This window comes from Rutilus rutilus, assembly GCF_951802725.1.
Source record: "Rutilus rutilus genome assembly, chromosome: 17".
NCBI lineage: Eukaryota > Metazoa > Chordata > Actinopteri > Cypriniformes > Leuciscidae > Rutilus > Rutilus rutilus.
In genome coordinates, this window is record NC_140230.1 from 1,085,199 (window position 1) to 1,156,855 (window position 71,657).

General features: G+C 43.8%; 1 protein-coding gene across 1 annotated transcript; it reads left to right on the forward strand.

Annotated features, from left to right (window-relative positions):
• Positions 1-1,946: 1,946 nt before the first annotated feature.
• On the forward strand, positions 1,947-33,834 carry bmper (BMP binding endothelial regulator). Its single transcript, XM_084435672.1, has 14 exons — positions 1,947-2,476; positions 3,428-3,513; positions 5,155-5,254; positions 16,692-16,774; positions 17,067-17,157; positions 17,642-17,724; positions 17,962-18,061; positions 19,418-19,662; positions 20,584-20,688; positions 23,329-23,374; positions 24,332-24,658; positions 28,039-28,375; positions 30,475-30,605; positions 32,386-33,834. Exons 1-14 carry the CDS (start codon positions 2,386-2,388, stop codon positions 32,565-32,567), a joined length of 2,007 nt encoding a protein of 668 aa, XP_084291798.1. The 5' UTR covers positions 1,947-2,385; the 3' UTR covers positions 32,568-33,834.
• The last annotated feature ends 37,823 nt before the right edge of the window (positions 33,835-71,657 follow it).

Genomic DNA, 71,657 nt, shown 5'->3' on the forward strand with positions numbered 1-71,657 from the left:
TTTTTTTTATAACTCATCCGTTTAAATTATATTAAGCCTTAAATTTCTGCATAATTAAGGGTGTCCACTTTTGAGTGACAGGTGGATTCCCACTGCTGTGGTCATTAGTCATCATTAGCCGTTTGTCTGCTGTCTGTTAGCCGTCAGGTTATCTCAGCTCATTGTCTGACTGTATAAATAAATAAATTCGGGAGTGACGCGCTGCCAAGATGGCGACGGTCGGCCACGCCCACTTTAGGCTTCAAAAACGGTCTTCAGAAACCTACGGGTGACTACGTCCATATGTTTTTTACAGTCTATGATTCTAACCCATGTAAGAATCCACTCTGAGACTGCGCACTGAAACTGCAGAGTGGTGGGCTGACACTGGTAAGACTGGTTTCCCAGTTGAGTGAACAATTATATTGAATTAAAGCCGGTTCACATCAACATGAATGTTCAACATGAAAATTTGGTTCAATTTCATGCGATTTGTCTCTTAATTAAGTGCAAAATGCAGATTTACGCTCTGACAGTAGGTGGCGCTTATCCACCTTATTTTTCAGTGAATGTGCGAGACTTCATTAGCAATATAAATAACTAGAAGAATTACGAAGAGCAGTAAATGGTAAAACTATTTACATTACAAACCAGTGTGTTTATAATTATGATAATCCATTGAACCGATGCATGTTTCTAGCACTGAACATTGCATTGGTGTGAACAGGCCTTTACTCGCAAATGATCATTTCATTGAGTTTGGACTCATTTTGCCATTGCAATGGACAGTGTTGTGGGTAACGCATTACAAGTGCTGAGAGGTTCGTAATCAGATTACTTTTCACAAGTAACTAGTAAAGTAACTTTAAATTTACAACAAAATATCTGAGTTTCTTTTTCAGATAAGTAACTGAAGTGACTGTGTTTTGAATGTGAGCATTTACTCTCACTGGCACAAAAACAGATTCAGTATTCCTCAGCAAACTCAGAATATTACGAAAACCTGCAATTATTAAATGTGTTAAATTACACAAATATACTTTATGTATTTAATCTCACTTTATTAACCAGAATGATTTTAGATAAACATCATATTTGTATTTCATTGTGTTGTGTTTATTGGTAAAGTAAGATTGTTGAGCTTTCTTCTTCTGTGGTCCAGAACAGCAGCAGCTGAAAGGTTAGTCTGAGCAGTGCCCTCTACAGTACAGACGTAAATATGCACTTCCTTCAGCCTGAGGATTATTCAGTTCACTTTTGGTGTGAGAGGGCCTTAACATTTGCCAAAAATGTCTTTTTTGTTGTTATTTCCCTGTTATTTATATGTCATTTTACATAAAAAAACAAACAAGCAAGCCAGCCCAGGTGAGAAAAAGTAACGCAAAAGTAATGTAACAATACTTTTCATAACAAGTAACTAAGTAACACAATTAGTTACTTTTTTTGTAAGTAATGCAATATTGTAATGCATTACTTTTAAAAGTAACTTTCCCCAACTCTGCTTACAACTGTTGATATTTAAACCAATTACAGGTGACTATTAAAAGTGGATCTACATAAGAAGATTGGTCAAACCCGCTGTAATTATTCGGGCTTGGCAAAAGGTCTGATGCCGGTAAAGTGCTCTCTGGCGCTCTCTAGTGCCTAATATTACAGGAACACGGTCCTTCTCGGAGAGCTTGGGCTTCTCAGGACATGTCATTCCCTAAATGTGTGTGTTTAAGCCTCACATCTGCAGATTAATCTGCTCTTTGATGCGCATGTAGATGTAGACGATTAGCACCTACTCTGGGTAATTGTCAGTGAATGAAGTCATTGTTATTCTGCGATTAGGAATTACATGCGAAAGGCTTGTTCCTATCCAGACTCTGTCTTTATGATAGGCTGACATTCTTGTTTGGTGAGAAAGTCAGGAGTGTGTGTGAGAGCCCAGCTGAGATAGGGGCGGATCTCACTACACCTCACACACACACACACACACTGATCTGCGCGATCAGGAGCTCTGTGTGTGTGTGTGTCACACGTGCGTTTAAATAGCGAGGGCGGATAATCTGTGCGCGCGCCGGAGGACTGGTGTTTAACCGCGGAGCGCGTCCGCGGGGACCCGCACACACACACGCACACACACACGCACACAGCTCGGACCACTCGGACCATGGCACTGACATCTCTACACACACTTCTGGATCTTACCTGCGTTTGGAGCTCTCTGTGGAGTGTGTGAGCTGGTTTCGTCCTGATAATGTCGAGCTGATGTGTGTGTGTGAAGGTTTCGCGTCGGGATCGAGTCCCTCAGGACACTCATGTCTGTCTCTCTCTGGATTTTAACGACAGGCTCTGGATACTCTCTTTATCCTCGTGTTTTCTCTCTTTATTCTCGTGTTTTCTCTCTGGAGCGGATTTAGGATGCTGTGTGTGTCTTCTCCAGTAACACACAACCTGCTGCTCTGGTTCTTCATTCTCCAAACGCCTCATTCAACTGCGCCTTTAATCACCGGTGAGAATCACACATACACTCACACACACACTCGGAACGAGGAATATCAGCAGAACACATCAAATATTAGACACAACATTAGTTTCATTAAGAGTTATATGGGAAATCTGATGGTTTTTGATCAGAATTTGATTTTGAGTAAGTGTTTGTAGTGTTTAAAAATCAAAGGTTGCTGAAAAGAATTAGCTCATAGATTAGCGACATTATGCAATTATTAATAAGTATACAGTAGTAAGTAGCTCCACTACTTGTTGGAAAATGCTGGGTTTTTCAACCCACGTTTGCGTTAAATATGGACAACCCCGACTGTTGGGTTATATTAAACCGTTTAAACCTAGGTTAGTTTAAACCAATGGTCGGGGTTGTTGTTGAGCAGGATTTTTGAGTTTTAAATCTGAAGTGTTAGTAGTGTTTAGTTTAGGTGGTGAAAAGAATTCAATTCAATTCACATTTATTTGTAAAGCTCTTTTCACAATACACATCGTTTCAAAGCAGCTTTACAGAAAATGCCACTTTAGTCCACTTTACAATTTACAGTGATCTGATATCAGAGGAAACTGTCTAAGTTATGTATTTCAGAAATGTACATATACAAATCACAGTTAGATAAACGTATTAATTTAAGCAATGCAATAATTGAATGCAGAAACAATGAGCCGATTGAAGTAATGAATACTTGTTTGATAACAAATGATTATGATATATTGAAAATTGTAGCATTAGTGGTGCAATTTAGCTCTTACATATCACATTATTCAATTATTAATGATCATACACCAGATAACTGCATTTAATGTACTGTTGCTATTTAGATTAATTTTATTTATTTTTATTTCTATGCCTCAATAATCCCTTAAATACAGAGAAACACTGTAAGATAAAGTGTGATGTTCATGGTGAGATCTGGAGTTTGGTTGTGTTGAATGGACGGCTCTTGTGTTGTTCTTGCAGGAACGGAGGCTAGCTGTGAGAACGAGGGAGAAGTCTTACACATCCCCAACATCACGGACAACCCCTGCATCTCCTGCGTGTGTCTGGTCAGAACATCTCATGCTTTCACACGGAGATTCAGAATCAGAGATGTTGATTAGTCAAATGCTCTGTTGAGGCAAATACACGCAGAGATTACTGTTGTTCACTTAAAAAAGCAAGTAACCGCTCAATGAAACTAATATTTCGAGTTAATACAGTGAAAGAGATTGCTTCAGTCAACAGAAACTTCAAATATTATGTTATCGGAACAACATTAGTGAACCTAAGCTGTTTTACATTGGGTCAACACTAGGGTTATACAGAAGAGTACAAGAGACTGATGTTCAAGAAGTATTATACAACAAATACGATTCTGACAGAATATACACATATTTAAGGGTTGTGTAGAATTAATCATTATTCAGTCATCTGTAGTCATTCTGTTTATGAAACAGTCTTTGATATAATAATGACAATGATGATAGTAATAATAGTAAAACTGTAAGTAGTACTGGCATCATAATTTACATATTGTTTAAGGGGGAATGTAAGGTAACACTGTGGTTTACCGTGTCCTTGTTACACTTGTGTCATGTGCTAATTAACCAACTATGTAATCACATGCAACTAACTCTAAACCAGAGGCAAGGGTTTTATCGCTCCATAAATCAGAAAATATTGTCAACATACAGAATTTTATTTATTTTTGTGCAAAAAAAGGCTCATTATATATGAACAAACCGCTCTGTAAAACCCCTGTGAATATAGATAGGAATAAAAGTGTAAAGTTTGGTGTGTGTAAAGCTGCTGAACTGGAGATTTCTGGAGAGAAAAAGGCCTTTAAATATATGAACTGTAGTGGAAATATACAGACACAAGTAGATCAAGTGCAGTAAAAGATGCACTTAAACGCGTCTCTTGGAGGTTTTCTTTTCGCCAGTCAGAAAAAACACTTTATGAAAGTCCAAACAGATGCATGAAGCCAGTGTCTGGGCCTGTGGTGTCTTGCTTTAACTGTATATTACACTGTAACTGTATCAAGGACACCGTAAAATAAAGTATATCTGAATTTATATGTGGTTAAATACGCAGCGCTGCTTTTGTACGCTGTAAAAATGATATGATCAATAAGTTGTGACACTACATTACTTTTTATACGTTAAACAAGATTCAACTAAATTTTTTAAGTTAATTTAATATAAAAAGTTGAGAGGACAGCAGCTGAGCTGGAGAAGTTGAAATAAGTGCTAACTGTAGATGTGTTATGCATAACTGTGTCCAGTGTTAATAATAACATGAGTGATGAAGTGGAATAACTGTAATTAAGCAAATTTATCCATGTCTATATCTCTGTCCTGATCACAGACCTCCACATGTAGATGCTCACACACACACATATAGGCAGTGAGTGTGTGTTCTTGAGTATAAAGAGGAGGACCTGAGAGTCTTTCTCGGGGCTAGAGAGTGAGAACTGATACGACGGCTTGATGAATGTCTCATATTGATTCTGCTGATGAATCCCGGAAGTTTGATCTCTGAGAGATGATGATGATGCTCTTCATGTTCCTGCATTAGTCTGCTGTTGATTGAGTTAAGCTGATCTGTCACATCCCGTACTCACTGTCTGCTTGTGTTTGTACTGTGAAATGATTGCGTCCGGCTGTGATGATAAGGGATTGCTCTGTGTGTGTTCTCTGTGTGGACAGAATCAGAAAGCGGACTGTAAGCAGGAGAAGTGTCCGGCGCTGGATGAAGACTGTGCGCTGGTGGTCAAGCAGACGGGAGCCTGCTGTGAACGATGCAAAGGTCTGAAATATGATGAATATCTTATTATTATTTATGGCACCTGGGCTAACAGACTTGAGCTCTGCACTTCTGCACACAGTCTGAATCATGTTTGGTCTGACTGTAGTGTTGCTGTTTAACTCGTGAGTTCAGCATCACTGCCACCGTGTGGTCGACAGACGCCAGTACAGCTGAGGACTTCTGCTCTCTTTCTGTCCTGGATGTTTTATTTGAGCTGCTGGGACTTGATGTTGTCTGTGGGGAATAGAGGTTATGCACTGAGTCACTTTCCCGTGGGAACACACAGTGACTGGATTTAATAGGAGAAACTGAGGAAACGCCAGTAAAACACACAATTATCAGTTTAAACTAAAGCTTGAACTCGATATAGTGTTCCTTATAACTTACCAGAGATCCGGTGATCATGGATAGGGTCATGCAGCAGGAATTGTGTTTCCTGACGTTTATATGAGCCTGATTTCCACGCCGGGGAAATACATAAAGCAAATATACCTGTGAACGCTTTATAGAAATACAATATAGGTCTAAATCTGGATGATCACTTATACCAATGTTATATATCATCATATCATCCCGCCTTAAAACATATCGTTTTTTTGTCAGTGTTTATTTAAAAACGTCCAATTATCCAGAATATGTGATGATAAATATTCAATTGATGAGTTGTCAATACAATATATAACAATAAAATATAATAACTGTGAATCCACCGTTCTCCGCCTGGATCCAGATGTTTCTGTGAATCGCAGCGATTCATTTGCTTCTCTGTTCTGTAGCTTTCAGCACTCTGTGAAAATATACCTCTATATTCTTGTCAAATCTAGTTGTACAGTCGATCTCAAAGCTCTTTCCCGTTAGAGATGTGTTTCAGTCTCTCAGTGTTTCAGTCTCTCAGTGTTTCAGTCTCTCAGTGTTTCTGTCTCTCAGTGTTTCAGTCTCTCAGTGTCTCTGTCTCTCAGTGTTTCAGTCTCTCAGTGTTTCTGTCTCTCAGTGTTTCTGTCTCTCAGTGTTTCAGTCTCTCAGTGTCTCTCAGTGTTTCTGTCTCTCAGTGTTTCAGTCTCTCAGTGTCTCTGTCTCTCAGTGTTTCTGTCTCTCAGTGTTTCAGTCTCTCAGTGTTTCAGTCTCTCAGTGTTTCTGTCTCTCAGTGTTTCTGTCTCTCAGTGTTTCAGTCTCTCAGTGTTTCTGTCTCTCAGTGTTTCAGTCTCTCAGTGTTTCTGTCTCTCAGTGTTTCTGTCTCTCAGTGTTTCAGTCTCTCAGTGTCTCAGTCTCTCAGTGTTTCAGTCTCTCAGTGTTTCAGTCTCTCAGTGTTTCAGTCTCTCAGTGTTTCAGTCTCTCAGTGTTTCTGTCTCTCAGTGTTTCAGTCTCTCAGTGTTTCAGTCTCTCAGTGTTTCTGTCTCTCAGTGTTTCAGTCTCTCTGTGTTTCTGTCTCTCAGTGTTTCTGTCTCTCAGTGTTTCAGTCTCTCAGTGTTTCTGTCTCTCAGTGTTTCAGTCTCTCAGTGTTTCAGTCTCTCAGTGTTTCAGTCTCTCAGTGTTTCTGTCTCTCAGTGTTTCAGTCTCTCAGTGTTTCAGTCTCTCAGTGTTTCAGTCTCTCAGTGTTTCAGTCTCTCAGTGTTTCAGTCTCTCAGTGTTTCAGTCTCTCAGTGTTTCAGTCTCTCAGTGTTTCAGTCTCTCAGTGTTTCAGTCTCTCAGTGTTTCAGTCTCTCAGTGTTTCAGTCTCTCAGTGTCTCTGTCTCTCAGTGTTTCAGTCTCTCAGTGTTTCAGTCTCTCAGTGTTTCAGTCTCTCAGTGTTTCTGTCTCTCAGTGTTTCAGTCTCTCAGTGTTTCAGTCTCTCAGTGTTTCTGTCTCTCAGTGTTTCAGTCTCTCAGTGTTTCAGTCTCTCAGTGTTTCAGTCTCTCAGTGTTTCTGTCTCTCAGTGTTTCTGTCTCTCAGTGTTTCAGTCTCTCAGTGTTTCTGTCTCTCAGTGTTTCAGTCTCTCAGTGTTTCTGTCTCTCAGTGTTTCTGTCTCTCAGTGTTTCTGTCTCTCAGTGTTTCTGTCTCTCAGTGTTTCTGTCTCTCAGTGTCTCTGTCTCTCAGTGTTTCTGTCTCTCAGTGTTTCTGTCTCTCAGTGTCTCTGTCTCTCAGTGTTTCAGTCTCTCAGTGTTTCTGTCTCTCAGTGTTTCAGTCTCTCAGTGTTTCAGTCTCTGTGTTTCTGTCTCTCTGTGTTTCTGTCTCTCAGTGTTTCTGTCTCTCAGTGTTTCTGTCTCTCAGTGTTTCAGTCTCTCAGTGTTTCAGTCTCTCAGTGTTTCAGTCTCTCAGTGTTTCAGTCTCTCAGTGTTTCTGTCTCTCAGTGTTTCTGTCTCTCAGTGTTTCTGTCTCTCAGTGTTTCTGTCTCTCAGTGTTTCTGTCTCTCAGTGTTTCTGTCTCTCAGTGTCTCAGTCTCTCAGTGTTTCTGTCTCTCAGTGTTTCAGTCTCTCAGTGTCTCTGTCTCTCAGTGTTTCTGTCTCTCAGTGTTTCTGTCTCTCAGTGTCTCTGTCTCTCAGTGTTTCAGTCTCTCAGTGTTTCTGTCTCTCAGTGTTTCTGTCTCTCAGTGTCTCAGTCTCTCAGTGTTTCTGTCTCTCAGTGTTTCTGTCTCTCAGTGTTTCAGTCTCTCAGTGTTTCTGTCTCTCAGTGTTTCTGTCTCTCAGTGTTTCTGTCTCTCAGTGTTTCTGTCTCTCAGTGTTTCAGTCTCTCAGTGTCTCAGTCTCTCAGTGTTTCAGTCTTTCAGTGTTTCTGTCTCTCAGTGTTTCTGTCTCTCAGTGTTTCAGTCTCTCAGTGTTTCTGTCTCTCAGTGTTTCTGTCTCTCAGTGTTTCTGTCTCTCAGTGTTTCAGTCTCTCAGTGTCTCAGTCTCTCAGTGTTTCAGTCTCTCAGTGTTTCAGTCTCTCAGTGTTTCTGTCTCTCAGTGTTTCAGTCTCTCAGTGTTTCAGTCTCTCAGTGTTTCAGTCTCTCAGTGTTTCAGTCTCTCAGTGTTTCTGTCTCTCAGTGTTTCTGTCTCTCAGTGTTTCTGTCTCTCAGTGTTTCTGTCTCTCAGTGTTTCAGTCTCTCAGTGTTTCAGTCTCTCAGTGTTTCAGTCTCTCAGTGTTTCTGTCTCTCAGTGTTTCAGTCTCTCAGTGTTTCAGTCTCTCAGTGTTTCAGTCTCTCAGTGTTTCAGTCTCTCAGTGTTTCAGTCTCTCAGTGTTTCTGTCTCTCAGTGTTTCAGTCTCTCAGTGTTTCTGTCTCTCAGTGTTTCTGTCTCTCAGTGTTTCAGTCTCTCAGTGTTTCTGTCTCTCAGTGTTTCTGTCTCTCAGTGTTTCTGTCTCTCAGTGTTTCTGTCTCTCAGTGTTTCAGTCTCTCAGTGTTTCAGTCTCTCAGTGTTTCTGTCTCTCAGTGTTTCTGTCTCTCAGTGTTTCTGTCTCTCAGTGTTTCTGTCTCTCAGTGTTTCTGTCTCTCAGTGTTTCAGTCTCTCAGTGTCTCTAAGTGTTTCTGTCTCTCAGTGTTTCAGTCTCTCAGTGTTTCAGTCTCTCAGTGTTTCAGTCTCTCAGTGTTTCTGTCTCTCAGTGTTTCAGTCTCTCAGTGTCTCTGTCTCTCAGTGTTTCAGTCTCTCAGTGTTTCTGTCTCTCAGTGTTTCTGTCTCTCAGTGTTTCTGTCTCTCAGTGTTTCTGTCTCTCAGTGTTTCTGTCTCTCAGTGTTTCAGTCTCTCAGTGTTTCAGTCTCTCAGTGTTTCAGTCTCTCAGTGTTTCTGTCTCTCAGTGTTTCTGTCTCTCAGTGTTTCAGTCTCTCAGTGTTTCAGTCTCTCAGTGTTTCTGTCTCTCAGTGTTTCTGTCTCTCAGTGTTTCTGTCTCTCAGTGTTTCAGTCTCTCAGTGTTTCAGTCTCTCAGTGTTTCAGTCTCTCAGTGTTTCTGTCTCTCAGTGTTTCAGTCTCTCAGTGTTTCAGTCTCTCAGTGTTTCAGTCTCTCAGTGTTTCAGTCTCTCAGTGTTTCTGTCTCTCAGTGTTTCAGTCTCTCAGTGTTTCAGTCTCTCAGTGTTTCAGTCTCTCAGTGTTTCAGTCTCTCAGTGTTTCTGTCTCTCAGTGTTTCAGTCTCTCAGTGTTTCAGTCTCTGTGTTTCTGTCTCTCTGTGTTTCTGTCTCTCAGTGTTTCTGTCTCTCAGTGTTTCTGTCTCTCAGTGTTTCAGTCTCTCAGTGTTTCAGTCTCTCAGTGTTTCAGTCTCTCAGTGTTTCAGTCTCTCAGTGTTTCTGTCTCTCAGTGTTTCAGTCTCTCAGTGTTTCTGTCTCTCAGTGTTTCTGTCTCTCAGTGTTTCTGTCTCTCAGTGTTTCTGTCTCTCAGTGTTTCAGTCTCTCAGTGTCTCTAAGTGTTTCTGTCTCTCAGTGTTTCAGTCTCTCAGTGTTTCAGTCTCTCAGTGTCTCTAAGTGTTTCTGTCTCTCAGTGTTTCAGTCTCTCAGTGTTTCTGTCTCTCAGTGTTTCAGTCTCTCAGTGTTTCAGTCTCTGTGTTTCTGTCTCTCTGTGTTTCTGTCTCTCAGTGTTTCTGTCTCTCAGTGTTTCTGTCTCTCAGTGTTTCAGTCTCTCAGTGTTTCAGTCTCTCAGTGTTTCAGTCTCTCAGTGTTTCAGTCTCTCAGTGTTTCAGTCTCTCAGTGTTTCTGTCTCTCAGTGTTTCAGTCTCTCAGTGTTTCTGTCTCTCAGTGTTTCTGTCTCTCAGTGTTTCTGTCTCTCAGTGTTTCAGTCTCTCAGTGTTTCTGTCTCTCAGTGTTTCTGTCTCTCAGTGTTTCTGTCTCTCAGTGTTTCTGTCTCTCAGTGTTTCAGTCTCTCAGTGTCTCTAAGTGTTTCTGTCTCTCAGTGTTTCAGTCTCTCAGTGTTTCAGTCTCTCAGTGTCTCTAAGTGTTTCTGTCTCTCAGTGTTTCAGTCTCTCAGTGTTTCTGTCTCTCAGTGTTTCAGTCTCTCAGTGTTTCAGTCTCTGTGTTTCTGTCTCTCTGTGTTTCTGTCTCTCAGTGTTTCTGTCTCTCAGTGTTTCAGTCTCTCAGTGTTTCAGTCTCTCAGTGTTTCAGTCTCTCAGTGTTTCAGTCTCTCAGTGTTTCTGTCTCTCAGTGTTTCAGTCTCTCAGTGTTTCTGTCTCTCAGTGTTTCTGTCTCTCAGTGTTTCTGTCTCTCAGTGTTTCTGTCTCTCAGTGTTTCAGTCTCTCAGTGTTTCAGTCTCTCAGTGTTTCAGTCTCTCAGTGTTTCTGTCTCTCAGTGTTTCAGTCTCTCAGTGTTTCAGTCTCTCAGTGTTTCAGTCTCTCAGTGTTTCAGTCTCTCAGTGTTTCAGTCTCTCAGTGTTTCAGTCTCTCAGTGTTTCAGTCTCTCAGTGTTTCAGTCTCTCAGTGTTTCTGTCTCTCAGTGTTTCTGTCTCTCAGTGTTTCTGTCTCTCAGTGTTTCTGTCTCTCAGTGTTTCAGTCTCTCAGTGTTTCAGTCTCTCAGTGTTTCAGTCTCTCAGTGTTTCAGTCTCTCAGTGTTTCAGTCTCTCAGTGTTTCTGTCTCTCAGTGTTTCTGTCTCTCAGTGTTTCAGTCTCTCAGTGTTTCAGTCTCTCAGTGTTTCAGTCTCTCAGTGTTTCAGTCTCTCAGTGTTTCAGTCTCTCAGTGTTTCTGTCTCTCAGTGTTTCTCAGTGTTTCTGTCTCTCAGTGTTTCTGTCTCTCAGTGTTTCTGTCTCTCAGTGTTTCAGTCTCTCAGTGTTTCAGTCTCTCAGTGTTTCTGTCTCTCAGTGTTTCAGTCTCTCAGTGTTTCAGTCTCTCAGTGTTTCAGTCTCTCAGTGTTTCAGTCTCTCAGTGTTTCAGTCTCTCAGTGTTTCAGTCTCTCAGTGTTTCAGTCTCTCAGTGTTTCAGTCTCTCAGTGTTTCTGTCTCTCAGTGTTTCTGTCTCTCAGTGTTTCAGTCTCTCAGTGTTTCAGTCTCTCAGTGTTTCAGTCTCTCAGTGTTTCTGTCTCTCAGTGTCTCTGTCTCTCAGTGTTTCAGTCTCTGTGTTTCTGTCTCTCAGTGTTTCTGTCTCTCAGTGTTTCAGTCTCTCAGTGTTTCAGTCTCTCAGTGTTTCAGTCTCTCAGTGTTTCTGTCTCTCAGTGTTTCAGTCTCTCAGTGTTTCAGTCTCTCAGTGTTTCTGTCTCTCAGTGTTTCTCAGTGTTTCTGTCTCTCAGTGTTTCTGTCTCTCAGTGTTTCTGTCTCTCAGTGTTTCAGTCTCTCAGTGTTTCAGTCTCTCAGTGTTTCAGTCTCTCAGTGTTTCAGTCTCTCAGTGTTTCAGTCTCTCAGTGTTTCAGTCTCTCAGTGTTTCAGTCTCTCAGTGTTTCTCTCTCAGTGTTTCTGTCTCTCAGTGTTTCTGTCTCTCAGTGTTTCAGTCTCTCAGTGTCTCTAAGTGTTTCTGTCTCTCTGTGTTTCTGTCTCTCAGTGTTTCTGTCTCTCAGTGTTTCTGTCTCTCAGTGTTTCAGTCTCTCAGTGTTTCAGTCTCTCAGTGTTTCAGTCTCTCAGTGTTTCAGTCTCTCAGTGTTTCTGTCTCTCAGTGTTTCAGTCTCTCAGTGTTTCTGTCTCTCAGTGTTTCTGTCTCTCAGTGTTTCTGTCTCTCAGTGTTTCTGTCTCTCAGTGTTTCAGTCTCTCAGTGTCTCTAAGTGTTTCTGTCTCTCAGTGTTTCAGTCTCTCAGTGTTTCAGTCTCTCAGTGTCTCTAAGTGTTTCTGTCTCTCAGTGTTTCAGTCTCTCAGTGTTTCTGTCTCTCAGTGTTTCAGTCTCTCAGTGTTTCAGTCTCTGTGTTTCTGTCTCTCTGTGTTTCTGTCTCTCAGTGTTTCTGTCTCTCAGTGTTTCTGTCTCTCAGTGTTTCAGTCTCTCAGTGTTTCAGTCTCTCAGTGTTTCAGTCTCTCAGTGTTTCAGTCTCTCAGTGTTTCAGTCTCTCAGTGTTTCTGTCTCTCAGTGTTTCAGTCTCTCAGTGTCTCTGTCTCTCAGTGTTTCTGTCTCTCAGTGTTTCTGTCTCTCAGTGTTTCAGTCTCTCAGTGTTTCAGTCTCTCAGTGTTTCAGTCTCTCAGTGTTTCTGTCTCTCAGTGTTTCAGTCTCTCAGTGTTTCAGTCTCTCAGTGTTTCAGTCTCTCAGTGTTTCAGTCTCTCAGTGTTTCAGTCTCTCAGTGTTTCAGTCTCTCAGTGTTTCAGTCTCTCAGTGTTTCAGTCTCTCAGTGTTTCTGTCTCTCAGTGTTTCTGTCTCTCAGTGTTTCTGTCTCTCAGTGTTTCTGTCTCTCAGTGTTTCAGTCTCTCAGTGTTTCAGTCTCTCAGTGTTTCAGTCTCTCAGTGTTTCAGTCTCTCAGTGTTTCAGTCTCTCAGTGTTTCTGTCTCTCAGTGTTTCTGTCTCTCAGTGTTTCAGTCTCTCAGTGTTTCAGTCTCTCAGTGTTTCAGTCTCTCAGTGTTTCAGTCTCTCAGTGTTTCAGTCTCTCAGTGTTTCAGTCTCTCAGTGTTTCTGTCTCTCAGTGTTTCTCAGTGTTTCTGTCTCTCAGTGTTTCTGTCTCTCAGTGTTTCTGTCTCTCAGTGTTTCAGTCTCTCAGTGTTTCAGTCTCTCAGTGTTTCTGTCTCTCAGTGTTTCAGTCTCTCAGTGTTTCAGTCTCTCAGTGTTTCAGTCTCTCAGTGTTTCAGTCTCTCAGTGTTTCAGTCTCTCAGTGTTTCAGTCTCTCAGTGTTTCAGTCTCTCAGTGTTTCAGTCTCTCAGTGTTTCTGTCTCTCAGTGTTTCTGTCTCTCAGTGTTTCAGTCTCTCAGTGTTTCAGTCTCTCAGTGTTTCAGTCTCTCAGTGTTTCTGTCTCTCAGTGTCTCTGTCTCTCAGTGTTTCAGTCTCTGTGTTTCTGTCTCTCAGTGTTTCTGTCTCTCAGTGTTTCAGTCTCTCAGTGTTTCAGTCTCTCAGTGTTTCAGTCTCTCAGTGTTTCAGTCTCTCAGTGTTTCTGTCTCTCAGTGTTTCTCAGTGTTTCTGTCTCTCAGTGTTTCTGTCTCTCAGTGTTTCTGTCTCTCAGTGTTTCAGTCTCTCAGTGTTTCAGTCTCTCAGTGTTTCAGTCTCTCAGTGTTTCAGTCTCTCAGTGTTTCAGTCTCTCAGTGTTTCAGTCTCTCAGTGTTTCAGTCTCTGTCTCTCAGTGTTTCTCAGTGTTTCAGTCTCTCAGTGTTTCTGTCTCTCAGTGTTTCAGTCTCTCAGTGTTTCAGTCTCTCAGTGTTTCAGTCTCTCAGTGTTTCAGTCTCTCAGTGTTTCAGTCTCTCAGTGTTTCAGTCTCTCAGTGTTTCAGTCTCTCAGTGTTTCAGTCTCTCAGTGTTTCAGTCTCTCAGTGTTTCTGTCTCTCAGTGTCTCTGTCTCTCAGTGTTTCAGTCTCTGTGTTTCTGTCTCTCAGTGTTTCTGTCTCTCAGTGTTTCAGTCTCTCAGTGTTTCAGTCTCTCAGTGTTTCAGTCTCTCAGTGTTTCAGTCTCTCAGTGTTTCTGTCTCTCAGTGTTTCTCAGTGTTTCTGTCTCTCAGTGTTTCTGTCTCTCAGTGTTTCTGTCTCTCAGTGTTTCAGTCTCTCAGTGTTTCAGTCTCTCAGTGTTTCAGTCTCTCAGTGTTTCTGTCTCTCAGTGTCTCTGTCTCTCAGTGTTTCTGTCTCTGTGTTTCTGTCTCTCAGTGTTTCTGTCTCTCAGTGTTTCAGTCTCTCAGTGTTTCAGTCTCTCAGTGTTTCAGTCTCTCAGTGTTTCTGTCTCTCAGTGTTTCTGTCTCTCAGTGTTTCTGTCTCTCAGTGTTTCTGTCTCTCAGTGTTTCTGTCTCTCAGTGTTTCTGTCTCTCAGTGTTTCTGTCTCTCAGTGTTTCTGTCTCTCAGTGTTTCTGCCTCTCAGTGTTTCAGTCTCTCAGTGTTTCAGTCTCTCAGTGTTTCAGTCTCTCAGTGTTTCAGTCTCTCAGTGTTTCAGTCTCTCAGTGTTTCAGTCTCTCAGTGTTTCTGTCTCTCAGTGTTTCAGTCTCTCAGTGTTTCAGTCTCTGTCTCTCAGTGTTTCAGTCTCTCAGTGTTTCAGTCTCTCAGTGTTTCTGTCTCTCAGTGTTTCAGTCTCTCAGTGTTTCAGTCTCTGTCTCTCAGTGTTTCAGTCTCTCAGTGTTTCAGTCTCTCAGTGTTTCTGTCTCTCAGTGTTTCAGTCTCTCAGTGTTTCAGTCTCTCAGTGTTTCTGTCTCTCAGTGTTTCAGTCTCTCAGTGTTTCTGTCTCTCTGTGTTTCAGTCTCTCAGTGTTTCAGTCTCTCAGTGTTTCTGTCTCTCAGTGTTTCAGTCTCTCAGTGTTTCTGTCTCTCTGTGTTTCAGTCTCTCAGTGTCTCTGTCTCTCAGTGTTTCTGTCTCTCAGTGTTTCTGTCTCTCAGTGTTTCAGTCTCTCTGTGTTTCAGTCTCTCAGTGTCTCTGTCTCTCTGTGTTTCAGTCTCTCAGTGTTTCTGTCTCTCAGTGTTTCTGTCTCTCAGTGTTTCTGTCTCTCAGTGTTTCAGTCTCTCAGTGTTTCAGTCTCTCAGTGTTTCAGTCTCTCAGTGTTTCTGTCTCTGTGTTTCAGTCTCTCAGTGTTTCTGTCTCTCAGTGTTTCAGTCTCTCAGTGTTTCAGTCTCTCAGTGTTTCAGTCTCTCAGTGTTTCAGTCTCTCAGTGTTTCAGTCTCTCAGTGTTTCAGTCTCTCAGTGTTTCAGTCTCTCAGTGTTTCAGTCTCTCAGTGTTTCAGTCTCTCAGTGTCTCTCAGTGTTTCTGTCTCTCAGTGTTTCAGTCTCTCAGTGTTTCAGTCTCTCAGTGTTTCAGTCTCTCAGTGTTTCAGTCTCTCAGTGTTTCTGTCTCTCAGTGTTTCAGTCTCTCAGTGTTTCAGTCTCTCAGTGTTTCTGTCTCTCAGTGTTTCAGTCTCTCAGTGTTTCAGTCTATCAGTGTTTCAGTCTCTCAGTGTTTCAGTCTCTCAGTGTTTCAGTCTCTCAGTTTTTCTGTCTCTCAGTGTTTGTGTCTCTCAGTGTTTGTGTCTCTCAGTGTTTGTGTCTCTCAGTGTTTGTGTCTCTCAGTGTTTGTGTCTCTCAGTGTTTCAGTCTCTCAGTGTTTCAGTCTCTCAGTGTTTCTGTCTCTCAGTGTTTCAGTCTCTCAGTGTTTCAGTCTCTCAGTGTTTCAGTCTCTCAGTGTTTCAGTCTCTCAGTGTTTCAGTCTCTCAGTGTTTGTGTCTCTCAGTGTTTCTGTCTCTCAGTGTTTGTGTCTCTCAGTGTTTGTGTCTCTCAGTGTTTCAGTCTCTCAGTGTTTGTGTCTCTCAGTGTTTCAGTCTCTCAGTGTTTCAGTCTCTCAGTGTTTCTGTCTCTCAGTGTTTGTGTCTCTCAGTGTTTGTGTCTCTCAGTGTTTCAGTCTCTCAGTGTTTCAGTCTCTCAGTGTTTCTGTCTCTCAGTGTTTCTGTCTCTCAGTGTTTCAGTCTCTCAGTGTTTGTGTCTCTCAGTGTTTCAGTCTCTCAGTGTTTCTGTCTCTCAGTGTTTGTGTCTCTCAGTGTTTGTGTCTCTCAGTGTTTCAGTCTCTCAGTGTTTCTGTCTCTCAGTGTTTGTGTCTCTCAGTGTTTGTGTCTCTGTGTTTCTGTCTCTCAGTGTTTCAGTCTCTCAGTGTTTCTGTCTCTCAGTGTTTCAGTCTCTCAGTGTTTGTGTCTCTCAGTGTTTCAGTCTCTGTGTTTCTGTCTCTCAGTGTTTCAGTCTCTCAGTGTTTCTGTCTCTCAGTGTTTCTGTCTCTCAGTGTTTGTGTCTCTCAGTGTTTCAGTCTCTCAGTGTCTCAGTCTCTCAGTGTCTCTGTCTCTCAGTGTTTGTGTCTCTCAGTGTTTCAGTCTCTCAGTGTTTCAGTCTCTCAGTGTTTCAGTCTCTCAGTGTTTCTGTCTCTCAGTGTTTCAGTCTCTCAGTGTTTCAGTCTCTCAGTGTTTCAGTCTCTCAGTGTTTCAGTCTCTCAGTGTTTCAGTCTCTCAGTGTTTCAGTCTCTCAGTGTTTCTGTCTCTCAGTGTTTCTGTCTCTCGGTGTTTCAGTCTCTCAGTGTTTCAGTCTCTCAGTGTTTCAGTCTCTCAGTGTTTCTGTCTCTCAGTGTTTCTGTCTCTCAGTGTTTGTGTCTCTCAGTGTTTCAGTCTCTCAGTGTTTCAGTCTCTCAGTGTTTCAGTCTCTCAGTGTTTCTGTCTCTCAGTGTTTCAGTCTCTCAGTGTTTCAGTCTCTCAGTGTTTCAGTCTCTCAGTGTTTCAGTCTCTCAGTGTTTCAGTCTCTCAGTGTTTCAGTCTCTCAGTGTTTCAGTCTCTCAGTGTTTCAGTCTCTCAGTGTTTCAGTCTCTCAGTGTTTCAGTCTCTCAGTGCTTCAGTCTCTCAGTGTTTCAGTCTCTCAGTGTTTCAGTCTCTCAGTGTTTCAGTCTCTCAGTTTTTCAGTCTCTCAGTGTCTCTCAGTCTCTCAGTGTCTCTCAGTGTCTCTGTCTCTCAGTGTTCAGTGCTCTCTGTCTCCCTCAGGCTGTCAGCTGAACGGGACGTCCTACAACAGTTCCCATCACTGGATCAGTCCTGTCAAACCCTGCGTCACATACAGCTGTCAGGTGCGTTGATGAATCATACAACACTGATATACTGTAGTCCAGAACTAGAATAAACAGAAGCAGATCACCAGGACCGGACAGAAGTATATCTGGAGTAATTCAGCAGACTGACTGCTTTAAACAACTAGACTTAAATTAGATGAAATAACATGTAGATGAACCTGCTACCTCACCACACAATATGTGCTTTTTCATATTTAAGTCACTGTAACAAGAAACAAACCAGCTACAAACATACACATCCTCTTCGATCTTTACTCGCACATTTAAGTTTTAGTTGTTGTTTGTACAGGAAGGAGTCGTCACTGAAGCAGAGATGAGGTGCGTCATTCACTGTAAAAACCCCAGAATACACCCGAAGATATGCTGCCCAACTTGCCCGGGTCAGTCAGTGTGTGTGTGTGTGTGTGTGTGTGTGTGTGTGTGTGTGTGTGTGTGTGTGTGTGTGTGTGTGATGGTAGGTTTAGAGGTTGGGTTAATGTAAGTGGACAGAATATACAGTTTGTACAGTATAAAAACCATTACGCCTATGGAATGTCCTCACAAGTATAGCATAACAAACCTGTGTGTGTGTGTGTTTGTGTGTGTGTGTGTGTGTGTGTGTATGTGTGTGTTTTCATATGCAGTGCATTTTTTCAGAAAAGAGAAAGGGAAACCTAAACAATTTAAAAACAAGACTATTTAACCTGAATGTTATAAACAGCATTCTAGATATTAATATGCACAATTATCCTCAATAATATTTCCTCAATAATGTCCCATGATTAAACTATCCACAAGGCTTTTTTGTCTAGAAGTGCGTTGAATATCTCTGCTAATCAGCCAGACTCTCATCACAGTGCTTGCTGATATTTTATACCTTCACAGGATGTATTTTCGAGGGGAATTTATATAAAGAAGACGAAGAATTTCATCCTGAAGGGAATCCCTGTATTAAATGCATCTGCACTGTGAGTTTATCTGCTAAACACTGTTCTCAGATCAGACAAAGCACTCTTTACACTGGCCAAACAATAGTTGCCCTTCTCAACTTCAAAATGATAATAATAATAATAGTAAATGTAATTCCATGTTGAATATAAGCATCTGTTGCTCTCTCTCTCTGACATTAGCAGCTGTAGTTCAGTGATGTGTGTGTGTGTGTGTGTGTGTGTGTGTGTGTGTGTGTGTGTGTGTGTGTGTTTCAGGGAGGTCACAGCATGTGTCAGAAGATGGTGTGTCCTGTCCTGTCCTGTCCGTCTCATCTCACACACACACCGGCGGGTCACTGCTGTCCCAGATGCCGTGGTGAGTTTCTCATCACTCACACACTTCCAGAACCTCAATACACACTAACTCACGCCGTCCTCAATGACAGATATCACACACACCCACTATACTAGATATTTCCCCACGCAATGTACATGCAACAAACCATCCAAATATTAAATTAAACTTCATATCAGATATTTAGTCATTCATCAATATGATGCATCCCGGACAGCAACATAGTGTCGGCCCAGATCCGGCCCACATCTGGTACACCTGGATTCCACACATGGGCCGGATCTGGGCCGACACTATGTTGCTGTCTGGGATTGCATTGAATTAGAGATCAGAAATTGGATAAATGATTGCTGAGCATCTCCCACACATCGAAACAAGCCATTAACTAATCATATCAGTAAAAGGAGCTCGGCCTCCCAAAAAAGAAATACCTTCTAACAAAGGGCTTCGCAAACTTTCTTTGTCAGCCGAACCCTTTAGATGTAAAATGTTTTGTCCACTGCTGTACATAATGTCAGAGATTAATTATATGCAGGAAGAAATTATCTATTAAAATTAGGGTTGGTTATCGTTTGAATTTTAACAATTCCGATTTCGATTCTGCTTATCGATTCCAATAAAGTAAATAACCTTAGATATTATTCACATTTATTCTTATTGCAAAACATTTAATTGTAGCTGAATATCATGAACAAATATTAGGCTAAAGAACACTTACACAAGGAACTTGTGTCAGTGATGAACGAGACAGATGCAGTAAGGTGTATTTATTAGACAGACACTAGTGTGAACAGCAGGCAAAGCCAGTTAGAGGTTACTGGTACAGAGAGTCATGGGTATCAGGCAACACCAAGAGCCGCAAACAGACAGTCCAGAAACAAGATCCGAATTTGTCAGAGTAGCAATCATCCTGTCACAAAAGAATAAGCAGAGGATGCAATTGCAAATAACCAGTAAGTTTATTAACCACAAAGTGAGATAAGCCGGTCAGAACAGTATTGTGCAGGCAACAGTCAATCTGGGTGGCGCAGGGACGTTCAATGGGCAACCCGATCCTTTGTGGAAGAAGCAACGGAGAACAGAATCCACACGAACCCAGGCGCCGGCCACAGATCTCCAGACGAGTAAGGAATCGAGATTTTACTTTTATAACAAGTATCCCGATTCCTGACACAGCGCAACCATCAACAATTACATCCCTCAAAAAAATTCTACAGCCCTTCAAACTGTTGTGTGGATGTAATCCCAGAGAGCAACATAGTGTCTGCCCAGACCTGGTGCGCGTGGAATCCAGATGTGGGCCGGATCTGGGCCGACACTATGTTGGTCTCTGTCTTCATGGCCTCTATAAGTGCAGGTGATGTGTGTCTCCTGCAGGCCAGAGGAAGGTGTTCGACTTGTCTCCGGGCAGCTGTCTCTTCCACAGCGAGGTCTACGAGAACGGCTCCTCCATCAGCTACGACGCCTGCACCGTCTGCACGTGTGTGGACTCTACGGTGGCCTGCAGGAGGACATGCTCCCCGCCCGGCACCTGTCGGGGCTCCGCCTGCTGTGAGGACTGCCAGACTCACCTTCAGATGGAAGATGTGAAGTACTGCAGGGTGAAGAGCAAAATATATAGGGTGAGGCGTCCACGAGCATGGACTAATCCCAGACTGCAACATAAGAGGCTTTCGCACCGGGTAGTTCTAGGAACTCTAGCCACCAGGGTGGTTCCCTGAGAACTAATAGTTCCCCTAGGAACGTTTTCCTGGTAGCATTCGCACTGCCAGTAGGAACTCTGAAGTGACGTAAGCAAAGCTTGTTGTTGTGACTTTGATTTTGACGGAGCGACAGACCTTTATTTTGATGGCGCTGAGAACGCCAGAGCTCGCATTCTCCGTGTTCATTAGTTTACGATCGGTCTAACAGTTGTGTCTAATACGGTATTAGATAGAACTGTTATACATAGAAAGTAGACAGTAATGAAAAGGTATTAGCGTATGCCGTGTGGTTGATGTCCAGTGTCGCTAGCATCTATCACTGTTTTACATGTCGGTAGAGTTAGTTTGTGAAGTAAATATATAGGCTATAGAGTATGTGTGTGTACACACTTTACAAACAAGAGTATGTTTACACATACTCTATAATATGTGTGACTATAAAGCATGTGTGTAAAGTCACGGATAGTTCCTATAGCGCTGGTTTAGACCGACTCTGAAGTAGGAGTAAATTAGTTCCTCCAAAAGGAGTTCCTAGAACTAAATCGTTCCTAGTTCCTGCGCCAAATCTAGAATGTAGAGTGTAGAATGTGCCAAAATCCGGGAACTTCCGCCAATAATTCTAGGAACTATGAAATGGTTCCTCTGGTGCGAAAGCCCTTATAGTGTCGGCCCAGATCCGGCCCACATCCGGTACGCGTTGAATCCACATGTCCCAGATGTGGGCCGGATCTGGGCCGACACTATGTTGCTGTCTGGGATGTGTGTGGACAATCTGATGAACTGGCTGATAAAGCCTGCATATATCAAGAGAATGAGTGTGTGTTTGTCTTCGTCTCTCAGGACGGGGACAGATGGTCGTCGGTGAACTGTTCTCTGTGCTCATGTGTTAAGGGGAACATTGAGTGCCAGCCCAAGATTTGTGTTCCTATTACCAGCTGTCCCTCGGTAAGTCCTGCTTTACGTGACGCACAAAGACACCTACCAGCAGTCCTACCTTTACTCATACTGTACTTTATATATCACCGCTGTCGGGCAGAAACCTTGTATGTACAAAACTGCTGCTTTTCAGGAAATGGAAAAAAACACTATATATTTTTAAATTATTATAGTTGTCAAAGTTGATATAGTGGCTTTATATATGATCAGACACACACGTATCATTATATTATTCATATTTTACCTAGATCAAGCTCAAATGGAGTTATGAGAAAGTCATTAGAACGACCGTGTCTGAGGCAGTGAGTGCATCGAGTTCATTTTCATCAACTTACATCTTATAAAGTTTACTGTAGCTCCACTGTTAAAGACACACTGGCTGTGACTCGACGACCAATGCTAGATTAAGATAATCTTCTCCGCTCCTCAAATACATAAAACATTAACCTTTAGATATTGATAGTGTTTCTTGAGTGAAGAAAACGCTGTAGTTGTTCAAAGAAGCAGTTCTTTATTATCACTGCATTGCAAACAAGCAGAGACGCTTCAACTGTGTGCAGCACTTCATGCATTATAGAGGTGGGCGGAGTTATGAGGCTTGACTGACAGTCTGAGGAGCCAATGGAGTTACGAGACAAGCTTTTAAATACTTTTCATTGGCTAGATACAGTGAGGAAAATAAGTATTTGAACACCCTGCTATTTTGCAAGTTCTCCCACTTGGAAATCATGGAGGGGTCTGAAATTGTCATCATAGGTGCATGTCCACTGTGTGAGAGACATAATCTAAAAAAAAAAATCCAGAAATCACAATATATGATTTTTTAACTATTTATTTGTATGATACAGCTGCAAATAAGTATTTGAACACCTGTCTATCAGCTAGAATTCTGACCCTCAAAGACCTGTTAGTCTGCCTTTAAAATGTCCACCTCCACTCCATTTATTATCCTAAATTAGATGCACCTGTTTGAGGTCGTTAGCTGCATAAAGACACCTGTCCACCCCATACAATCAGTAAGAATCCAACTACTAACATGGCCAAGACCAAAGAGCTGTCCAAAGACACTAGAGACAAAATTGTACACCTCCACTAGGCTGGAAAGGGCTACGGGGAAATTGCCAAGCAGCTTGGTGAAAAAAGGTCCACTGTTGGAGCAATCATTAGAAAATGGAAGAAGTTAAACATGACTGTCAGTCTCCCTCGGACTGGGGCTCCATGCAAGATCTCACCTCGTGGGGTCTCAATGATCCTAAGAAAGGTGAGAAATCAGCCCAGAACTACACGGGAGGAGCTGGTCAATGACCTGAAAAGAGCTGGGACCACCGTTTCCAAGGTTACTGTTGGTAATACACTAAGACGTCATGGTTTGAAATCATGCATGGCACGGAAGGTTCACCTGCTTAAACCAGCACATGTCAAGGCCCGTCTTAAGTTTGCCAATGACCATTTGGATGATCCAGAGGAGTCATGGGAGAAAGTCATGTGGTCAGATGAGACCAAAATAGAACTTTTTGGTCATAATTCCACTAAACGTGTTTGGAGGAAGAAGAATGATGAGTACCATCCCAAGAACACCATCCCTACTGTGAAGCATGGGGGTGGTAGCATCATGCTTTGGGGGTGTTTTTCTGCACATGGGACAGGGCGACTGCACTGTATTAGGGAGAGGATGACCGGGGCCATGTATTGCGAGATTTTGGGGAACAACCTCCTTCCCTCAGTTAGAGCATTGAAGATGGGTCGAGGCTGGGTCTTCCAACATGACAATGACCCGAAGCACACAGCCAGGATAACCAAGGAGTGGCTCTGTAAGAAGCATATCAAGGTTCTGGCGTGGCCTAGCCAGTCTCCAGACCTAAACCCAATAGAGAATCTTTGGAGGGAGCTCAAACTCCGTGTTTCTCAGCGACAGCCCAGAAACCTGACTGATCTAGAGAAGATCTGTGTGGAGGAGTGGGCCAAAATCCCTCCTGCAGTGTGTGCAAACCTGGTGAAAAACTACAGGAAACGTTTGACCTCTGTAATTGCAAACAAAGGCTACTGTACCAAATATTAACACTGATTTTCTCAGGTGTTCAAATACTTATTTGCAGCTGTATCATACAAATAAATAGTTAAAAAATCATATATTGTGATTTCTGGATTTTTTTTTTTAGATCATGTCTCTCTCACAGTGGACATGCACCTACGATGACAATTTCAGACCCCTCCATGATTTCCAAGTGGGAGAACTTGCAAAATAGCAGGGTGTTCAAATACTTATTTTCCTCACTGTATATGTAAAACTCACAGACAGACTTGAAGGGGGACCAATAGTAATGAACCTCTTTCAAAAACATTAAAAAATCTAAACAGTAGTGTACTGTTATATAATAAATCATAATTCATTTACAATTCAGACAGAGGCCTAACTCATTATTTTGTGACTAGTTACTCTCAACATTTCCTGTGGATTTGTTCTGGATATTATAACCAAAGACTCCCACCTTCTAAGTAAAAGAGCCAATCGATGATTGGTAAAGTCATCGCAAATATGGCCGCCGAGTGAACAGACCTTCCTTGACAGGGACAATGTTATACGCAACCTGTTTGATTTTCTCTGTCTCTCTATGCACGTCTGTCTCTTTACAATGTTTTGTCTTTCAGAATAAGATCCTGAATCGCACTGGCTGCTGTCCTGTCTGCACTGACAGTAAGTGGACTTCTTTACACAATCATCCTGCTGTGCAGAAGAAGACTTAAAAATCACTTTTGAACAATCAAATGCAGTTTTTATAAAAGGACAAATTTTCTTGGTTAGAACTACAGTTTTTCTGTTTTACACCTGTCACACACTCAACAGTGTATCTTTCAATTAAAAATTATAAGTGCTATATGTTTGCCCTCTGTTTGCACACAAATATGCATTCTTTATTTAATATACCACAGGGTTCGTTCAAGGTGCTTGAATTTGACTTTTTGAAATTTAAGTCCTGGAAAACCCTTGAAAACAGCCATATTTTTGAAGAGGTACTTGAAAAGTGCTTAAATTATTGATCATTTATTCGAAAATTGTTTCGCACAATTATTGCTGCAGCCCGTCTGAGATATAGAGCTATTTCGCATGGCTATGAGCATGATATTAAGTTTATGATAAGTATATAAGACAGGTCAATCATATATTCATGGGGAAACCGTTTGAATAAGTTTGAATAAAGAAGGCGATTTCTTTTTCATAGTATGCTTTCAATGGTTCAGGGGATTCCCATGTCTGACAGCGCTGGTCAGTGGATTGATCTCGATGAAGTGAAACATCAGTTCTATATAGATGTAATTTGAATAAAAAAAACTAATAAAATTAATAAAAATAATAAAGATTTTGTTTGATAAGTGCTGATTGTAGTCCTTGATACTCCTTGAAAAGTCCTGGAATTTCATTTTATAGAATCTGTACTAACCCTGATACCAAGTCAATACTTCACCAGCAAACACAATCTCCATCTCTCTCTCTCCATCCCTCTCTCCATCTCTCTCCATCCTTCTCTCCATCCCTCTCTCTATCTCTCTCTCCATCCCTCTCTCCATCCCTCTCTCTATCTCTCTCTCCATCCCTCTCTCTTCATCCCTCTCTCCATCCCTCTCTCATCCCTCTCTCCATCCCTCTCTCCAGAGCCAGGCGTGTGCACCGTGTTCGGAGACCCTCACTACAACACGTTTGACGGACGCACCTTTAACTTCCAGGGCAGGTGTAAGTACGTGCTCACTAAAGACTGCTCCCCGGCGGCCAGCTTCACAGTGCTGGTGAAGAACGATGCTCGTCGCACACGCTCCTTCTCATGGACCACATCAGTGGAGCTGCACACGTCAGGCCTGAGCATCAGCCTCCACCAGCACCTGACCGTACGCCACAACGGCACGCGCATCGCTCTCCCCTTCCACAGCACCGGGGTCCACATCGACCTGGACGGGTACCTGCTCAAACTCACCACCATCGCAGGTGAGACCAAGAGCCTTTTAAAGAGGATTCTGCTGTTTCCCATCTTCATCTCTCTTTAGTGTGTAATGTTGTTGTGTGATCATGAAGAAGCTCCAGTTCTTCTCTATATCAGAGTCAGTGTTCCTGAACTCCTGAAACGCCTCCACTGTAGTCTTGAGTTTCTTCCAGGAACGAACACGTCACAATATTCCTCATTATAATAATTCATGCGCAGAATAAAGGGGCGGGGCCTGGTTGAGTTAGTTAGTAGTGTGTTAAACTGGCGGTTATGGTAAGGGGCGGGACATTTCCCAAACACACTCGAAGCGCTCGACCAATCACAACACACTGCTCCAGCCGACCAATCAGAGCACAGTGTGCTTTTCAGAAGGAGGGGCTTCATAGAGACAGGAAGTAAACAGAGCGTTACTGACAGACTGGGAAGAGAGGAGCCGCAACAATGGAGAATATGAGGAGAATAATCAACATTCAAGCAGGAAAACCTGTTCTAGTAGAGCCTGAAAACTACAAGACTTTGTTAAAGGGCAGAATATGGGCTCTTTAACCATCATTTAATTTATGGACCAGATGCTTGTTGCATTGTGACTGCATTAGAGCTGGGCGATAATATAGTTTACATTTTGCAACAATACAAGCAATCAAGCAGTTGAAATATATTTCCCTATGCAATTATAGTGTATGCATGCAGGTGAAGTGGGACATATTTATATATCCAGCTGTCACTATATGACATTCTGGCCAAAACTGATTTGTGTCGAGTCCTGTTTAAGGTGCACTGCTGATGCGAAAGTATTTACTGATTTTACTGAAAAAACTGAGTAAGAAAAGGAATTTTCAGTGTAAGAATGAAGCAATTTAAGATTAGGTGCCTTGCAGTGTTGACCCTTGGACTCGCAACAGGACTGTGATTTCATTAACTCGCTCTCGCCTTTATGACCTTTGTGCTAGCAGCTCAAATCACTCGTTCCAGCCTAGCACAGGTCACACAGCAGAGGGTCAGAGTTCAACACACCTTTCTGTTTCAAAAGAGCATGTTTGATTTAAAGTGATTTGTCTATAAAAATGCAGCTTCATGCTAGCTTCCAATTAGCAATTCAACGTGAAGTTTATTATTTCTATAGCGCTTTATACAATAGATTGTTTAGAAGCAGCTTCACATGAACAAAAAGCAAAATAAAATTATTCAATTATGAAAATAATTCAGTTTCAGCTGTAAAGCAGCTCTACAGTGTGAATGATAGTGCTCTTATTCGGCTCAATTTGGTTCAGTGTTGTTTCAATGCACTTCAATAACCGTGTCAGTGTATCAAAATGTATCAATTATGAAACGAGTCCAATTCAGTTCTAAGCAGAAGACAACAGTCCCAGCTGACAGGGAACATTCTGGCGAGGTTATGAATTATGAACAAACGTTCTTCCAGTAACATTGATAGTTAACTGGTCTTTAATAATGTTCTCAAAACATTAGGACAAAAACATTATTTATACATCATTCACAGAGCATTTTCTCTGAAATGTTTTGGGCGTTTGTCTAATGTTTTTTCAATGTTACTACTTGTTTCAGAAAAAAGTAACACGCCCATAATGTTTGCAGAATGATACAATGGAATGTTCCCTTAATGTTCGTAACGTAACGTAAAAAACATTTAACTCATAACTTAACCCTGATAGTGTCAGTGTAGTTAAAGCGGTGGTTGATCATGATTTCACTTCTCTAGCTGTAGTTAGTGTGTAATGTTGCTGTTTGATCATAAACAACATCTGCAAAGTTACGACGCTCAAAGTTCACAGCAAAGGGAGAGATTTGCTTTTACAGAAATCACTGTTTAAGGACTACAACACACGGCTGGTAGAGACTACACCACACTCCTCCCGGGTTAGTGACATCACCAACCTTATAATTTACATAAACCCCGCCCCCGGGAATGCCATTTATAGATTATCATGACAGAATATGAATACATAAATTCATCAACTAACCATTCAGAAATGTCCTGTTGCTTCCACATGTTGTCACTTCTTCTAGAGTCTCTCCATCATTGTCTGACTCCGGTTTAGAACATAAAAGGCTAAAAGTTTTTGACATTTTCAGTAGGGGTGTGACGGTTATTATATAACCGTGAGACCGACGGTTATAGTTGAACACCGTCATTAGAACTCTATATCTGCCAAAACCTTGTTATTAAAATATTTTTTACAAAAAAAATGTATCATAGAGAATGTTTAAATACTAATTAAAAACAATTGTTAACAGTCTGTGTTAATGGCCTACGTCGTTTCCAACTGTATTTGATTCTTTGCCAAGTACCCCCTGACCGACCGCCAATCATTTGAGAAAGCTATTACTTTGATATAGTGATGTGCCATCATTATGAGATTTATTAAACAAATGAAAAACATTTGCAATAATAAACATTAGCAATAAACATTTGCAATAATAAACAACGTATCATTACCGATAACTGATCGTGCAGTTTAATTACCCCTTGACTGGGCCCAAACATGTTTGATAAAAGAAACATATACAGTGTGTATATAGCCTATATGATATGTATTACATTTTAGCTCAAAAACAATTGTAATAAAAGATAGGATCATAAGATGCGCAATATATCGGGAGACATGGTTTTTACCACTTCATTAAGTTTTGCTTTGTATAAAGCCTTTCTTTAAAGCAAATTTCGTTTTGGACAAATTGTATCTAAATTAATTAAAATTAATAAATGTTTCATCAACCAATTGCATGTATTTAATAAATAAAAAGCAAATATAGCAGACAATATAATAACCGTGACATGGAGGCGCCGGTGCGCCGCGTTTACTTGCATTGCATTGTGAACTAGAGCGCATCTCATCATAAATGAATGAAACTCAGCGTAGGCCTATGCCTCATACATTAGCATTAAATATATTTGCTGCATCCTTTCTAGAACAGACAAGGGCTTTCTTGTGGCTCGCATCAGCAGAGCATTGCATCGTCCATAGACCGCAAAATAATTAGCGGATGACGGGCGTGTGCGGCTTTGAAATCTGGACAAAAAACATTGGTGCGGATGATGACTTTTGTGATGCGGTGTCGGATGAAATAATACCCCATCCGCGTATCTCTATCGATAACAACATTGAACACTACACAAATATTAATTTAATTTTTTTAATTTAGGCGATCAAGTAGCTAATCAGTGTCTGCTCGTTTATTCAAACTAAGTTGTCCTATAACAGACGAACGTCGCAACGCCCCCCCCCCTCTCTCACTGCACCTTTAAGTAAATGATTTAGCCAAACGTTGTTTGAAGTGGTTTTTAGATAAGCCTGTCACACCATCAACATCTCAAACATGGGCAAATGCATTATGTGTGTTTTCCCTCACTCTTCCCCAGGCCTGGAGATCTCGTGGGACGGGGACAGTCTGGTGGAGGTGGTCGCGGCCCCGCATCTGAAGGAGCGTCTCTGCGGGCTGTGTGGAAACTACAACGGTCACAGGCGAGACGATTTGCTCGGAGGAGACGGACAGTTTAAGTTTGACGTGGATGAGTTTGCTGAGTCCTGGCGTGTGGAGGACAATGAGGTGTGTGAGGCTCCCAACCGCAAGCCCACGTCATTCCTCTGTCCTGGCTCAGTCAAAGTGAAGCTCCGCGCGCACAGAACCTGCCAAAAGCTCAAGTCCTGGGAGTTTCAGAAGTGCCATTCTGCTGTAGACTTTACCTCCTTCTACAAGTAAGTTCCCCAGTCATCATTATCAAACTAAAGGCTCTGAGGAAACTTTGCAACCTGCTACTGTAGCAGGAGGAGAGTTTGGGGCGTGGCTACTGTAGCAGGAGGAGAGTTTGGGGCGTGGCTACTGTAGCAGGAGGAGAGTTTGGGGCGTGGCTACTGTAGCAGGAGGAGAGTTTGGGGTGTGGCTACTGTAGCAGGAGGAGAGTTTGAGGCCTGGCTACTGTAGCAGGTGGAGAGTTTGGGGTGTGGCTACTGTAGCAGGAGGAGAGTTTGGGGCGTGGCTACTGTAGCAGGAGGAGAGTTTGGGGAGTGGCTACTGTAGCAGGTGGAGAGTTTGGGGTGTGGCTACTGTAGCAGGAGGAGAGTTTGGGGTGTGGCTACTGTAGCAGGAGGAGAGTTTGGGGAGTGGCTACTGTAGCAGGAGGAGAGTTTGGGGAGTGGCTACTGTAGCAGGAGGAGAGTTTGGGGAGTGGCTACTGTAGCAGGAGGAGAGTTTGGGGTGTGGCTACTGTAGCAGGAGGAGAGTTTGGGGTGTGGCTACTGTAGCAGGAGGAGAGTTTGGGGAGTGGCTACTGTAGCAGGAGGAGAGTTTGGGGCCTGGCTACTGTAGCAGGAGGAGAGTTTGGGGAGTGCCTACTGTAACAGATGGAGAGTTTGGGACGTGGCCACTTTAGCAGACTGGGTTTGGGGCGTGGCTACTGTAGCAGGAGGAGAGTTTGGGGTGTGGCTACTGTAGCAGGAGGATAGTTTGGGGCGTGGCTACTGTAGCAGGTGGAGAGTTTGGGGCGTGGCTACTGTAGCAGGAGGAGAGTTTGGGGAGTGGCTACTGTAGCAGACTAAGAGTTCGGGGCGTGGCTACTGTAGTAGGAGGAGAGTTCGGGGTGTGGCTACTGTAGCAGGAGGAGAGTTTGGGGAGTGGCTACTGTAGCAGACTGAGAGTTTGGGGAGTGGCTACTGTAGCAGACAGAGTTTGGGGAGTGGCTACTGTAGCAGGAGGAGAGTTTGGGGTGTGGCTACTGTAGCAGGAGGAGAGTTTGGGGAGTGGCTACTGTAGCAGGAGGAGAGTTTGGGGAGTGGTTACTGTAGCAGACTGAGAGTTCGGGGCGTGGCTACTGTAACAGACAGAGTTTGGGGAGTGGCTACTGTAGCAGACTGAGAGTTTGGGGAGTGGCTACTGTAGCAGGAGGAGAGTTTGGGGAGTGGCTACTGTAGCAGACAGAGTTTGGGGTGTAGCTACTGTAACAGGAGGAGAGTTTGGGGCGTGGCTACTGTAGCAGGAGGAGAGTTTTGGGAGTGCCTACTGTAACAGATGGAGAGTTTGGGACGTGGCCACTGTAGCAGGAGGAGAGTTTGGGGTGTGGCTACTGTAGCAGGAGGAGAGTTTGGGGTGTGGCTACTGTAGCAGGAGGAGAGTTTGGGGTGTGGCTACTGTAGCAGGAGGAGAGTTTGGGGTGTGGCTACTGTAGCAGGAGGAGAGTTCGGGGTGTAGCTACTGTATCAGGCTGAGAGATTAAGGTGTGGCTACTGTAGCAGGGCGGAGCCACAGGGTGTTTAGTCGGTGTGGGATCATGATTGACACACTACATGGGAAAAGCTTCTTCATTCATCTTCAGTTACAGAAGCGCTAGGCAAAATTCTTTGTATTTAGGCTTTCGGAGATTAAACGGGTCATGAACACGTCAAAGCGAATGGAACATTGCGATGTTACGCGCTACAACAGTTGTGGCACGTCTATAAATGCGCCCAGTGCAGACACATTGAATGGGTTTATTATAAGGGAGATGCTCATGATCACTCTAGACAGTGTTTGCTACTCAATTACTTACTCATGGCACACTGCAACCCAGCTAAAAGTATTCCTATAATGTTGGAGCTTTATTAAAAGTAGCCCACTTTCCCCTGCTGAGACATGCCTTTACAAGCACCCGTCAGAGCTGGGTTTGTGATGTTCGAGGAGAGTAAGGGCTGTTTGCAAAATATGCTGTATTTCTGTAATTCCTCTAGTGCCGCAGAAACGACATACTTCACCTTTACAGAGCAACAATAGAAAAAGTGAGAAAATCTGGACAAAGTCTCTCCCCATGTCTTCCTCTCTTTAGGTCATGTGTCACGGACATGTGTGAGTGTCCAGTGCATAAGAACTGTTTCTGCGAGTCGTTCATAGCATACAGTCGAGCGTGTGAGAGAGAGGGCATCCGTGTGCACTGGAGACCGGAGCTCGCCTGCATCAGTGAGTCACACCTCACACATTTATTTATATATACATTTATTTTCAATACAACAGGTTAATTGCCTATATTTAGGAAATTGTGAAAAAACACAGAACATGTTTTGTGTACTAACCATTCCTCTCCTTACATTCTAAATGTTTTGTGATTGAATGAAAGTGGATGTCCCTGATCCTGAAGTCTAGAGTGACATTAAAGAGCTCATGCTTTTTTACATGTTTTTGTAATGTTGCAGTTTGATCATGAAGAAGCTCCAGTTCTTCTCTATATCAGTGTCAGTGTTCCTGAACTCCTGAAACGCCTCCACTGTAGTCTTGAGTTTCTTCCAGGAACGAACACGTCACAATATTCCTCATTATAATAATTCATGCGCAGAATAAAGGGGCGTGGCCTGGTTGAGTTAGTTAGTAGTGTGTTAAACTGGCGGTTATGGTAAGAGCGGGGCATTTCCCAAACACACTCGAAGCGCTCGACCAATCACAACACACTGCTCCAGCCGACCAATCAGAGCACAGTGTGCTTTTCAGAAGGAGGCTTCATAGAGACAGGAAGTAAACAGAGCGTTACTGACAGACTGGGAAGAGAGGAGCCGCAACAATGGAGAATATGAGGAGAATAATCAACATTCAAGCAGGAAAACCTGCTCTAGTAGAGCCTGAAAACTACAAGACTTTAGCCGCTTTCCGACCAAGTAGTTACAGGAACTTAGTTATAGGAACTGTCCACTTCTAAACAGTTCTATGAACTACTCTCCCCCAAACTCGGTTTTGCTGTTTGCGTTCGCACTGGCCAAGTGGCCATAGGAACTGGTAGGAGGGGTAAGGGAGTGACGCAACCACGGCGACTTTTATTTTGACGGAGCGACGGACCATTAGTTAGCGATCTGTCTAACAGTACTGTAACGTTTAACATGTTATAAAATAGAATTGTTATAGAAAGTACACAGTATATGAAAAAATGTATTAGCCTATGCCGTGTGGTTGATGTCCAGTGTTGCTAGCTGAGCAGAAATACATAATCATGTTTGACTTGGTCCCCTCAAAGTTGCGTTGGATTTTCTCTTCAGCATAAAGGTTTAGAGGCCCATATCACTGTTTCCATGTTTGTATCTAGTTTCTGGAGTAAATATAGGCTATAATCTGTGTGTTTACATATAGCTGTATTAAAAATGGCGGGTGCTGGTGTTCCGCATGCGTTCGGTCAATCAGCGTACACTAACGTCACGGGTAGTTCCTGTAGTGCTGGTTTAGACACTACTCTGAAGTAGGAGCTAAATTAGTTCCAAAATGGATTTCCTAGAACTAAAGTCGTTCCTAGTCGGCGTGTTCGCACCGCAGGAACATACGGGTACTTTAGCCAATAGTTCTAGGAACTGTGAAAAGGTTCCTCCGGTCGGAAAGCGGCTATTGTTAAAGGGCAGAATATGGGCTCTTTAACCCTAAGGAGCAACAGTTCCTGTGAATGAGCAGAAATGAACTGTAGCTGATCCTGCAGAACGAGTTCCTCTGAAACCCTCCTCCTCCCCGGCACCACTTGTCTATATCTGCTACAGGGATATTATGAATCTATTTGTGCAGCAGCATCAAAAAGTGGTCCTCATATCTGGGCTTTATTTATGACAACGCACAGCTATGACTGCTTCACCGTGCAGATCTGTGTATCACTGAGCAACACCCTTAGCACCCAGATAAAAAAAATTAATTTTTTTTTTTTTTAAACATTTTTTAGAGCTGTATCTGTTCTTCATATTTGACTAGTGTTCATTTCTTTTTTCTGCTGTAGGCACACACTGCAAAAACGGTGCGGTTTATGACACATGTGGACCCGGCTGCACTAAAACCTGCCACAACTGGAACGAGGTCGGCCCGTGTCACAGACCCTGTGTGGCCGGCTGCCACTGTCCTGCCAACCTGGTCCTGTTTCAGGGACACTGCGTTAAACACACAACCTGCCCCGGGCCATGATGACCCACGTCGACCTGTACAAGAGATCCAAACACACGGGAGAAGAGAACTGGGCAAACAGGACTGTACAAGCGGCAACCTTCCGTTCTCTCTCTTGAATCACACTGAAGAGATTAAACTGCAGTTCATGGACTGGCCACTAGAGGCCGGCTGCAGAAGAGACTCAGTCCCATAGACCTCCATGTTAAAATGCCCAACTTTACAGCAGAAATAAACATGTTTACAGTCTGGTGCTAAAAGTGGTTTTGGTCTATATAGCTAATGTTGCCCTTCATGAAAACTGTGAGGGGGGTGAATTATTTTACAACTCATTTGTTTAAATAAAATGAAGCCTTAAAGTTCTGCATAATTAAGGGCGTGGCCACTTGATTGACAGGTGGGTTGCCGCTGATGTCACTACTAGCCGTTTGTCTGCTAGCGTTAGCGTCACGTCACCTCAGCTAATCCGCCTCGCTGCACATTTTCGTTTATCCGGGAGTGACGCTGCCAAGATGGCGACGGCCGGCTCCGCCCACTTTGGGCTTCAGAAACACTACGGGTGACGTCACGCACACTACGAACAGATTGTTATACAGTCTATGGACTGTACAGGACTCAGATAGTCATAAACTGTGCCCTGGCCCGGCTCCTCCATCACTCGCTCCCAGGATTTGGTTTTCACCACTGAAGTGCCTTACCGCTGGAATTAACTCATTCCTGAAGCTTCAAAATAAAGGACCTGAACTGGAGTTACATCAGGGCTATATGGCAAACATAAACACTAGTATTATCCATTCATTGGGTCAGCCAGTATTTAACACACAAGTTCTTGATTGAAAGGGAAACTATTTATGTATTTGTTGTTAATTTTGTAAGTCGGGGGACTCAAATGTGACTGTTATAGCTTTAAAGAGAAGTGTACTGTATTCATCCAGCCCAGTGTTCATACACTGATATATGTATGTGTGTGTGTGTGTGTGTGTGTGTTGTTATACCTGTACATTTCACTTGACTCAGTAAGATATTATATATATATATGACCAGTATAAAGCTTATATACTTTTTCAGAAATAAGCCAGTTTTTCTTTGAAAGTGTTTGTCACAGCTCAGGTTCAGAGATGTTCCACGTGTGGATTCAGGATCGGGATGCGGAGGGATTTTGCACCCGAGGAAAAAGAGCCCTAAAAGAACTAAAGCCAAAAATCAACATGTTATGCGAATTGTGGCAAGAATTTTCTCAAGGTACATGAAAATGGACTTTTAAATTGATAAAACTTTGCAATACCGACCTGAGCGTCCAGTGTGTTGTGTTTCCAAGTCCTGTAGTTTAGTTGAGTGTTATTTAAGCTACATTAATCCTGACACACTCACCCACACACACACACACACACACACACATTCACCCTCACACTCACACACACACTCACTCTTGCACACACACACACTCCAGACCTGAAGGACCTGCGCCTGGAGACACACATACACTCTCTCACACACTCCAGACCTGATGAAGGACCTGCACCTGGACACACACATACACTCCAGACCTGAAGGACCTGCGCCTGGACACACACACACACACACACACACACACACACACACACTCCAGACCTGATGAAGGACCTGCGCCTGGACACGACGACAGCGCAGTCCTGAAGTGTCACTAGTCTCTCCCCTGTGAAGGCCTCCCTCCCTCTACCTCTGTACAGATAAAACGTTGTCAAAATGATTCCAGTTCACATGGATCCGCAGAAACGACAAAAAATTCTGTATTATGCAGCCGGACAAATAGTAAAGTTTGGCGATGTCAAAGAAAGACCGCGCCTGCGCACATATATATTCTAACACGCACACCTACAGACTGAACAACACGTAATATGCAAGTGCACGCCGTCAGCGTTTTCACTGATTCACGTTTTTGAAGTTTACGCGGAGATATATCTCATATAACAGGAGAAAACATGAATTCTCAAATAAAATGGCATCCACTCCAGTTTTAGACAGGAACTTGCAAACTTCCCTAAGCACTTCCCCTCGGTGGAATCCCTGCCGCCATTTTGAAGTGCGTTCCACTTCCTGAAGTGGATGAGGGAAGTTTATATGGACAGACCCTCGATTTTGACCGAGGGAGCGAGTCTACTTCATACACTTCAGGCAGTTCCATATACCACAATGCAACACGATTGTGACGTCAACGCATATTGCGTTTAATTTACCCCACCACAACCTCTATGATACATTAACTATTTTGAAAAAACAATTAACTCAAACACACCTATATACATGTAGAATGCTGCATTAAACAATTTCGTAAGGGAAAATATAAATAATAAATCAACCCATGGATTGCAAGTGATCAAGGGCTTAGCACATTCCAATTCAGCCTAGTGCACAAGTAGTGGTACTTGTGCAGCGTGAGCAATGGCGTACATCCGAGTGAACGAGACGGAGGGAATTTAGCGAGTGAAGGGCATGACAATTTTGGACTGGAACGCAGCCTTTAATGACCCAGCAGGAAGCAAACTATAACTATAATGCCTCCTACTGGAAGCATCGGGAATCGCACTCTACAATGACTATCAAAATAAAAGTCCCACAATAGAAGTCTTATTTTCTCCAGGAGCCTTTTATACAATAACTTTATTCTAGAGCTCTGCTGTAGAGCCAAAACAATATTAAAATTAAAGTTACTTTAATTTCCTATTAAAAAGCTGCTTTGAAACAATCTATATTGTTAAAAGCGCTATATAAATGAAGGTGACCTGACTTGACTTCATGTTAGTTAATACATTAACTCATGCTAACTAATGTACCTTATTACAAAATGTTCATTTTAAACATGATTGGTTATTAGAGCATTGTTCTGCATTTGGTGAAACTGAAAAATAAATCAAATCAGGAAAGCTTTGAATTAACTGAGTATTTGTATCTTTGTTCAGTGAAGCTACGGTACAGATGTAATCAATTAAAGCTGCATTCAGTAACTTCGGGATTTCTTCGCTGTATTCTCGCTTTTTGCTCGCAGGTTTCTCTCTAGAGCTCCCCCCACAGCTTCGGAATAGATATTTGACAACACTGTTGTAAAAACTCGTTGGTGATTCTCAGACACCAGAGGCTAGTAGATCAACGACATCAAAGCAGATGGGACATTCTTTAAAACGTCTTCTTCCTTCGGGTTCGGACAGCGTGAGGGAGCGCAATAATGACGGCATTTTAGCAGATTTCTTTTGGCCGTAAAGCAATTGTTTACATCGCGAGACCTGATATCACGCGATACTTCCTGACGCGGAAAAGTTGCAAGTGCGCATTTTCCGCTCACGGGCACCAGGGGGGTGCGAAACGACCACCATTCAACCCGAAATAAGTATTATAACCATTCCAGTGACTCCGAAGCTGTTCAGTTAAGGTAAAAAAGTTACTTAGTTCACCTTTAAGTCTTGTGGAGATGTTGTGTTCACTTAATAAAGTTGATTGGTAAATGCCCACTAGGGGGAGTTGGTGTATTATGTGGGGAACTGGTGTGCATGCAACTTAAAGGGATACTTCACCTCTGGGAAGATGAATGTGTATTTAAAATAGGTCATTTAAGTAGAAGAAATGTGAAGAAATGTTTGAATTTGGAGCTTTCTAGACTGAGAAAAGCCAGAAAATGTATTTTTGGCTTATGTGGATGAAAGACAACAACTCCCAGAATGCACTTGCTTCGCTGTCTTAGGAGGCCACGCCTACCGGTAAGAGTGCGCAGTTTAAAACAACAAAGCTAGCCTACGTGATGAGTTTGCGAGGGATTTAGAGATAGCCCAAAATGTCCGGGATTCGGCTTTTGCGTTCTACAGTCGCCATTCATTCATCATGTTTACTGTGGCGAGCAGGACGAGACTGACGGCCGCGGGAGAACAGCGCGAGGCCGGTGGCATGATTACTGAGACGCGCCGGGTCTCCCATCTCTCACGAGGAGCAGGAATTTTTCTTAGCAATGATAAAACGCACATCAACCGATCACTTGTTTAGCGTTCATGTAAACACTACATTCAAATTCACCAATCGGAATGAATTCAGTTAGATTGAAACAAAAGGTGTGCATGTAAACAATGAATGGTGACCGCAGAAAGCAAAAGCTGAATCCCGGACATTTTGAACGATCTCGCCCGCCGGACAAGTCCGGGAAAAGGAGGATGGTTACTTACTCAGCTTTCTCCTACTATTCAGCTTTCTCCACAGAACAAGAGCCTGCTAGCTTAGCTTCCAAAGAAAGACGGCTGACACTGTGTACATTCTGTGAGTGAGATCCCACCCTGTATGGGCGGGCTGAAAACATGTGGAACAACGCCATCTACTGGCTGTAGTCTTTAGCCTCTGGCCAGAAAATCCTCCGATGACGCAAAATGACGATTTTTGCGTCATCGGAGGATTTTTTCCAGACAAAAAATACATAAATCTCTTGTCTCAGGGGGATATGAGGGTGGAAAGCATGGTAATTCTAAAATACTACAGGTTTTCTACCAATACAAAGCTTAATGCTAAATCCTGAAGTAACCCTTTAAGAGGGGACGAGAACATGTAATGCTAGTAAAGAGACGTGAGTTTCCTGAATCTGATCTCTTGATTTACGTGACTACACAACAATCACTTTTTACAGTGTAGGCTAAATATGTTATATGTATAATAAATATTACTGGTGTTGAGTTTACTTAAGTAAATCTGTGAAATGAGCCATTGTGTTTATGATAAGGAAGCCAAAAATCATATCGTTGAGGGACATGGAAAAGTCTTGAACAATAAGTCTCAAAATAACCTTTATGTTCCACAGAAGAAAGAAAATCATTTATGTTTGGAATGCTATGAATGAGATTAGTAGGATAACAGAAATGTATTTTCTGGGGGAACTATCCTTTTAAGTAAAATACAAATCAAAATGCACTTAAAATATCAAGAAGTTCAGAATGGCACATTTCAGATTATATTACTGGATTAAATTTAGTGAGTAATGTGTTCATGTTTAAAGTTGTTGCTAGGTCTAATGGTGGGGCTCATTTTAATCAGGCAGTGTGTAAATTCAGCCTCTCTGTCGCCATCTCTGTTTGAAACCCGCAATTGCAGTTATTAGCGGAATTATCATCTTTACGAGGGTTGTGCATCGGCTCCTTTAACACAAGCGCGGATGAATCTCCTGTTTGAGGAGTAGTGCGGCTGTCAGTCACTGCAGATGTGGGATATTCACTTCGGTCAGTTCGGTGGGTGAATGAATACACAACATCCAGCTGATGTCCAACACACCTATAGTCTTCCTCAGACTACTACAAAAAGAAGTAAGTAAAACACCTTAATTAACTAATGGAACTATCATATTTTGTACATATTCTATAAAGGGCATACTACTGATATATTTTCAGAATTATATACTCCTGCATTCAGTTCAATTCACATTTATTTGTATAGAGCTTTTCACAATAGCCTACACATAATTTAAAAACATCTTTACAGAAAATGCATGAGTCCACATTACAATTCAGAGTGATCTGTTATCAGAGGAAACTGTCTAAGTTATGTACATATACAAATCCCATTTAGCTAAAACAAATATTAATTTAAACAACGTAATAATTTAAGGCAGAATCAATGAGAATAATATATATTTAAGAGGTGTAGCTACATTTGTTCACGTTGTGACCGGTATAACACAGTGTTTCAATTGAAAACACAGATTTTGGCTGTTATCATTTGTTTATTTTTACACAGTTTAAAACGATCAGATTTGTTGGACCTACTAGACGTTCGTGACCGCCCAGTGCTGTGTGTGTGTGTGTGTGTGTGTGTGCAGTAACTGTTGTTCCTACACTTGAAAAAGAGGCAATTGAAAGTAGGGCTGCACAATTATGACAAATCATAATTGTTGATTATTCCCTTGACATTGTAATTGCGATTATTAATTATGATCATTACAAAACTACTAAAAAGTACTGTCCCCTTTACTTAACTTACACATAAAGTGAATATGACAAATTCTGATAAATAAACTGTAGAGGTTAAGCTATTAAATAGCAGTCCCAAACTACTTTTTGTTAATACAATTTATACAGAGATAGATAAGATACATAAGCTATAGTTGGTGTGCCGCACCCTATACTGCAGCAGTCGGTGTTGAAGCACACTCTGGGCTATTGGATCAGTCTCCAACAGCGACCAGCCAATCGATTTATGAACACACAGCACTTCAGGCTCACGTACATCTAGAAAGTCCAACACATCTGATACAGAGCTGCCAACTCTCCCGCATTCACCGTGAGACTCACGCAATTAACACGTTTCACACGCTCTCACTCCACACATCCATTTTCTCACGCACAGAAAAATCAGGTTACTTATGATATAAAAAAATATCAGCTCTCAGATTCTGTCAATTTTATTACTAAATTCAAACACTATACCGTTTTGGCGCTTGTAAATGTGACGTGACAGATCCCTAGCGGCACGTGACCCGATCATTCCTACTAGCTAATAGTAAATAAACACGAATGAACATAGTAGTTGAAAGATACAGTACAAGTTACCGAAATGTATATTCCTCATACATAATATCGACCAATCAATCAAACAAATAGGTCCATAAAACAGCTGGAGAACAATTATGTCACATAACATTTACCTCAGGAAAGCCAGTTAATGACCATAATAGGCTATAGCAGGTTAGTTGGCTAGAAAAAAGAGCTATTTTGCTAAATATGTGTACTATATTACATATTTATTATATTTTTACTTATATCATTAAATAAAGTTGTTATTATAATAAAAAAAACCTCATTATATATAATTTGAGTTATTTTTAACCTTAAAGGGTTAGTTCACCCAAAAATGAAAATTCTGTCAGTAATTACTCTCCCTCATGTTGTTCCAACCCCGTAAGATCTTCGTTCATCTTCGGAATACAAATTAAGATATTTTTGATTAAATCTGAGTGCTGTCTCACTCCTCCATAGGCTTCCTAAGACATTATAACTTGCTGGCCCAGAAAATGTATTAAAGACATCGTTAATATAGTAGTCAGGTCCGAATCTTCAAGATTGTGTAACCCTGTAGGCATTTTTGAGGAAAAGTTGTTATACCACATTTTTAGAAAGTTCAATGTCTCCTGAATAAGGATCCACCGTATAACATTGAAATAAGGGTCCCATTTTCTTGTAATTGTTATTGAAACAATAGGTGCATTATTCACAGCCGAAACAGGTGGATAGGGTAAAATTTTTAAGTTATAGATATCACCATAAAACCTTTCCAGTTCTTTCAGTCAGACATTTTTTGTATTACAAGTTTTCTGAAATGTCATGTTTACATATGCAAATGAGGCATACCAGCATATATATATATATATATATATATATATATATATATATATATAATTCAAGGGGCAGGCATACCAGTACGCGGTTCTCCCTTTCGGGCTAGCCCTGTCTCCTCGCGTCTTCACGAAGGTTGTCGAGGCAGCCCTTGTTCCTCTCGACGACTGGCTGATCCTAGCTCACTCTCGAGACAAGGTTTGCGAACACAGGGACCTAGTGCTCCGGCACCTAGCTTGTCTGGGCCTTCGGGTCAACTGGGAGAAGAGCAAACCTCCTCATATGGAGTCAGAAGCATCTGAGGTCGCTTCGAGCCATTTATATCCCGGAAGACCTGAACCGTGCAGCCGATCTGTCTCGGTTTCGGCCTCTCGCTGGAGAATGGAGACTCCATCCCCAGTCGGTTCAGCTGATTTGGGATCAGTTTCGGGGACGCACAGGTAGATCTGTTTGCCTCCCACAACTCGTCCCACTGCGACCTGTTTTATTCTCTGACCGAGGGCACGCTCGGCACGGATGCACTGGCGCACAGCTGGCCGCGGGGCCTCTGCAAGTATGCGTTTCCCCCAGTGAGCCTTCTTGCGCAGACTTTGCGCAAGATCAGGGAGGACGAGGAGCAGGTAATTTTGGTTGCCCCGTATTGGCACAACCGCACCTGGTTCCAAGAACTAGTACTCCTTGCGACAGCACCTCCCTGGCCAATTCCTCTGAGAAAGAACCTGCTTTCTGAGGGACGGGGCACCCTATGGCACCCTCGTCCTGATCTTTGAAATCTCCATGTGTGGTTCCTGGACGGGACGAGGCAGGTTTGAGTACCCTACCACCAGCGGTGGTGGCTACCATCACTTCCGCTAGAGCATCGTCCACGAGACATGCCTATGCGTTGAACTGGAACCTCTTCGTCAACTGGTGTTCTTCTAAACTTCAAGAACCCACAAAAGGCCCGATCAGTGTCGTGCTTTCCTTCCTGCAAGAAGGGTTGGAGCGAAGGCTGTCTCCCTCCACCCTGAAAGTGTATGGTGCCGCCATTGCCACACATCATGATGCAGTTGATGGTAAGTCCATTGGAAAGCACGACCTGATCATCAGTTTCCTGAGAGGAGCGAGGAGACTGAATCCTCCTCGCCCTCCTCTCGTTCCCTCTTGGGACCTCTCAGTGGTTTTAACTGCTCTGCAGAGTGCTCCCTTTGAGCCTCTGCAATCAGTGGAGCTTAAGTTCCTGTCAATGAAGACAGTGCTCCTAGTTGCATTGGCCTCCATCAAGAGGGTAGGGGACCTGCAGGCATTTTCGGTTGACGAAGCGTGCCTGGAATTTGGACCGGCTAACTCTTACGTGATCCTGAGACCCCGGCCTGGATATGTGCCCAAGGTTCCCACCACACCCTTTCGAGACCAGGTGGTGAACCTGCAAGCGCTGCCCTCGGAGGAGGCAGACCCAGCCTTGGCACTGCTCTGTCCAGTACGCACCCTCCATGCTTACGTAAACAGAACGCAGTGTTTCAGGACTTCAGACCAGCTCTTTGTCTGTCATGGTGGGAAGCTAAAGGGAAAGGCTCTCTCCAAGCAAAGGTTGTCTCACTGGATAGTGGACGCCATTGCTTTGGCTTACCAGCAGCAAGGTCGACCATGCCCCCTTGGTGTGACGGCCCACTCCACCCGGAGTGTGGCATCCTCTTGGGCTCTAGCGCATGGCGCCTCGCTAACAGACATCTGTAGAGCTGCAGGCTGGGCGACACCTAACACGGCCTCTGGGCGACCCCCACGTGTGTAGTCCACTGTAAGCCTCTCTGAGCATGTGTCTTTCCCTCGGCAAGCCACCTTGCCACCCCTGGGTTTGAAATATTCCACCTGCGGCTGGACACCCCAGTGATTCTCCATATGCAGCCCCCTGGGGTCATGTGTATTCCAAGTACCCCCCTTCGGGCTGGGCATAATTGCATATTTCCACTGCTTCCCAGTGTACCTTGGTACCTTGGCATAATTCCAGCAGCCATTAAAAAATGTCCCTTTCATTGTTAATGTTGTTTTTTCATTGTTTACATGTTTAAATATTCTGAGAATGCATAGTTTAGTTATAATGTTTAATGTTTAAACTGCAATAAATGCATTAAAACGTTTTTTTTTTTGTTTTTTGTTTTTGGCAGCCATTTTGTTTTTATTGTTTATGCCAAAACAGTGATGTTTACAACTTGTTATATGGCAGAAATGGATTCAGCACCTAAAAATCATATAGAAACAACACTTGAAGTACTTTTCCTCAAAAATGCCTACTGCATCTTATCCAGGGCTATTTATCTATTTTGGGACTCGACTATAGTCCAAGTGACTCCAGTGGCTCAATCTTAAGTTTATAAAGCGACGAGAATACTTTTTGTGCGCAAAAACAAATAAAAATAACAACTTTATTCCACTATTCATTTCCTTCTCTCTGGGCCTCGAGTTTTTTCACGTAGTGTAATAGCGCAGCGCGTCTGTGTTGTACGTCACACGCATCACACACATGACCAGCGTCGGCCAATAGTGAGCCTACGTGTGACGTGCAACCCAGAAGCGCTGCGCTATAACACTACGTGAAAAAACGTGAGGCCCAGAGAGAAGGAAATGAATAGTGGAATAAAGTCGTTATTTTTGTTTGTTTTTTGCACACAAAAAGTATTCTCGTCACTTTATAATCTTAAGATTGAGCCACTGTAGTCACTTGGACTATATTAACGATGTCTTTAATGCATTTTCTGGGCCGGCAAGTTATAATGTCTTAGAAGCCTATGGAGGAGTGAGCTAGCTCTCAGATTTAATCAAAAATATCTTAATTTGTGTTCCGAAGATGAACGAAGGTCTTACGGGGTTGGAACAACATGAGGGAGAGTAATTACTGACAGAATGTTCATTTTTGGGTGAACTAACCCTTTAAATAATACTGCCAGCTGATAGGGCTCTCTGTGTGTTTACAGCATTAGGTGAGTTGTTTTTTTCTTGAGAAACATTAACGCCTATCTTGTGTGCCTAATATTTATCCAAATCAGGGTACCAGACTGCGACCATTTTTTGAGAATGTGCGAGTTAAAATTTGATGTAGTCGCATTTGTGCGAGTGCATGGTCATGTAGGGTGATATCAGCTAAATTGGGCCACTTTTTGGTAAATCGTTTGGGACAATAATACAATACCATATATGCCTTTTCCATGTGTTTTTATGATTAATAATGACTGTTTTTTGATAATGTTGTGTTGAAATTATGTAATAAAATATAATTATTTAGGCCCTACAGTTCTTGAAACAACTTTTTTTGCATGAGCAGTTTCAGGTAAAATGGGCCAGTCAAACTGCAAAGGGAAATAGTAATTTATCATCAATTTTAATTTTAAAACACAATTGCTTATACAGCCACATAACATTTAAACTGCATTAAACAAACATATTCATATGTGCCATTAAAAAAAACATTTTGGGTTCAAACCCACATATTCAAATGTGCAATTAAAAAAGTCCATTTTGGAACAGCATAGATCAGTGAACTGATGTGTGTGTGTGGTTGTGTGTGTGTTTGTGTGTGTTAACAACACATTTAGAACGAAATGTGCAAATTACAAAAAATCACATTCAAAATTGATAACTGATATGTGATGAAAACATTTTTCAAACACAGTCTTTGCAAATGAAACCATCATCATCACAGATACCATTCTCTTCACCACAGCTCTCATGAAACCAGGCAGAACATGGATCACATTTTACCCATTTCTCAGTAGCCTTAGGGTCATTTGGGTCACCATAGTGGGTGTTGCAGACTTTGCAAGGTGATTTGCTTCCCTTGTCCTGCTTTTTTTTCCCTTTTGGTTGCTTGCTGCCCGGGTACTTGCTTGCTTGCTTGCTTGGCTGGATGACTTTTTTGTTTTAATATATTCAATGTGTTGCTCACTTGTGAGGTTATATAGTGGCTTCACTCTCTTTCTGATGGCCCTCTCTCTTTGCGGCACTGAGATCAAGTCAGTGAATGTGACCGATCTCACAGACTGAACAGAAAGAAAATAACAAAAAGAGCCTATGTTATTGCAAGAAATAGAATAATTATTTGGTGGACATTTGATATGATTAGGGACTAAATTGTTTGTATGTGTGTGTGTGTGTGAGTGTGTGGGTGCGTGCATGAATGTGCATGTTTATGTTTGCGTGAGCATGCATGTGTAACATGTCATGTAGCCTAAGTTTGAAAGTAGTATAAAATATCACTTACTGTGGAGGTGGAAGGTCCCTCATCCTGGGAGTGGGTTTCGTTCTGTGGTGTGAACTGATTGAAGAGGTCATTATCTTCTTCCGGTACATCCTCCAACACAACCTCTTCAAACACCACCTTCTCATCTTCTGGGAGAAAGTACAGTGGTTCCACAGGTAGCAGGGGTGTCAGGGAAGCAGAGGACTGAGGTCTGGCTGGCGGGTGGGAGGGCTGATGTCCAGAGAGCAGGGCTGATGGCTGCCGGGCAGAGTGGGTCAAGGTCAGCAGGGGCGACCACGGTCCAGTGGGCGGGGGTGGGAGAGACTGTGGTCCTGTGGGCGGGGGTGGGAGATGGGTGGGAGACTGTGGTCCTGGGGGCGGGGGTGGGAGAGACTGTGGTCCTGTGGGCGGGGGTGGGAGAGACTGTGGTCCTGTGGGCGGGGGTGGGAGAGACTGTGGTCCTGTGGGCGGGGGTGGGAGAGACTGTGGTCCTGTGGGCGGGGGTGGGAGAGACTGTGGTCCAGTGGGCGGGGGTGGGAGAGACTGTGGTCCAGTGGGCGGGGGTGGGAGAGACTGTGGTCCAGTGGGCGGGGGTGGGAGATACTGTGGTCCTGTGGGCGGGGGTGGGAGATACTGTGGTCCTGTGGGCGGGGGTGGGAGATACTGTAATCCAGTGGGCGGGGGTGGGAGACTGTGGTCCTGGGGGCGGGGGTGGGAGAGACTGTGGTCTTGTGGGTGGGGGTGGGAGATACTGTGGTCCTGGGGGTGGGGGTGGGAGACTGTGGTCCTGGGGGCGGGGGTGGGAGAGACTGTGGTCCTGTGGGCGGGGGTGGGAGAGACTGTGGTCCTGTGGGCGGGGGTGGGATAGACTGTGGTCCAGTGGGCGGGGGTGGGAGAGACTGTGGTCCAGTGGGCGGGGGTGGGAGAGACTGGGGGTGGGAGAGACTGTGGTCCTGTGGGCGGGGGTGGGAGAGACTGTGGTCCTGTGGGCGGGGGTGGGAGAGACTGTGGTCCAGTGGGCGGGGGTGGGAGAGACTGTGGTCCAGTGGGCGGGGGTGGGAGAGACTGTGGTCCTGTGGGCGGGGGTGGGAGAGACTGTGGTCCTGTGGGCGGGAGTGGGAGAGACTGTGGTTCAGTGGGTGGGGGTGGGAGAGACTGTGGTCCTGGGGGCGGGGGCGGGGGTGGGAGAGACTGTGGTCCTGTGGGCGGGGGTGGGAGATACTGTGGTCTTGTGGGCGGGGGTGGGAGATACTGTGGTCTTGTGGGCGGGGGTGGGAGAGACTGTGGTCCAGTGGGCGGGGGTGGGAGATACTGTGGTCGGGGTGGGAGAGACTGTGGTCCTGTGACTTTGGTTGCTTGCTGCCCGGGTACTTGCTTGCTTGCTTGCTTGGCTGGTTGCTTGCTGGATGACTTTTTTGTTTTAATATATTCAATGTGTTGCTCACTTGTGAGGTTATATAGTGGCTTCACTCTCTTTCTGATGGCCCTCTCTCTTTGCGGCACTGAGATCAAGTCAGTGAATGTGACCGATCTCACAGACTGAACAGAAAGAAAATAACAAAAAGAGCCTATGTTATTGCAAGAAATAGAATAATTATTTGGTGGACATTTGATATGATTAGGGACTAAATTGTTTGTATGTGTGTGTGTGTGTGAGTGTGTGGGTGCGTGCATGAATGTGCATGTTTATGTTTGCGTGAGCATGCATGTGTAACATGTCATGTAGCCTAAGTTTGAAAGTAGTATAAAATATCACTTACTGTGGAGGTGGAAGGTCCCTCATCCTGGGAGTGGGTTTCGTTCTGTGGTGTGAACTGATTGAAGAGGTCATTATCTTCTTCCGGTACATCCTCCAACACAACCTCTTCAAACACCACCTTCTCATCTTCTGGGAGAAAGTACAGTGGTTCCACAGGTAGCAGGGGTGTCAGGGAAGCAGAGGACTGAGGTCTGGCTGGCGGGTGGGAGGGCTGATGTCCAGAGAGCAGGGCTGATGGCTGCCGGGCAGAGTGGGTCAAGGTCAGCAGGGGCGACCACGGTCCAGTGGGCGGGGGTGGGAGAGACTGTGGTCCTGTGGGCGGGGGTGGGAGATGGGTGGGAGACTGTGGTCCTGGGGGCGGGGGTGGGAGAGACTGTGGTCCTGTGGGCGGGGGTGGGAGAGACTGTGGTCCTGTGGGCGGGGGTGGGAGAGACTGTGGTCCTGTGGGCGGGGGTGGGAGAGACTGTGGTCCTGTGGGCGGGGGTGGGAGAGACTGTGGTCCTGTGGGCGGGGCGGGGGTGGGAGAGACTGTGGTCTTGTGGGCGGGGGTGGGAGAGACTGTGGTCCAGTGGGCGGGGGTGGGAGAGACTGTGGTCGGGGGTGGGAGAGACTGTGGTCGGGGGTGGGAGAGACTGTGGTCCTGTGGTCGGGGGTGGGAGAGACTGTGGTCCTGTGGGCGGGGGTGGGAGAGACTGTGGTCCAGTGGGCGGGGGTGGGAGAGACTGTGGTCCTGTGGGCGGGGGTGGGAGACACTGTGGTCCTGTGGGCGGGGGTGGGAGAGACTGTGGTCCAGTGGGCGGGGGTGGGAGACTGTGGTCCAGTGGGTGGGGGTGGGAGAGACTGTGGTCCTGTGGGCGGGGGTGGGAGAGGGTGGGAGAGACTGTGGTCTTGTGGGCGGGGGTGGGAGAGACTGTGGTCCAGTGGGCCGGGGTGGGAGAGACTGTGGTCCTGTGGGCGGGGGTGGGAGAGACTGTGGTCCTGTGGGCGGGGGTGGGAGAGACTTTGGTTCAGTTGGTGGGGGTGGGAGAGACTGTGGTCCTGTGGGCGGGGGTGGGAGAGGGTGGGAGAGACTGTGGTCTTGTGGGCGGGGGTGGGAGAGACTGTGGTCCAGTGGGCCGGGGTGGGAGAGACTGTGGTCCTGTGGGCGGGGGTGGGAGAGACTGTGGTCCTGTGGGCGGGGGTGGGAGAGACTTTGGTTCAGTGGGTGGGGGTGGGAGAGACTGTGGTCGGGGGCGGGAGATACTGTGGTCCTGTGGGCGGGGGTGGGAGAGACTGTGGTCGGGGGTGGGAGAGACTGTGGTCCTGTGGTCAGGGGGTGGGAGAGACTGTGGTCCTGTGGGCGGGGGTGGGAGAGACTGTGGTCTTGTGGGTGGGGGTGGGAGAGACTGTGGTCCAGTGGGCGGGGGTGGGAGAGACTGTGGTCCTGGGGGCGGGGGTGGGAGAGACTGTGGTCCTGTGGGCGGGGGTGGGAGAGACTGTGGTCCTGTGGGCGGGGGTGGGAGATACTGTGGTCTTGTGGGCGGGGGTGGGAGAGACTGTGGTCCAGTGGGCGGGGGTGGGAGATACTGTGGTCCTGTGGGCGGGGGTGGGAGAGACTGTGGTCGGGGGTGGGAGAGACTGTGGTCGGGGGTGGGAGAGACTGTGGTCCTGTGGGCGGGGGTAAGAGACACTGTGGTCCAGTGGGCGGGGGTAAGAGACACTGTGGTCCAGTGGGCGGGGGTGGGAGACACTGTGGTCCTGTGGGCGGGGGTAAGAGACACTGTGGTCCAGTGGGCGGGGGTGGGAGAGACTGTGGTCCAGTGGGCGGGGGTGGGAGAGACTGTGGTCCTGTGGGCGGGGTTGGGAGACACTGTGGTCCTGTGGTCGGGGGTGGGAGACATTGTGGTCCAGTGGGCGGGGGTAAGAGACACTGTGGTCCAGTGGGCGGGGGTAAGAGACACTGTGGTCCAGTGGGCGGGGGTGGGAGAGACTGTGGTCCTGTGGGCGGGGGTGATGGTGGTAGAGTGGATGGTAGCACTCTTTCGGTGGTCTTGCTGGGGGCAAAAGCAGTCTCAGGGAGAATATCTTTATTGAGAGGGAACATCCCTGTCCCCCGGAACCCTGCCTGGGCATTTTCAATAGTGGCAGCCTTTGCCCAAGCCCTGTTGAACACCGCAAAGGAACTCCCCTGTTGAACACCGCAAAGGAACTCCATCCTTGACAGCTTCTGCCCAGCCATCATCCTCGTCCACTTCTGCCCAGCCATCATCCTCGTCCACTTCCTCCCTTCCTGGTCCCAGTGGTGTTTTAGACTCTTGAAGAGGGCCTTGTCTGCCGGTTGCAGCTTTCTCCTCACCTGTTCTCTCACTTCCTGTCTCCTCTGCTTGTCTCCTCTCTCATCCTTCCTGCTCCTCCTCTCACTTTCTCTCTCTTTCCTTCTCCCTCTCTCCTCTCCTCTCGCTTCCTTCTCGTTTGCCATACTCACTGTAAATAAAATATCTACTACCATTATTACTGTTGGGGGGGTCATGGTGAGTGTGTGTGTGTTCGTGCGTGTGTGTGCACGCGTGAGCGTGTGTGCGGCCTGTGCGTGTGTGTGTGTCGGTCGGTATGCGTGTGGGGGTGTGTGTATGCACGTACATACACACACACACACACACACACATGTGTATGTGTGTTTGTGAGTGACACAGATGATGGCCCATTTTAGCTGGAACCATGTGGCCCATTTTACCTCAGTGGTTTAAGGTAAATTGGGCCGCCAAGAAAAACATCACTTTTTCAAAAAGTATGTTCATATACCAAACTAACAACATTATTTCTGATTGATGTCATCAAGACAGATATTATGCATAGTTTTTTTTATGTGCATGTTTTTTTTTTTTTATAGATTTATCATCCTTATAATAGTTTAGTTAGATTTGGTATGCCAGGCTAATTACCATGCAGCTTTCTGGTGCAGTCTTGATTTGAATTATTGCCCCGCCCACCATAGCAACCATAAACCAATCAAATCACCTGTTACTTGTCAAGCACAGTTATGACAACAGTTTGAAATCTTTTGCAGTCATTGGCTCTAAATTCCAGAGGGGCTGGGACCCCCAAACCTTAAATGGCCTATTTTACCTGATATCACCCTACCTTTCAATTAAATTCACGCATGAGCAACACAACGCCGTTGTATCAGCAGCTGCTGCAGTCCGTAACTTATGGTTAAAATGAACGAGTACATCATGAATCCAGTTTCCAAACCGTGTTTTTGACTTATCCTGAATCACTACGGTATATAATAAGTGTTTATATCCTGACTATTTTATCCCGGGGTTGGCTCGGCTGCGGAGTTGCCCAGTGCCTGCGTTAAATCTGTACTGGCGGCGCGCTGTCTGTAAATCTCCTCTCTGTGTGATAAACACACAACACACACACACACAGGACTCATGCCCACAGAATGCCGCTTCAGACAGCGCGCGGCCGCATTGAGTTCTCTTTCACGCTTGAACGGACAAAACACACAAAAGTATGCCAAAATGTTCACTTTGTCGAGAATCCTTGTAAGCACAGTATTAAATTAGTTAAAAGGTGTTAAATGAACGCGAAGAGTTGTGACAACATCGGATGCTTGTCAGATCCAGATCTGCATTGTATGCATCAGATCTTAAAGCGACAGCAGCCTAATAAACCCGCTTCTGTAATACATTAAAGGGATAGTTCACTTTGAAATTAATTTTTGATATGTTTTAACTTACCTCAAGGGCATCCAAGATGTAGGTGTCTTTGTTTCCGCAGTAGTTTCAATTTTGATATTTTTAGGTCAAACCGTTCTTGTCTGTCAGTCAGATAATGCAGGTCTATGGTCACTGTCTCAAAACACAAGCACAGAGTCCAAATTAAAACAATTCCCCATCATAAGTACACATTGATGGCCTAAGACACGAAACGAGCGGTTTGTGTGAGAAAACGAACAGTATTTATATCGTTGTTATCTCTTGAAAACAGCACACGTCCAAATGATCTGACGGCGTGGGCGGGTATAGATATAAACATAGATGTCGCCTTGGCTACTGCAGTTCATTGGAACGAAACCGTAGCCAAGCGGCATCTAGTGTATATATCTATACCCGCCCGCTGGCGGGTATAGATGTATACACTAGATGTCGCCTTCGCTACTGCAGTTCATTGGAACGAATCCGTAGCCAAGGCGACATCTATGTATATATCTATACCCGCCCGCGCCGTCAGATCATTTGGACGTGTGCTGTTTTCAAGAGATAACAACGATATAAATACTGTTCGTTTTCTCACACAAACCGCTCGTTTCGTGTCTTAGACCATCAATGTGTACTTATGATGGGGAATTGTTTTAATTTGGACTCTGTGCTTGTGTTTTGAGCCAGTGACCATAGACCTGCATTATATGACTGACAGACAAGAACGGTTTGACCTAAAAATATCAAAATTGAAACTACTGCGGAAAAAAAAGACACCTACATCTTGGATGCCCTTGAGGTAAGCTAAAACATATCAAAAATGTATTTCAAAGTGAACTATCCCTTTAATGTAAAAAAATCAAATCAAAGAAAAAAGTCAGAGAAAACTAAGTTTATTCAATTTATGTATATTTCCTACCTAATAGATCAAATATTAAAATATACTTTATGTTGTTTCTACATTAATTTGGAGATTAAATGTGAAATTATTACAATATAAAAATATATTAAAAACTTTAATGTTAAGTGTGATTAATCGCAAATAGGCTAGTTAATGGTTTTAATCGATTGACAGTACTAAATAAAATACGATCAAACATTAAAAAACATACGTGGTGTTTTTTTGATAGTTATTTTTAATGGTTTTCATTTAAAAGCTTAAAACATTTTGCCAACATGAGGTCCTGTGTCACTGTCAGTCTTTTTACATCAGTGCAAAACTAGGGTACGCAGATTAGGACAACTATTCATCAGCTATTAATTCCATGTTGTAAAAAAAAACAATTTGGTGCGACCAAATCATGTGCTGGTGCAACCAACTGAGAAAGTTGGTAGTGTTGGAAACTCAGAATCGAAGACCAGGAGACTTTGGGATCACGTTCAAGAAGTTATTCTTTATTGAGGACTTCGCGTTGACGTGGCTGCAGTTCTTCCAAAGTCTGACTAAGTGGATGTTCTCTTACAGTTTATATACATTTAGGGGCAGGAACCAAAACTTTGATGAGACAGGTTTAGGAACCTGTTCTAGACTGAGAGTGTTGGCCATCCTAATCCACTCAGCATATCTATTCAAATGCTGAGACCCGAGTACCGGACTGGCAGGACTCTCTTGCTAAAACACAAGCTCCAAGAGCCATTAAGAGTTTCAGTAAAACAGGACTGAGCGGAGTCTTTTGCTAGAAAACTCTGATAATAATAATTTATACCTAACCTTAACATGCTAAATTCAATGTAAACCTAAATTAAACATTTTAATAAATTTGTAATACAACAGTAGCACCAGTGCAACCAGTGGAAAAGTTAGTCTGGAGCCCTGCAAATGAGTCAATATTAAATCAAATCACAATAATTGAAACTGAAAATTACCAGAAATTGTACCATGTAAACATTGTAACATGTTGTCACTAAACTTAATAAAATTCAGTTTAGTTACTAAAATGTTAGTGACAATCACAATACACTTATTGTGATGCAATTTATTTTTACATCCCCCCAATACCCCCCACCATAAATCTCACTCCAAGCTAAAAGTTGGCAGCTAAACTGTTTAAAAATAAACAATTGATAACTAGGATGAACAGCCAAAACCTGTGTTTTCAATTGAAGAATTTGTATGAATTCTGACTATGCTGTTTCCCACCGCTCACTATTTTGACCGAGTATAAAACCGATGGGCTCATAATTGTTGTGTAATTCCAAATAAATAGATTAAAGGGATAGTTCACCCAAAAATGAAAATTAGCCCATAATTTATTCACCCTCAAGCCATCCTAGGTGTATATGACATTCTTCTTTCAGATGAACACAATCAGAGTTATATATATTAAAAAAAGTCCTGGCTCTTTCAAGCTTTATAATAGCAGTGAATGGCATAAAAGTGCATCCATCCATCATAAAAGTGCATCTATTGATCATAAAAGTGCATCTATCCATCATAAAAGTGCATCTATTGATCATAAAAGTGCATCTATGCATGATAAAAGTGCATCTATCCATCATAAGTGCATCTGTCCATCATAAAAGTGTATCTATCCATCATAAAAGTGCATCTGTCCATTGTAAAAGTGCATCTGTCCATCATAAAAGTGCATCTATCCATCATAAAAGTGCATCTATCCATCATAAAAGTGCATCTATCCATCATAAAAGTGCATCTATCCATCATAAAAGAGCATCTATCCATCATAAAAGTGCATCTGTCCATTGTAAAAGTGCATCTGTCCATCATAAAAGTGCATCTATCCATCATAAAAGTGCATCTATCCATCATCAAAGTGCATCTATCCATCATAAAAGTGCATCTATCCATCGTAAAAGTGCATCTGTCCATCGTAAAAGTGTATCTATCCATCATAAAAGTGCATCTATTCATCATAAAAGTGCATCTATTCATCATAAAAGTGCATCTGTCCATCATAAAAGTGCATCTATCCATCATAAAAGAGCATCTATTCATCATAAAAGTGCATCTATCCATCATAAAAGTGCATCTATCCATCATAAGTGCATCTGTCCATCATAAAAGTGCATCTATCCATCATAAAAGAGCATCTATCCATCATAAGTGCATCTGTCCATCATAAAAGTGCATCTATCCATCATAAAAGAGCATCTATTCATCATAAAAGTGCATCCGTCCATCATAAAAGTGCATCTATCATCATAAAAGTGCATCTGTCCATCATAAAAGTGCATCTGTCATCATAAAAGTGCATCTGTCCATCATAAAAGTGCATCTGTCCATCATAAAAGTGTATCTATCATCATAAAAGTGTATCTATCCATCATAAAAGTGCATCTGTCCATCATAAAAGTGCATCTGTCCATCATAAAAGTGTATCTATCATCATAAAAGTGTATCTATCCATCGTAAAAGTGCATCTATCCATCATAAAAGTGCATCTGTTCATCATAAAAGTGCATCTGTCCATCATAAAAGTGCATCTATCCATCATAAAAGAGCATCTATTCATCATAAGTGCATCTGTCCATCATAAAAGTGCATCTATCCATCATAAAAGTGCATCTATCATCATAAAAGTGCATCTGTCCATCATAAAAGAGCATCTATCCATCATAAGTGCATCTGTCCATCATAAAAGTGCATCTATCCATCATAAAAGAGCATCTATTCATCATAAAAGTGCATCTATCCATCATAAAAGTGCATCTATCCATCATAAAAGTGCATCTGTCCATCATAAAAGTGCATCTGTCCATCATAAAAGTGTATCTATCATCATAAAAGTGTATCTATCCATCCATCATAAAAGTGCATCTGTCCATCATAAAAGTGTATCTATCATCATAAAAGTGTATCTATCCATCATAAAAGTGCATCTGTCCATCATAAAAGTGCATCTATCCATCGTAAAAGTGCATCTGTTCATCATAAAAGTGCATCTGTCCATCATAAAAGTGCATCTATCCATCATAAAAGAGCATCTATCCATCATAAAAGTGCATCTGTTCATCATAAAAGTGCATCTATCCATCATAAAAGTGCATCTATCCATCATAAAAGTGCATCTGTCCATCATAAAAGTGCATCTATCCATCGTAAAAGTGCATCTGTTCATCATAAAAGTGCATCTGTCCATCATAAAAGTGCATCTATCCATCATAAAAGAGCATCTATCCATCATAAAAGTGCATCTGTTCATCATAAAAGTGCATCTATCCATCATAAAAGTGCATCTGTCCATCATAAAAGTGCATCTGTTCATCATAAAAGTGCATCTGTCCATCATAAAAGTGCATCTATCCATCATAAAAGTGCATCTGTTCATCATAAAAGTGCATCTGTCCATCATAAAAGTGCATCTATCCATCATAAAAGAGCATCTATCCATCGTAAAAGTGCATCTGTCCATCGTAAAAGTGCATCTGTCCATCATGAGTTGTGTAAGTTGAGCTTGTAACCAATCTTGTAAGTAAAGAAGTTCAGTAACAGTACAGTTAGCAGTAGAGCGTTGGCGCTTGCAACGCCAAGGTCATGGGTTTGATTGGGAATGAAGAACTGATAAGAATGTAAATGTGTACCTTGAAATTAGAGCCCGACCGATATGGATTTTTGGGGGGCGATGCCGATGCCGATATTAGAGAGTAAAAAAGCCTGATATCGATATATCGGCCGATATTGTTTATGTGTATATTATAATTGTTATGTCCCTGTGGTTGTGCGTGGCTGTCTCTCTCTCTCTCTCTCTGACATTTGCTTAGGTTCGCTCCACCTCTGGTCTGTTGTTGGCTTGGAGGGCTGTCAATTTATATCAATGGCATGACATCACCTCCCCCACAGCCAATCAAGTTTCCCGCCAGCAGTTGAAAGGACGCTGAAAAGAACACGAGGCGGCAACTTGTTTTCCTGCCGCTCTGCTTTGTTGTTACTTTGTACGCTCATTCTTTTCTTCTGTAACCGTCGTAACCTTGTTGCTTTTAGTTGCTATCTCGTTTTGAATATTGTTTTGATACTTTTCCCTTTACGTTCTCTTTCTGCCTTTTGATGGCTTTGTTCGACCAAGAGTAAGGTGGACAGGTTAAATGTCATGTGACTTACATAAAACAATACCTAGGTAACTCGATGTATGTAGAAAGTGAATGCCACCCTGCCACCCTGTATGTTTTGTATTTGGTAGTTAGAGTAATTAAATTAGGGCGTTTGACGCTGAAGATTTGATATCTTTTATTTATTTTTTATTAGTTAGATAAGAGGTTTAATTACAAGTTAGAATGAGTTTTGTTTTGTTCTTTTCACTTCTTTGGCTAAACTAATTGCGTCCCTTTTTCTCTTGGGTTATTTATTTATCTGATATTTTTTTGATCTGTAAATATTTTGCTTATTTTTCCTTGCTTATATTCACCATTATTATTATTACTAGTATCCATCTTTTTGTATATTTATTTCACTTATGTATAATAAATGATCTTTCTTTCGCATTATTTTGTTACGTGTTGTCTCTTGCCACCCCAATCACACCAAATTTTATCATGACCTCAATGTTACCTCTTCTGACCCTAGATCATAAGAGTTCGTAACAATAATGCAGTAGCAATATTATTTATGTGTATATTATAGTACAGAACCAGTCAAAAGTTTGGACACACTTTCCCATTCGTGTGTACAAACCTTTGACTGGTACTGTATATAGAATACAGTATACATAAACAGAATATATAAACACATTTTTTGCAATGATCACTCAAATGTGGTGATCAAACACTTGACAGAGATATGTAATGGAGGCAGGGTGAATGATAGAATGAGAATGATACATTTGAGCTATAACCAAACTAGTTTGCATTGCATGTTCTATTCTATATAATATTCTAAATACTGTTGCATAATCTTCACTAATGACTTTGTCTTTTTATTTAGTCACGTTATATAAAAAATAACTTGTATCAATAAATATATCAAAAGTGTCACTGGCAAAACCTTGTTATCTTCTATTATTAGTCTTAAAGGGGTCATATAATGGTACATGCACTTTTACAAGTTGATTGTACTGAAATGTGTGTTGGCAGTGCCTGTACACAACCATCATACAATGATAAAAAATTAATCTTCTTATATGTTTTCCCCCGTCTCAAATCAAGCCGTTCGATTTTGTGACGTCACACGGTCGGATGCCCCTCCCACGATTGTTGATTGACAGCAGCGTTTCAACACAGACCCGCCCTCGCTCGTGAGCGAGCTGTCAATCATAGTCCGCGCGAACCGGCGCGGTCATTGTTGATACGCTGGAGCACTGTCTATGAGCAGAATGGCGTCTCAGCGATTGTGGTGTTCGTAAGTTTAAGTTTAAAGCTTTATTGATCCCCATGGGGTAATTCATTTAAGCTTACATGGTGCCTCACATAAAACACTTGACATATACAATTAAAACACATAGAACAAGAGAAAAAAAAAAAAAAAAAAAAAAGAAAAATAAAGTCTTGGGTGTAATAAGGAACACAGCATCATTTTGATGTTCCTAAATCCGAACCGCTGAAGACGCAGTGGCTGAGTGTGTTTTCGAAGGGAATATTCCCCACGATCAACGTCAATGCTGTCATGTTTGCGCGAATCATTTCACACACCAGACTGCTTTACAAACGAGGGTCAGTATAAAGCTGGTTTTGCTAAGAAGCTGCTCCTGAAAAAAGGATCGGTACCAACTATTCGTGTTCCTGCTGCACCTCCAGAAGAAGAAGTGAGTGTAACGTTTTATTAACCTTTATATTAATCTTTATATTAATCTTTGCAAATCGCTTGCACGCTTCACGATGAATGCGGCTAAGGTTTACACTCAGGGTACATTGGCATGTTTTCTATATACGACGTTATCAATATAATTCATAATCCCACGTTTATATATTTTATTTTATTTTATTTGTTTAACCAGGAAGGTCCCATTGAGATACAATATCTCTTCTACCAGGGAGTCCTGGTCAAGATAGTCAGCACAAGACAAAAAATACAAAGTAGTACATAACACAACAAAATAAACATACAAAGAATTTCCATATCTGAAAGACAATACAAACCATAATCAATTTCTAAAACATTTACACCGTTCTATAAAAACAGACTTTAAAATGTTTTTAAACGAAGTGAGAGATGGTACATATTTCATGTGTAATATACCTTGGAGCTCATTCCATGCATAAGGAGCATAGTTAGAGAAGGCTGATCTACCTAATTCTGTATGGAAAATTGAGTTCTTGAGTAAAAGTTTAACTGTTGATCTTGGCTGGGTTTCCCGAAACCTTCTTAACGCTATGTTGTTCTTAAGTTACACCTTAAGCTGTACCTTATCGATAATACGTGTTTCCTGAAACGTTCTTAGTTAAGTACACCTTCTGTAAGTCATACGTTCGGAAGCTTGGTCTGGACCGCTCTTAGCTTTACCTTATCACTGTTGCAGCAGGTCTATATGAAAATAATTCTGAAGTTTTAATACACCCAGACAGTATTAAATTAGGCTAATTCAAGTGTTTTCATGCAAAGAATAAAATTGTCAATCACACTGATTGTTGTTAGAATTTTAATTATATTATTATATTATATTAATTTAATAAAAAAGCGCTTTTAAAGGCCAGAGTGAAAGCATAGGCTACTGTCAGTTAAGTCCTATTCGGATGCTAATATTTTCTCATGGGCTCGTCCGGTAATTTAAACATTTACAGGGGTAAGTCTGTGATTTTAGTGCCGTCCGAATCCATAATATCAGTGTTTTTTCTCACCCAACCCGAGTAAAAATCTCTGTCCAAATTAGTACCTACTGTTTTTTGACAAACAGGTCGTGTGGGAATTTAATTGCCGTCTGAATCCACATCTCTGAGTTTACAAGAAGAGATTCAAAATCCACTGTTTAAATCTTTTTTGATCACTGCCGAGCACCGTACGCAAGATGGACACTTTTATTACTGAAATGCTGGAAAGTATTTACATGAACAATATTTCATCGCAGCTCCACCTCAGCGAACAAAAATGGGAAAGAGAAGAAAGCACGTAAAAATTTGAAATGGTTATCATGGCAATATATGATACAATTTTAAAACATGTAGGCTAGGCTATTATAGGCTATTATAGTTTGGATTATTTTTTTTATAATATCCCATGAGTCCTAATAAATGCAATTTCAACTATTTCTGAAGTGCTTCTTTTATAAAGAACACCACTTTCTCACATAAACAGCCCCTGCACGAGAGAATAATTGATTCTCGAGCCATCGATATCAACCAATTCAGCAGCATCGCCACGGACAGCGCCGGGTAATGTCGCACGTAAGAAGGTATTTCTTAAGCAGCTTCCTAAGGTATGGTTTGGGGAACACGCCTAGCAGTGGTATACCTTTAGTTAAGTTATACCTTACGAGTCTTCGTAGCGCGCTAAGAGACAACGTTATCGGGAAACTCAGCCCTAGTATTATAGATACTAGTACAGTATGTCAATAGATTAGATATATACTGTGGTAATTTACCCAGTAAAGCTTTTAAAATAAAGATCAACATATGATGTTTCCTCCTCAAGCACAGTGAAGTCCAATTTGTCAACTCATATAAATTACAGTGATGTGTACGCACACTTGAACCAGTCACAAATCGTAAAGCAGCATGATAAACAATATCCAAGTATTTTTTAAGTATTTAAAGGCGCATGCATATATATTATATCACCATAGTCCATTACTGGCAAAAAGGTACTTTCCACTAATCGGTTTCGAGCAACAAAGGAAAAACATTTTTTCAAACGAAAATAAAAACCCAAACTTGGTCTCAATTTCTTTAAAAGTATATCAATATGAGTACTAAAAGTAAATTTATCATCCAGCCAAATTCCAAGATATTTATAGGATGCAACTCTCTCAAGCAGAGTACCATCAAAAGTTTTGATCATAAAATCATTTAGTGATAATCTGGAGCGTGTGAAGATCATGTATTTGGTTTTTTTTGTATTCATCACCAATTTTAGATTATCAGGTGAAGTCTGAAATAAATTAAAAGCATTCTGTAAAGAGTCCATTGCCACTTTTATGGATGAAGCCATTGTATAAATGATAGTATCATCTGCATAAAAGTGTACTTTTATGGTCTCTAATCCTACACCAAGTTCATTTATATAGATGGAAAATAAAATTGGTCCCAAAATTGATCCTTGAGGAACACCTGTCTTCACTATTAATGGGTTAGAAATATAATTATCTATAGACACACATTGAATTCTTCCAGTCAAATAATTTGAAAACCACTTTAAAACTGTACTACTAAAACCTACACATTTAAGCCTTTGCAAGAGAAGATCATGATCCACAGAATCAAATGCTTTGGATAAATCAATAAAAAGTGCAACACATGATTTTTTTTAATCCAATCCAGTAATAATGTCATTAGTGACTGACATTGCAGCAGTAATAGTACTATGTCCTTGTCTAAAACCTGACTGAGTTTGACTTAAAATATTATTAGTCGACAAATAGTGCTTTAACTGTTCATTTACCAGGGATTCAAACACTTTTGCTGTAACAGACAATCTGGAAATAGGGCGATAATTATCCAACAAAGTGCAATCTCCACCTTTCAGTAATGGATGAATTTCTGCTGACTTCCAGGAACTTGGTATCAGACCACTACTTAGACTTAAATTAAAAATAGAAGCAATAGGTCTCGCTATCAGGTCCGCAGATATTTTTAGAAAATAAGGCTCTATTTGATCAGGGCCAGCAGATTTTTTACAATCAAGAGTTAACAGAGCTTTACAAACCTGAGATGGAGAAATAGGAAGAAAATTAAAATGGTTTCTACTTGAGGGGATAGCCATATTATCTTTGTCGTCTACAGGAAGACTTGAATAAGTTGTTGAACTTGAGCCTACATTATTAAAGTGGAAATTAAAAGCTTCTGCTATATCATGTTTATCCTTAATTTCTTTATCTTTAACCTTTAGTAAATCAGGAACTGCTGGAGGAGGAATAGACCCCGTTGATGATTTGACCAGCTTCCAAAATTTACTAGGATCATTAAATGTTTTATTTATCATGTTAAGGTAATACTCACTTTTTGCATTTTTTATCATTTTTGTACAATTATTCCTTAATGCCCTATATTGTTCCCAGACTAAGCGCTGTTAGTTAATAGTTCTAACTACAAGATAGATAGATAGATAGATGCCTTTATTCATCCCCACAGGGGAAATTCAGATGTCCAGCAGCATATAGTGTGTGTTGTCTACCAACAAGCGTTCTCAATGCAATACACTCATAAAAACACAGATAATAACAGTTAATAAAAAAAGTCACAAAACAAGCTACTATCATTAGTAGTAAATAAATAATGCACTTCAAACAGATTCATTATGCAGTCTTATGGCGGCCGGAACAAATTACCTCCTGAACCTCTCAGTCCTGCAGCTCATGGAGAGGAGTCCGGTCACTGCGGCTGCTTTGCTGGGCAACCACAGTGTCATGCAGTGGGTGGCTCCTGTTGCTGAGGATGGATTTCATCATGTTCCTCATTCTTTCCTCCACCAAATCTCCTACAGAGTACACCCTCCTCCCCAACACTGACACACACTTCCTGACCAGTTTGTCAAGTCGGTTCCCCTCCCTGGCTGTCATACAGCTGCCCCAGCACACCACAGCAAAGAACACAGCACTAGCCACAACCGACTGATAAAAAAGGTACAGCATCTCATTACAGACTTGGAAGGATTTTAGCTTCCTGAGAAAAAAAAAGTCTGCTCTGACCTTTCCTGAATGCTGCATTTACATGTACTGACCAGTCCAGTTTATGGTCCAGGTGGACTCCTAGATATTTGTACGTCTGGACCACCTCAATGCCCTCCCCCTCAATTACCACAGGTAGATGATTTGACTTACGCCTCCCAAAGTCCACTATCATCTCCTTGGTTTTGGATGTATTGAGGATGAGACCATTGCACCTGCTCCAGGTCGCAAACTCTGAGATATCCCTCCTGTACTCCTCGTCTCCTCCCCTCACACAAGCCGCCACCACAGTGTCATCAGAATATTTTTGTATGTGGCATGATGGTGTTCTGTATGAGAAGTCTGATGTGTATAGAGTGAAGAGGAAAGGGGATAGTACAGTTCCCTGGGGGGCCCCAATGCTTGTTTTCACAGTGTCTGACACCCTGTTCCCCAGTCTGACGTACTGTGGCCGCTCTGTCAGGTAACTGATGATCCATTTGATGAGAGCAGGCTCCATGCTCAGATTCTCGAGTTTGCCTCTCAGGATCTGAGGCTGTGGATGGTGTTGAATGCACTCGAGAAATCAAAGAACATCAGCCTCACATACCCCCCTGTCCCATCGAGAAAAGAGAGGGCTCGATTAAGCAAGTAGAGGACAGCATCCTCCACTCCCATGTTCGCTCGATAGGCAAACTACAGGGGGTCAAGTGCCTGCTGTAGTTGTGGGCCCAGGAGCCGGAAGAGGAGCCTTTCGAGGGTCTTCATAATCACAGACGTCAAGGCCACTGGTCTGTAATCCTTGACCCAAGAAGGTCTCCCACCCTTAGGCACTGGCACAATGCAGGATGTCTTCCACTGCTTCGGTACCTGACTCTTCTGGAGACTCCAGTTAAAGAGTGTGTGCAGAGGAACTGCCAGCTCCCCAGCACAGTCCTTCAGAAGCCTCGGTGGTATTCCATCCAGTCCAGCTGACTTGCCAGGACGCAATCTTCTGAGCTCCGCCCTCACATCCTCCATGCTAAAATAACCACTGTTGGGTACTTCAGCCAAGCATGAGGCAGCAGCAGAGGGGTAACAGCCGCTGAGTGGAGCAGGGCAGGAGGCAGCAGCAGAGGTGGAACAGCCGCTGGGCGGAGCAGGGCAGGAGGCAGCAGCAGCGGTGGAACAGCCGCTGGGCGGAGCAGGGCAGGAGGCAGCAGCAGCGGTGGAACAGCCGCTGGGCGGAGCAGGGCAGGAGGCAGCAGCAGCGGTGGAACAGCCGCTGGGTGGAGCAGGGCAGGAGGCAGCAGCAGAGGTGGAACAGCCGCTGGGCGGAGCAGGGCAGGAGGCAGCAGCAGCGGTGGAACAGCCGCTGGGCGGAGCAGGGCAGGAGGCAGCAGCAGAGGTGGAACAGCCGCTGGGCGGAGCAGGGCAGGAGGCAGCAGCAGCGGTGGAACAGCCGCTGGGTGGAGCAGGGCAGGAGGCAGCAGCAGAGGTGGAACAGCCGCTGGGCGGAGCAGGGCAGGAGGCAGCAGCAGCGGTGGAACAGCCGCTGGGCGGAGCAGGGCAGGAGGCAGCAGCAGAGGTGGAACAGCCGCTGGGCGGAGCAGGGCAGGAGGCAGCAGCAGAGGTGGAACAGCCGCTGGGCGGAGCAGGGCAGGAGGCAGCAGCAGCGGTGGAACAGCCGCTGGGCGGAGCAGGGCAGGAGGCAGCAGCAGCAGGAGGCAGCAGCAGCGGTGGAACAGCCGCTGGGCGGAGCAGGACAGGAGGCAGCAGCAGCGGTGGAACAGCCGCTGGGCGGAGCAGGGCAGGAGGCAGCAGCAGAGGTGGAACAGCCGCTGGGCGGCAGCAGCAGCGGTGGAACAGCCGCTGGGCGGAGCAGTGCAGGAGGCAGCGGCAGAGGTGGAACAGCCGCTGGGCGGAGCAGGGCAGGAGGCAGCGGCAGAGGTGGAACAGCCGCTGGGCGGCAGCAGCAGTGGTGGAACAGCCGCTGGGCGGAGCAGGGCAGGAGGCAGCGGCAGAGGTGGAACAGCCGCTGGGCGGAGCTGGGCAGGAGGCAGTCGCAGAGGTGGAACAGCCGCTGGGTGGAGCAGGGCAGGAGGCAGCAGCAGAGGTGGAACAGCCGCTGGGTGGAGCTGGGCAGGAGGCAGCCGCAGGGTGGAACAGCCGCTGGGTGGAGCAGGGCAGGAGGCAGCCGCAGATGTGAAACAGCCGCTGGGTGGAGCAGAGCAGGAGGCAGCAGCCGCTGGGTGGAGCAGGGCAGGAGGCAGCAGCAGCGGTGGAACAGCAGCTGGGTGGAGCAGGGCAGGAGGCAGCAGCAGCGGTGGAACAGCCGCTGGGTGGAGCAGGGCAGGAGGCAGCAGCAGCGGTGGAACAGCCGCTGGGTGGAGCAGGGCAAGAGGCAGCAGCAGCGGTGGAACAGCTACTGGGTGGAGCAGGGCAGGAGGCAGCAGCAGTGGTCGAACAGCCGCTGGGTGGAGCAGGGCAGGAGGCAGCAGCAGCGGTCGAACAGCCGCTGGGTGGAGCAGGGCAGGAGGCAGCAGCAGAGGTGGAACAGCAAGGACTCCAGGACGTGAAGGACTATAATGCGTTAAGAGCTTGCTCAAGTACTGTGGAGCTAAACCATTTAGTGCTTTGTAATTAATCAGCAATATTTTAAAATTGATGCGATGTTTAATAGGCAGCCAATGCAGTGTTGACAGAACCGGGCTAATATGGTCATACTTCCTGGTTCTGGTAAGAACTCGAGCTGCTGCGTTTTGGACCAGCTGTAGTTTGGTTATTAAGCATGCAGGGCAACCACCCAGTAGAGCATTACAATAATCTAGCCTTGAGGTCATGAACGCATGAACTAATTGTTCCGCATTTGTCAATGAGAGCATATGGTTTAATTTAGATATATTTTTAAGATGGAAAAATGCAGCTTTACAGATACTAGAAACGTGACTTTCAAATGAAAGATTGGTATCAAAGAGCACACCCAGGTTCCTAACTGACGATGAAGACTTAACAGAGCAGCCATCAAGTGTTAGACAGTATTCTAGATTATTACGTGAGGAAGTTTTTTGTCCAATAATTAGAATCTCTGTTTTTTCAGAATTTAGAAGTAGGAAATTACTAGTCATCTAATTTTTTATATCAGCAATGCCAGCGGTTTTCAATAGGTGAGGCGCGCCTCCCCTGGGGGGTGCCAAAGAGCCACAGGGGAGGCGCGACACGCAAAGAAAAAATAACTGTAATCGTAATTGTGTGTGCGAGTATTAGCTTTAAAATGCGTCGTTTCCTTGTCACAAGTCAACAGAAGTCAGCATTAATAGATGATATGGAGCCTGGGAAGTCACCTGTGTGAGTAAAAAAAAACAATCAGTGGCGACGGTTTTGCAATCCGTCCGCTCAGAATTCTCAAACTGTTCCCTCGGTTTAACAAATTGTGCCCACGAGTTTCTAATCCGCGCTCTCAGACTTGTAAACCGTGCCTTCAGGTTTTGCAATCTGTACCCACAAATTCGTAAACCGTGCCCACGCTTTCGCAATCCATTCCCACGGGTTTGTAAACTGTACTCACGGATTTGTGGCTCACCCTCATTTTAGAAGAACACCAGGAGGTACGTTGTTAACGAATCTTATTGTATATTGTTTTATTGTGTATTAAGTGGAATACATCAAATTGTCAACTGCGTCTGCATGTTTAAAGTGATTCTCAATTGTAGCGGGTATGGGGTGGAATATATACGATTTAACATGAATGACGGGCATCAAAATCTTTTGTTTATTTGTGATAATCTTAAAAAAAGAGAAAAAGAAAATGAAAAACAGATTTTTAATCTCAATGAGTCTCTTCATGGTTAAATAAAGGTAAAAAAAAAAAAATGGACCAAGTTTTCGGACCCAGCCCAAAGGGGCGCTGTCGATTCCCCTTGCCACGCCCGGGTACTAGCTTCAGCCCAGCCGGGCTTGGGCCCTAATAATAAAGCTATTAGGGTTACATATATATATATACATATATATACATATATATTTTTTTGTTACATTTATTATATATATATATATATATATAAATATATAAATATAGCTGCGAGCAGCGATTGCGGGCCCAAGCCGGTGGCACCGCCACCCTGGTGCCTTTAGTTACACTAAAGCCACCGGGGTGGCGGTGTCACCGGCCACCCCGTCATATATGTGTCATATATGTGTCACATATATATATATATATATATATGTAACTAACTAACTAAATAAATAAATAAATATATATATATACCCTCCCGTGGACCCACCACCTGCAGGAGGGACCGTAAGGGGCCGGTGCTAAGTGGATCGGGCGGCAGTCGAAGGCGGGGGCCTAGACAACCCGATCCCTGGACGCGGAATCTGGCTCTAGGGACATGGAATGTCACCTCTCTGGCGGGGAAGGAGCCTGAGGTTGTGCGTGAGGTTCAGAGATTCCGACTAGAGATAGTTGGGATCACCTCTACGCACGGCTTGGGCTCTGGAACCACACTCCTCGAGAGAGGATGGACTCTTCACCACTCTGGAGTTGCCCATGGTGAGAGGCGGCGGGCTGGTGTGGGTTTGCTTATAGCCCCCCAGCTCAGCCGCCATGTGTTGGAGTTCACCCCGGTGAACGAGAGGGTCGCTTCCCTACGCCTTCGGGTCGGGGATAGGCCTCTCACTGTCGTTTGTGCTTACGGGCCGAACGGCAGTGCAGAGTACCCGGCCTTCTTGGAGTCTCTGGGAGGGGTGCTGGAAAGTGCTCCGACTGGGGACTCCATCATTTTACTGGGGGACTTCAACGCCCACGTGGGCAGCGACAGTGACACCTGGAGGGGCGTGATTGGGAGGAACGGCCCCCCTGGTCTGAACCCGAGTGGTGTTCTGTTATTGGACTTCTGTGCTAGTTACAGCTTGTCCATAACGAACACCATGTTCAAGCATAAGGGTGTCCATCAGTGCACATGGCACCAGGACACACTAGGCCGGAGGTCGATGATCGACTTTGTGGTCGTTTCATCCGACCTCCGGCCGTATGTCTTGGACACTCGAGTGAAGAGAGGGGCGGAGCTGTCAACTGATCACCACCTGGTGGTGAGTTGGATCCGATGGCGGGGGAGGAAGCTGGACAGACTCGGCAGACCCAAACGTACTGTGAGGGTCTGTTGGGAATGTTTGGCCGAATCTCCTGTCAGAGAGATCTTCAACTCCCACCTCCGGCAGAGCTTCGACCAGATCCCGAGGGAGTCTGGAGATATTGAGTCCGAGTGGACCATGTTCTCCACCTCCATTGTCAACGCGGCCACTCGGAGCTGTGGCCGTAAGGTCTCCGGTGCCTGTCGAGGCGGCAATCCCCGAACCCGGTGGTGGACACCGGAAGTAAGGGATGCCGTCAAGCTGAAGAAGGAGTCCTATCGGGCCTGGCTGGCTTGTGGGACTCCTGAGGCAGCTGATGGGTACCGACGGGCCAAGCGGACTGCAGCCCGGGTGGTTGTGGAGGCAAAAACTCGGGCCTGGGAGGAGTTCGGTGAGGCCATGGAGAAGGACTATCGGTCGGCCTCGAAGAGATTCTGGCAAACCGTCCGGCGCCTCAGGAGGGGGAAGCAGTGCCCTACCAACGCTGTTTACAGTGGAGGTGGGCAGCTGTTGACCTCGACTGGGGATATCACCGGACGGTGGAAGGAATACTTCGAGGATCTCCTCAATCCCGCCGTCACGTCTTCCATTGAGGAAGCAGAGGCTGAGGGCTCGGAGGCGGACTCGTCCATCACCCAAGCTGAAGTCACCGAGGTAGTCAAGAAACTCCTCGGTGGCAAGGCACCGGGGGTGGATGAGATCCGCCCTGAGTACCTCAAGTCTCTGGATATTGTGGGGCTGTCTTGGTTGACACGCCTCTGCAACATCGCGTGGCGGTTGGGGACAGTACCTTTGGACTGGCAGACCGGGGTGGTGGTCCCTCTTTTCAAGAAGGGGGATCGGAGGGTGTGCTCCAACTATAGGGGGATCACACTTCTCAGCCTCCCTGGGAAAGTCTATGCCAGGGTACTGGAGAGGAGAATCCGGCCGATAGTAGAACCTCGGATTCAGGAGGAACAGTGTGGTTTTCGTCCCGGTCGTGGAACACTGGACCAGCTCTATACCCTCTACAGGGTGCTGGAGGGCTCATGGGAGTTTGCCCAACCAATCTACATGTGCTTTGTGGATTTGGAGAAGGCATTCGACTGTGTCCCTCGCGGCGGCCTGTGGAGGGTGCTCCGGGAGTATGGGGTCCGGGGCCCTTTGCTAAGGGCTATCCGGTCCCTGTACGACCGGAGCAGGAGCTTGGTTCGTATTGCCAGCAGTAAGTCAGACTTGTTCCCGGTGCGTGTTGGACTCCGGCAGGGCTGCCCTTTCTCGCCGGTTCTGTTCATAATTTTTATGGACAGAATTTCTAGGCGCAGCCAGGGGCCGGAGGGGGTCGGGTTTGGGGACCACACGATTTCATCTCTGCTCTTTGCGGATGATGTTGTCGTGTTGGCCTCATCAGACCAGGACCTCCAGGATGCACTGGGACGGTTTGCAGCCGAGTGTGAAGCGGCTGGGATGAAAATCAGCACCTCCAAGTCCGAGGCCATGGTTCTCAGTCGGAAAAGGGTGGTTTGCCCGCTTCAGGTTGGTGGAGAGCTCCTGCCTCAAGTGGAGGAGTTCAAGTATCTTGGGGTCTTGTTCACGAGTGAGGGAAGGATGGAACGGGAGATTGACAGGCGGATCGGTGCAGCTTCTGCAGTAATGCGGTCCCTGTACCGGTCTGTCGTGGTGAAGAAGGAGCTGAGCCGCAAGGCGAAGCTCTCGATTTACCAGTCAATCTACGTTCCTACTCTCACCTAAAATATTCCTCACCGTCACATACCTAGTATATTTTACATAGATACAATAGGCCTACCTGATTTTGAACACAAGAGGGCAGTATAGCACTATGAATGACATAATTTATTTATTTTTTGGACTAAAAAAACATTCTGGATGTTTTTAAACTTAAACAATTATTAAATTGAAAAAAAAAGAATAAAATGGGTTTAGTTCTGATATTTGTATAATTTTATATAGAAATAAATGGTGTATAATTACATTTTTAGAAGATAGGAGGTTTTTAGTGTTTCCTTTTTTGACATTACTTTAATCCCTCGCCATAGCAAAACCGTTTGAGATATTTAATATCTGTTTACAATTTAGCATCTTTAATGTATTTTCATCATGTTGAAAAAGTTTGATGGGAATAAAATAAACCACTTAAGAGTAGTGGGTAAAAATACAGAGGCTGATTTTGCAAAGAAATCCACATTCAAACCAAAATATCTGACTTCCTGTTACTCAGAGCTAATTACTGTAAATTAGAAAATTGTCCGGCTCGATGAGACCAATATGTGTACTGATTTTTGTGACTGTACATAAAATTAACCCCCTCACTTTTGTCAAAAGCATTTAGAAAGTGACACACTTCCTGCTGCCAGTTGGTGACGCTATAACTTTGACTCACAATAGTTACATACATGTGATCGGCCTCTTACCATGAACACACTGCTGAAGTTTCATCAAGATCAGTTAATGTATGCAGAAGTTATAACACTTCGTTTTTATCTTTTCTCGCCATAAATTAATTTCCTCGCCACGGCCAAACCGTTCGAGATATCAAAAATCCGTCCACAATGTAGCATCCTCAATGTCTTGACTTCATGCTGACTGAGTTTGGAGTCGAGTGGATGAATTCTCTAGGAGGAGTACATCAAATTCCACAGCATGCGTTTTTCAAACAACCCATAATAGCCGACTTCCTGTTGGGCGGAGCTAATAACTTAGAGTGCGGAAGTTGTTCGGCCCGATGAGATCTATATGTGTACCGAGTTTCATATTAATTCATGCAAGCGTGTTTGATATATGGACCAAGTTTTCAGAACGTGTTCAAGGGGACGCTGTTGAGCCCCCCTGCCACGCCCAGGTACCAGCTTCAGCCCGGCACTGATGGCCGCGAGTTCTGACCTGTGTGCAAAGTTTCAAGAGTTTTTGAGCATGTTAAGGCAAGGCAAGGCAAGGCAAGTTTATTTATATAGCACATTTCATACACAGTGGCAATTCAAAGTGCTTTACATAGAAGAAATTAAAATAATAAAAAGAATAAGAATAATTAAAACAGTTTATACAGATAAAAATAAAATACAGTACAGTTCAAACAGTCGGACGAACATTGGCACAGTGCTCATTCATTAAATGCATAGCTAAACAGATGTGTTTTGAGTCTGGATTTGAATGTGACTACTGTAGGAGCACGTCTGATCTCCTCTGGAAGCTGGTTCCAGCTGTGGCTGGCATAATAGCTAAAAGCGGATTCGCCATGCTTAGAGTGAACCCTTGGTATTTCTAGCTGATATGATCCTAATGATCTGAGTGATCTGTTGGGTTTATATTCAGTGAGCATATCTGCAATGTATTGAGGTCCTAGGCCATTGAATGATTTATATACCAGTAATAATACTTTAAAATCAATCCTAAATCTAACTGGGAGCCAGTGTAAAGACCTGAGGACTGGTGTGATATGTTCATATTTTCTGGTTCTGCTCAGAATCCTGGCGGCAGCGTTCTGTATGAGCTGCAACTGTCTTATGGTCTTTTTGGGAAGGCCAGTGAGGAGTCCATTACAGTAATCCACCCTGCTGGTGATGAAAGCATGAACAAGTTTCTCTAAGTCTTGTCTGGAAACAAAGCATCTAATTCTTGCAATATTTTTCAGATGATAGTATGCTGATTTAGTTATTGCTTTGACATGACTACTGAAACTAAGGTCTGACTCTAGTGTCACACCAAGATTCCTGACTTGATGTTTAGTTGTTTGACCCCTAGAGTGAAGGTATGCATTCACCTTGAGAACGTCATCTTTGTTTCCAAACGCAATGACTTCAGTTTTGTCTTTGTTTAACTGAAGAAAGTTTTGACACATCCAACTGTTGACTTCATCAATGCATTGGCACAGGGAGTCAATGGGGCTGTAGTCGTTAGGCGATAGGGCTAAGTAAATCTGTGTGTCGTCTGCATAGCTGTGGTAAGAGATTTGGTTCTTTCTCATTATTTGGCTCATTGGGAGCATATACAGGTTGAACAGGAGTGGTGCAAGAATTGAGCCTTGAGGGACTCCGCATGTCATGGATGTCCACTCAGACTTATGGTCTCCTATACTCACATAATAACCTCTCCCATCTAAGTATGACCTGAACCATTTTAGAACTATCCCAGAAATCCCCACCCAGTTTTCCAGTCTGTCAAGAAGTATGTTATGATCGACAGTGTCAAATGCAGCACTGAGGTCGAGTAGCACCAGCACTGATAATTTGCCTGAATCAGTATTTAAGCGAATATCGTTTATTATCTTTAAGTGCCCCAAAAGCCCCTGAAACCTTGAAAAACAAAGATTCAATGGAATAGAACCCCCCCCCCCCCCCCCCCCCACCACACACACACACAGACACACAGAGAGAGAGAGAAAATTCTCCAGAAAATCCTCATTCAAACCAAAATATCTGACTTCCTGTTGGTTGGAGCTAATGACTATAAATTAGAAAGTTGTCCGGCTTGATGAGAACAATATACGTACCAAGTTTTGTGATTCTAGGAAAAACTAAGCCCCCATTTTTGACTAAAGGTGGCGCTACTGAGCCATTCCACCACGCCCGTTTCTGAAACTTTGCACATGTCTACTGGCTAATAAATGTGATGTGTCTGTCGAGTTTCATCCAATTTCAAGCATGCTAAGAGTCTCAAAAGCATCAAAAAATAATATTAAAGTTTGATGCGTTGCCATGGCAACAGTATCTAAGATATCAATAATCCTTTCACAGGTCTACATCTGCCGTGTGTCTACATTATACACATAAAGTTTTAAGCAAACCGGGTAAAAATAAGAGGGTGATTTCAAAGCATTTTGAAAGTGGCAAACTTCCTGCTGCCAGTTGGTGGCGCTATAACTTTGACTCACAAATGTCACATCCATGTGATCGGCCTCTTACAACGAACACACTGCTGAAGTTTCATCAAGATCAGTTAATGTATGCAGAAGTTATAACACACTTCCTGTGTCCCATTATTCGCCATAAATTCGTTTCCTCGCCACGGCCAAACCGTTCGAGATATCAAAAATCTGTTCGCAAGAATTCATCCTCAATGTCTTGACTTCATTCACACCGAGTTTGGTGGCGATCGGATGAATTCCCTAGGAGGAGTATTTCACATTCCATTGTATGCATTTTCCAAACAACGTATAATAACCGACTTCCTGTTGGGCTTTTGTAAAACTTAGAGCACGAAAGTTGTTCGGCCCGATGAGATCTATATGTGTACTGAGTTTCATATTATTACATGCAAGCGTGTTTGATATATGGACCAAGATTTCGGACCCCATTCCAGGGGGCGCTGTTGAGCCCCCCTGCCACGCCCGGGTACCAGCTTCAGTCCGGCCCTGATGGCCGCAGGTTCTGACCTGTGTGCAAAGTTTCAAGAGTTTTTGAGCATGTTAAGGGCCCCAAAAGTGGCAAAAAGGCAACAAAAAAAAAAAAAAAAATCCTTCCGGAAACAATAGGGCCTTCGCCCTTTCAGGGCTTGGGCCCTAATAATCATCAGAAAAACAATAGGGCCTTCACCCTTTCAGGGCTTGGGTCCTAATTAGGGCACAAAGAACACAAGCAAAACAGAAGAACGTCTGACATAATCCCGTTCCCTCCTTCAGGGAACAGAGGTTACATTAGTAACCTAGACGTTCTTCATTCATTGTTACTGTAATTAACAAATGATTATTTTTGAGAAATAAATGTAATTTTCTCTTATCACAGTTCCTGCTCTAATCATGGAGGCAGCAGATCTTTTATGTGGTTCGCTCTTCCGCTGGCTGGAGAACCGAAAGGAATGTGCAGGAAAGCTGTTGGAACTGGCACAAGAGCTGGAATATGTTCATCAGCGCAGCAACATCGCTCAGGTGGTCGGAGCTGCCACATCTGTGTTCTCAATATCTGGAGCACTGCTTGCCACTATCTTAACAGGAGGTCTGGCCAGCCCTCTATTGGCTGCTGCAACAGCAGGCACTCTAGTCAGCGTCACTTCCACATTGGTAGAGGCAGGTTTGTCCAGCAGTACCTTTAATAAAGCTACTGAATTAATTAAGGAAGATGAGAAGGCTGGCACGAACATTCAGAATCTACTGCGAGATCTGAAGGACAGGTGTGGAGGAGCGCCGCTCTGGGCTCATGCTGATGAGTTGGACTGTGAGATCACCACTCTACTTATGTGGGCTCTGGCCAGAAGAAGTAATACTCAGGTACCCCTAGACTTTCTCAGAGTTTTCAACAGGGCCACGTTCTTTCGTCACATGACACCCGGTGGACTGGATCCAGCCGAGGCCACGCGCTTTATTTGCCAAGCTATGAGACTCGATGGTTCC

What these genes read in the sequence shown, in the direction of transcription:
- bmper (XM_084435672.1), top strand. Translation starts at nt 2,386, where the DNA reads ATGCTGTGTGTGTCTTCTCCAGTAACACACAACCTGCTGCTCTGGTTC. An exon ending in GCGTCACATACAGCTGTCAG is followed by an intron (nt 16,775 to 17,066) that starts GTGCGTTGATGA and finishes TTGTTTGTACAG; the next exon opens with GAAGGAGTCGTCACTGAAGC. An exon ending in ACCGGAGCTCGCCTGCATCA is followed by an intron (nt 30,606 to 32,385) that starts GTGAGTCACACC and finishes TTTCTGCTGTAG; the next exon opens with GCACACACTGCAAAAACGGT.